Raw genomic sequence first — 70,678 nt, forward strand, 5'->3', positions numbered from 1 at the left:
TTAACATGCAATCAGCTGAAGATATTAAAAATTCTGTTGGCTATAATTAAGCTGAAATTGCTCGCATTTTCCTTTATAAATTAATTTATTTTCTTCAAAATTCTTAGTGTACAAATTTCCCTTTGCTCAGTCAGCTTTTTCTGGATCCCTGTACCTAGAGATTGGAATTTTCAAGGAGAGGGAAAAAGAAAGAACAGGGTATCTCATAAAAGATAAGATGTCAGATATGTAACTAGTTCAATTATCTTTACAAGGATTTGAATGAACCTGTTGCCACTTCTCAGCTACCATACGACCAAGTACGCCTGGCCCTACAATCAACAAATCATGCTCCCCAACAACATTAGGAGATGATATCTTCAGTCCTGCATCATGGGATGTCCCTGCATTTGTCAAAGCACAAATGGACATTCAAAATTCTTCAAATCAGACATCTGAACATTCTATAATGTTGAACATGTATAATAAAGTTTTGAAATTACACTGCATGCAACAATTCTATTGCAAAAAATCTCAAATTACATCCAGTAATGCAATCAGATACTAAAATTTCCTGAATTCTGTTGCAAAATTAATAATGTCAGCACCCAGAAATTAAATTTCAGCATTTATTTATTATCAAGTGCATAATGCATGATAATTATATACGAAATTCAATTTTACATCAAGTGGGGTTTCCTGATTAGCAAAAAATTGAAATATTTTTGCCTAAATTTCAACCAAAAATCTTTGTCTCACCTTCTAGCTCGATCCTATGATATAATAATTCTATCAGCAGTTTCCTGGCATCTCAGCAGCTAAAATCTTCAATGAACGAAGAGTGATATCTGGTATAGGTTAGACTTCACCTCAAAAGTGAGTTAAAAGACATTCGTATGTTAGAAAAATGACAGTCAACACACATCCAAAACAACCAAGTGATAAGTTCATTATGTAGAGTATAGAGAAAGGATTCAGAGACCACCAAAAGTTATTAACTATGTAAGTGAAGACTGTGATTGGGTCAGCACATTCGAAAATCTTGCATTGATCTTCCACTGGAACAAATCCCTCTTCAAATAAGTAGAAAGAAATAAACCATTTCTCGAAAAAACAGATTAAAATAAACCAACATTTGCTATCCAAGAGACTTCTCTTCTCTTTCCTCTACACTTTCTTCTTTTCTCCAATCATTTTTCAGTTTGTCAGAACCATGAACCCTCCATGACTCTCTAACATCTCATCCTTGTGTCATCTATCTCTTTGAATGACTCTTCTCCCTTATTTTCCCTCTTCTCCTGAATCTTCTATACTTTCCCTCATACCCCTTCATGTTTGTATTGATTCAACAAACCCCAAATTCTATTTCCCACCCTTAACTCCTTTTGCTAGTTTTGTTTTATTTGGATCTGCTAGACATCAGCCCTCAATAACTCAACCATGCCATCCATAGCCTCTATAGAATATTGCCCATCATGTCTATAGTCAAATTTACCAATTTTGGAACCTACATGGTGATGAATCAGATTATGCTTGTGGATTGTTTTTCCAATAATTGTGGTTCTCATTCTAAACAACTGACATTTGCATCTTTTTCTCTTATCAGATGAATTTTGCACTACTTTTGTTTGAATTTTGAAACGATAAGTTTTGCTAAATTTTTTATTGTGTAAGTAAAGAATCTCAACCTATTTGTTCTCTAGTAACAAATTTCATAATTAGGAACCTAAGGGTGCATTATTAGTAGTATTAAAGGTTCAAAAGGAAATAAAAATTTATTAGATCTTTTTACCAAATTAAGCTATACTAGTCTTGCAGCCATGAGCCATCTAGGACTAAGGTGAGCATGTTATATAACTAGCAGCACCACTGAAGTCTAATGTGATAAGCTAATAGGGGACAATCTAAAGTGGAACAGATGACTTTCCAATCATTCAGAAAATAGGTCAAAAGATAAGTTGCTAGTTTAAGACACAGAAAAAGTTTATCAGCTATGGCTAAGAGCAAAGTCACCTGATAAGAATGTTAGTTGCACCACACAAGGCTTACAACCTAAATTGTTTCTATGTCTACTAAACCAATCTCAATCATCAACTTCAAAGAACAAGCAGCACTCATATGTTGACTTTACAACCTATCAAGTACACCAAAATAAGTAGGCAGACATGCTGAACCCAGATCACACTGACAGTGGCCCCCTTAAAGGAATTTCTTATCCAATTTCATTATGAAATCTACAAACATTCATGGGTAACAACACAAACAGACATGAACCATTCCGAAAGATAACTTCCAAGCAAATGCCCAGATCCCTCGCCGTAAAACTTTGTAATAGACCAAATTGTGAAAATTGTTGAGCCATCACCATTAGATCCTTGAAAGAAATCGAAATGGTAGCATAAACTGTGAACTAGCAACATCAAGCAGACACATCAAAATCCCACCTTCATCAAATCTAGCACATCTCCACCTCCATCTCAATCTGATTAGATGAATAACACCCACTCAGACAACTAAAACCCTATCAAATATTCGACCGGGATAAAATTTGATGGCAAGTCCTCTTCAAGACACCAAAATGCACAAAAAAAAGCATTGCAAGACAACAATAGTGTGAGAATTATTACATCAATTAAATACAAAAATGTTATTAAAAGAGGAGAAAAGGTTTGGTGCAAATGGAAAGAGTTCTCTACCTATGTAAGATGATACTGCAATTTGAGCAATGATGACAATAGGTCAAACCAAAATTCTACCTTCATAAAATCTAGCCTATTCCGATCCTCATTTCAATCCAAGCACAATCAAGCTTTCCACCAGGGGAAAAATAATAAAAAACTCTGACCATGAATATACCCAATGCACCAAAGAAAAAGCAAAATCCACATGGCAAGAACTATTAATCCAATTGAATCAAACGCACGGATTCCCTTTAGCACGAAAAAATCTGGTAGTTTGGAAACAACAACTTCAATCAGAGAAGCCAAATTCCATCCTTATTCAATTAGCTACTGCTGCTGGGCCCTTCCCAAGATACCCAATGTATACAAAAAGAACAACAAAAAGCTACACTTCAAGAACTATTATCGAATGCAGTAATCCAATTCCAACAAGAAGGAACGGGCGCACTGGAAAAAATGGAGCAAAATTCCCTATTTATCAAATCTAGCTACTCCCACCTCCGTTGGAACCCAAAACACCACCAGTATACCAAAAAACAGCCAAACCGAACTAGCACGCAGATCAAGTGCTAACAAGAACAAAATTCGTTCATACGAAACAGTGATTCGAGCACATAGCATCGAATTGAGGAGATGCCGACCGATCGCTTCGGGTGAAGACGCGGAGGAATCGAAGGGCAGCGCCATCGAGATGCGAGAGCGTCGTCGATCCTCGAGGCGAAACCCGGCGTTTCGGGGGCGAGCGAAGGGGAGAATTCTCGGAGGCCGGGAAAGGGCGACAGGAGGAAGAAGAGGCGGTGTGGGGATTGAAGCCGTGATTCCTATCATCGAGGTGTGAACGTGATGTCAGTTGAAGACGCGGGCAGAAGATGGAGATAAAGCGGCTTCTGCCGTCTGACGACGGCAGGTAATGTGTCGGAGCTGTCGGGTTCAACGGCCAAGATCTGAAGAGCTCGGCAATTCAATAGATCCGACGGCTGAGAGACAAATCATCATCACGGACGATCGTTCCTGCGAGAGTAGACCCATCCTGACAAGAGCTCTTCAAATGCACTCATGGGCTCGTCATTATTATTTGGGTGGGACAGGAACTCTTTTCTATCAAATTACTATATTTGGTTAAAAAAATAAAAAATAAAAAAATAAATAATAAGTCCCACTTTTATTTTACTGAGAAAGATGATAAAATATATACCACCACCACCAGATGGTATCTATTTTCACAAACTATTTTATCAAGCGGAGATAACTTAAAAATATTATTACTTGATGAAAAAGCCCTTATTTTTTTTCTTTGAAACCCACAAATATTTTTATTTGATTTTATCAATTCTGATGGAAAAAATGCTAGATACCTTGACTCCGGATTAGAGCGATCTTTTTGACCTGTGTATTAACCAAGGCGAACAACTGCGAAAAAAATCGAGGTACCATTTTGCTCGTGCTAATAAAGACTAGTAGATATGGTAACGCTGTAGTCAAAGTACGATCGGCGTATTATCGCCGTATGCTGCTTATGTGGAACGGTTTCCACATTATGAATGTATAGTTGACCGTTACCTTGCAATTAAAGTACGTTGCACCAAATCAGGTAACGAATCAATATTCTACTTTATATAAAGAAGTGGCCCGAGGATCTTCAAGAAGGCTCATTTTTTGAAGACTACTCTCTATAAATTTTCTTTTTTTATACTATTGCTCCATTATTTTGACTTAACCATCAAAGGATTCTCCGCCAGAAATTTTTCAGTAAGTGAACTTCTTGCAGGTTAGTCTCGAAGGCAACTAAATTTTTCTCGCATCGGTTTCATCCAACCTCATTTAGCTCAATTCTCACCAACCTCAAGGTGAACGGAGCACCGTCCCAGCCTCGGTTCAGAATTTAGTGACAACAAATCCCATAATAGTCCCAACTCTAATGATTTATTTTTTTTCCAACTTAATTAACTAACAGTGTAGTTGTATTTAAATATAATTATTTAATAAGGAATTGAAAATATTAAAATTTTTATAATAAACAAATATTTTAAATATATATAATTGATTTAAAAATATTTATTAACTCATGTAAATATATTTCAATATTCAACATGATCCATATTCACAACTTTTATATAAGTGGGTTATATACTGCCAACAAATATTATTACTTGAATTGTTTATCAAAAATATTCTGATTGCTTGCAACCAAATATAGTAATTTTTTTCTGTGCTATTTTTCTGAGTAAGTTTTTCACAAACTAAATATGGTAAAATTTATTTTTTTCGATAATTATTTTTTAAATAAAATATCTCTATAAATTGTCAGATTACTCTGTGTTCTGACATACTCCAACCAAATGAAACCTAATTGAGCCAACCTTAATTGATGCTGGGTGTAGTCAAGCTTGGTTAATACTAATTTTGAGCTTAAAAGTTGAGAGTAAGTTTGGCCGTTTTCATTTTTCTGACTTGATCGAGCCTAATTTTAGACTGAGTGGATCTTAAGAACATTTCAAGCAATTTGATTCTAACTTTGTTTAAGTTCAGTTCAAGCTTGATTATTCTCTCACTTAAGCTTTGTTTAAGATTTTATGTTAATTAAGCTAAAAGTCAAATGTTGAAATTAAATCTAATATATGATGACTAATACACTTTATTACGGGAAATAAAGTTGATCTGTGTATGAGAAAGACAAGGGTTGGTATAAGAATTTCTTTGGACCAACAAAAAAATTGAGTCAAGAGAAAACTTGCACTCCAAACACTAAAAACTTGTTGGCGCCTTAGAATCTATTCAAAACCGTTCATAATTTTTTTATTAGATATTTTTTATTAAAAAATAATAATAATATGATGTCTGAAAAAATAATTTTGTTATATTTAGTTGACATGAGAGAGTGACACATTTTAGAGTCGCTTATATTTGTTATATCTATGCCTACTTTTCTAAAAAATATATAAAATACTTATTATATTCTTAATAAAAAATATCTTATTTCCATAGAAATACTCAATAAATTGAATTCCCAACAGTAGCTTTTCTGTATACTCAAGATTTTTTTTTATATTAAACATAAAATCTTATTTCTATAAAAAATACTATTTTTTTTAACTTTTAAAAAACATCAACCAAAAAAAATATATTTTTTTGCCGTACATTCCGTCCGTCCTTTGAAAATCTATCCTTGGTGAAAATTTAACTAATTAATGTGGAAAGCTTTATTTTTGCGCTTCCCTGCCGATAACTGCAACATTCCTCTTTTAACCCCTTTCTTCGTTACCGCCATAAAAAAAAACCATCCCCTCCTTTTTTTTTTTTTAATTTTTTTTATTTTTTTTACGGGTTCTTCAGACAATACGTGTCCGAATACATCCAAAAAAGTCAAAATACACAATCTCACGTAGTACCAATGGCAGTTCTCTCTCTCCTGCCCACAGAGCGTATCCTGAGTGGTGGGCCGCGTATGCAGCCACCCAGTCAGCCGCTCCGTTGGCCTCTCTGAATATATGCTTGGTCTGAAAGGCCGCGCCATCCCTCACTATCATCCCGATGTCCCGGATCAGAGGGTGGTCTGTGCTCTCACCACTCGGTTCCTGCCGAATCCACCCAATAACTATAGCAGAATCGTCCTCCAAGATGATCGAGCTAGCCCGCAGCACCTGTCGTGTATGGCGAAGACTTGTCTAGGCAGCTCGCAACTCCACCTCTGGAACTGATCCCTTCCCTGCTATAATATTGCTCCCTCCCTTGGGTCCTTCCCCTCTCATATTAGACTCTTCAGAACTCCCTTTTCACTCCCCTTCTGCCTTCTATTCTCTCTGCTTTCATCCTCTCCGCGAAGCATCATACCGCCTGGGATCCCCTCGCCGCCAGCTCCGCACACCCTCCCTTTTCTTTCTGTTTTACCGCCTTAATCGCTCGAACTACTCTGTCTTTTCCTCAAAAGAGTAAGAAAATCCCAAAAAAATTGAGAAAAACAGATAGAGAGAAGAAGAAGAAGACGACTTCGAACCCTAAATCTAGGTTTCCCAATTGTCCTACTTCGCCAGCGTTCCGATTGCACTCCGAGCTCTCGCGGCGGTGAGCTGATGAGCGATGGGTTGCGCCTTCGGCAAGGATGCCTCCCCCGCCCCCTCCTCCGCCTCCCTCCGGCGGGAGATGGGGCGGGCCTCCAGCCGCAAGTCTCAGGCTGCCCTGTCCAAGATCGAGACCGCCGCTGTCGATGCCCCCGCAGCCACCCGGGCGGAGGAGCGGGAGCGCGCGGACCAAAAAGGAGAGCGGCCGCATCGGCGGCGGCGGCAGCGGGCGGACCCGAGGCTGGGAACCCCCCCGGGGCATGTCCATGGCGAGCAGGTTGCCGCCGGGCGGCCTTCCTGGCTCTCCACCGTCGCCGGGGAGGCCATCAAAGGGTGGACGCCCCGCCTTGCAAACACCTTCGAGAAGCTCGCTAAGGCAAGCCCCTTTTTCCTTCCACGGCCCCTATTTCTTGATTTCTTTGTAATGATTTTGTTACTAAAGATGGCATCTGTTTTGGTGAATTAGATTGGGCAAGGGACTTATAGTAACGTTTACAAGGCTAGAGACACCTTATCGGGTAACATCGTGGCTTTAAAGAAGGTCCGGTTCGATAATTTGGTGCCGGAGAGCGTGAAGTTTATGGCCAGAGAGATCCTCATACTGCGACAGTTGGATCACCCCAATATAGTGAAGTTGGAGGGTTTAGCGACATCCAGGATGACTTGTAGTTTGTATCTAGTGTTCGAGTACATGGAGCATGACCTGGCTGGTCTTGCTGCTAGCCCTGGAATCAAGTTTACAGAACCACAGGTTAAATTTCATCGCTCTTAGTTGAATTCTGTCTGAAAAGTGTGATCTTTATGCAAGTTTCTATCTAAAATTTCTGTTTTTGAACAGGTAAAGTGTTATATGCATCAGTTGCTATTGGGGCTCGAGCATTGTCACAATAGTGGTGTGCTGCACCGTGATATTAAGGGATCAAATCTCCTAATTGATAATGGTGGGATACTCAAGATTGCAGACTTTGGCTTGGCTACTATCTTTGATCCTAACCACAAGCACCCTATGACTAGCCGGGTGGTCACACTTTGGTATAGGGCCCCGGAGCTTCTGTTGGGTGTTACTGATTATGGCGTGGGTGTAGACCTCTGGAGTGCAGGCTGCATTCTAGCCGAGTTATTGGCTGGGAGGCCTATCATGCCGGGGCGAACTGAGGTAACTTGTATATCTTGTTGATTCTTTGCCCTGCAACATCAACTGCTTCCACATGGTACTTTCCAACTGCTTTAGTTAGAGAGTTCACCTGTCTTAATTCACATTTTTGTTTTCTTATTTGTAAAGAAAAATAAGAGCTGTGTTATGTATATATTTTTTGAACATTAGGATGTGAAACTTAGTGGCTGGTGCTTGAGAGTATATCAGATCCGTATTAGGAAATTAATATAATCGTATACAACTATGATAATTCTGCCTTATGAATAGGATACTATACCATGTTCATGTATGGAAGAGATGTGTGAACTCAGTGATGCTTAATAAATGTACAATCTTATAGATATGAATAAATGGACTATAAATTGATCATAGGACATGCATATGTTCGCTACTTTAATTTAGCAAACTAGCTATAGCATCATTCTAGAATTTAAGTTGGATGCCCTAAGAGTCTCCCATGAGGGATGAATTATCTAGGTTTATAATATGCTTAATTTTAGTTGGATAGGATACAAGACCCAGGGACCAATTACCAAGAAATTTTTGCATAATGCTTGGGGATGTATGATCATGTATTAAAGGTAACTAAGCAATTCTTTAAGGAAGTCAAATGATTGATGCAATTGTGAAGGTTAGGTGTCGATGAAAAGCAAGCCTACAATCAAGTTAAGGCTTTGAATTACCAGAAATCAAGTGATCTATGACCAGTTTAAATTTGGCTCTGTGAGCAATGAGGTTGGATCAAGCTCATCACAAGCCATCTAGGCTGAGCTCAAGCTTTGCTTGTTGATTCTCAAACTAGAGGTTGGCTTGACTTAGCTTGATTTGGTTCAAGGTTGGAAAGGGTGGTGTCTGTGGGACCTGTGATGAGGGGGAGTGGCTGTGGAGGCAAGCCCATTGATGGAGAAGATGACGGAGTTGGATTGGATTAGAACCATCAAGAACAACATGAGTGAGAGATAGAGAAGGTGAAGCAAGTCAAAGGACGACTTGATAAGATTGATTGCTAGGAAAGTGATAAATTTGGGGATGGTTGAAGACTAGAGAGATACAGGAGGAGATGCAAATAAAAGAGAGTTGACTTAGGTGAGAGATTTGGCCCATGGGGTCTGTAGGCCCCTACAATTCATGCATGCTTAAAGTTTGTCTCGGCCATTTGAATGAGATCTAATGGCTTCAAAGTAATCCATCTTTTAAACTCTTCAAAGCAAGGTTCGCCATATCGGTACCGGTCGTCTACCGGACCGGTACGGTTCCGGTTCGTACCGGAATCGGCCAGTACGAACCAATTTTTTTTCGGCCCCGCGCGCCACCATTAAATACCATAGAATAGCATTAAATGCCACTCTGTGGCATTAATGATCGTGTGGGTAGGGGAACAACGTGCAGGGCGGTTCCCAGCGCGGTTCCCCACGCTCTTCCCCGCGTGCAGGGCGCTTTTCCCCAAGGGAGCACGTGGCCTTTCGGCCATATGCTTGGACACCACAGCACCGCGATGTGGTTTAAAAATCCACAGTGCGCAGCGCTGTGGATAAAAAAAAATACCGTACCCGTGCGAACTGGCTGGTTCGCACCCGTACCAGTCGGTTCTGACCGGAGATGCCCCTGGAACTGCTTTCCATGCTAATCTGGTACCAGTTTCAGGCCAGACCGGTCCGATACAACCAGAACCGGCCGGTACGGACCGGTTCGGCGAACCTTGCTCCAACGTATGTTTATTAATACTCATTTTTAATGTAAATGTCTCCTTTTATACACAAGCTTGGTAGTTCCCACTGCCTATCCAAGGTTGAGCCCTGGGATTTGATGGTAGACTTTAAAGAATTGTCCACATGTAAACTTATCTTTTTGACATAAGGTGAATCTTATACACTTTTGTATTGCCTCCTCTTATTGTTGTGTTTGTGTTAATGCACTTTCCAATGATATGTAATGTATTTTGGGTCCTTCATAGAGAAGACAGATCATAGATATTGGACCCAAAACTAACAGGTTGGTGTGAGCTTATCCATGCAGTCATGCACTCTTCAAAGGTTCAGTTCCCAAATTATTTTGAAGAACAAATGAAGAAGTGCATCCACAAAAGTGGGAGTGTTTTTTATCAAGATACTTAAATTATAGAACTAATCTTTCATAGTTAGGAGATCTGAACAATCTTATCTTATTAAAAAATGGCATATGGCTAAAATGTATACTACATAATATTTTATATGTAAATAATATCTATCTATCTATCTATCTATCTGCTGAGAATTGTTTGGCAGCCACACACCTTATTGCTATAGCACATGCAAAACTTGAAGGTCCCGTGAGCGGACCAACGTTTATATGTGATAAAATTGAGGAAGTGACTATGACTCAGCAAACTTTTGAAATGGTGATTTGAAGAAGATGACGAGGTTGATTGGTCACTGAAGTTGCAGATTACAAAGTTCATCCAAGTGTACCTATAAAGTTTTTTTTTTAACCACTACAAGGATGCCTTCTGCACCTTTAAAACTTTGAGTTGCTTTACATTTTACAAAGAAGAGTCGACAGATTGCATAGAAGCATGATACATGGATGGAAAGTGCAATAAACTGAGATATAAATCTTTTTTGGAGTATAAATTATATCTGGGAAAACTCGGGAGAGCTGCTTTTCCCTCTTCCCACATTTGGGCAGACTATTTAGACTAAAGTTCGCAGGACCGACCGTACCAACGTACCGGTGAGCACTGGTACTGGTACGGTACGGGTTTGGTACCGGTTGGAATCGGTACCGAACTGGAGATGCGCGGAAATAATATTCCACTTATAAAAAAAAAGAAAAAAAAAAAATAATGCGTCCGCACGCGGGCCACTCTGTGGCATAAATGGCCGACACGGGCTAGCAGCCCGCGTGGATGTGCTGTCTCGTGCGGGGAACCGCGCGCAGGCGCGATTCCCTACTGGAGAACCGACCGCAGGCGCAGTTCCCTGCGCAGGGAATCGCACGCAGGCGCGCGATTCTCCGCTCGCGCGTCCGTGCGCGATTTCTAAAAAAAACACTGCGCGTCCGCATGCATGACGCGTTAAATGCCACAGAGTGGCATTAATTGGCCCACGCGGGCTGAACTCTTCCCCGCGCGTGGGCTCTCTGTTGAGGACCTCTACAAACCACGCCGCAAGCCGAGCAACGACCAAGCGCCAACCAGGGGCCAAGGTGGCCAATTGATGTGTCTTGTGGCCGGCCGACCCTTATTCTACCTTGAGGTTTATCCACGACTTCGGCACCATATGAGATCAGCCCGCGCGCCAGACCTCGCTCCATCAACCTAACGGGCAGTCTCCACATACGCGCCAGGCCAACCTCGGGCCCTGCCATAGGACGAGCCGACCTCAGCCAGGCCGACCTCGGGCCTTGCCAAAGGACGAGCCGACCTTGACCAGAGGCTAGGCCGATCTCGAGCCCCGCCGAAGGCCGAGCCAACCTCGGCAAGGCCGACCTCGGGCCCCGCCGAAGGCCGAGCCGACCTCGGCCACACTGGGACTCCCAGGTCGCGCGACCCGGTCAACCGGGACATGCGTCCCATGCATCTGGGATGCGTGTTCCAGCCAGCCTTGCCTTCCAGCCATCTCAGTCGTCCATTCAGCGAAAGAAGACCGAGGCAAACCATCCGGGACGCGTGAGCGGTGCATTCGGAACATAGGATCCATGCAAATCCAGAAGATAAAGATTAAAGATCTTCTAGGGCCTCTCCAAGCCACTGATCACATGCCAATCAACGGTGGAGAAGCCTTGGATCCGTGGGAAGATTATTTACCATGTTTATCTTAGAAAGAGTTACTTAATTTTGTCTAAAGTCTTGGGTCTATAAATAGAGTTGTAAGAAGCCATTGTGAGACATCCCAGAATATCCCCAGAATAATCCAGAGTTGAGTTTAGTCTTGTTCTCTTGTGAGAGAGTCGGCCGTAAGGCTTGGGCGGCGTTTGTGCCGATTTTGGTCCTTAGATCTTGTGTTCTAGGACTTGGGCTAGTGGTAGATACATCAATCTCCACTAGATTGGGCTAGGAAGGGATCTTTTTGATCCTTTGCTAGATTTGGGCTAGTAGAGATTCTTGATTGCTCAACTAGATTGTTTTGCTTTTGATTGTTCTTGTTATTGTTTGTTCTTCAATTTGAGTGGAATAAAATTCAGTTTGCTTCATTGTTGATCTTAGTATTGAGTTGTTCCACCGATGTTACCTACAATCGGTCCACCGTCAGCGATTTTCAAAGGCGCACGCAAGGAGCGCGAGGCAAAGGGGCTTGGTGAGGGGTTTTGGACCGTGAGCCCCCATCACGCTCTTCCCCACGCGTGGGCGGGCGGGAAAAATGCACACCGACCCAGTTCGCCCTGGTACCGGCTTGTGCTGGTGGAACCGGCTTAGTTCGCACCGGGACAAGTACGAAATCGATTTTATATGCTGTACCGTACCGGTGCCGACAGGCTGAACCGATCGGTTCCGATCGGTTCAACATACCATGATCTATACCATCCTATTCAAATATGGTATTCATGTACCATATGCTATTTTCTTTTCTCTTGTTTGTCTTCTTCCTATCTTGTGCTTATGCATCGCTCTTTAGTAATAAAAAAAGGGTTCTACCCAAGATCTGCTGAACTGGTATCGGAATCCGTATCGGTCGGCGAATGGGTCGGTATTGAGTTTTTCGAGTTCAATTAATTGGTAATCAATCTTTTTTAACTTTTTTAATGATTTTAAGTCTAATTCGATATATTTTTTATGCTTTTATATTTTTATGATTTCGGTTTAACCTAAATGATGCATCTTGTTGTTTTAAAATGATGCAAAATATAAAATGATTAATGAGATCTTGCGTGCTACAAGAAGCAATATGAATCTCAAATCAAGTAGTGAAATGAAAAATATAAAATAATACAATCGATTACATATATTTAAAGTACAACATACATACCGATATGTAAAATTTTATCGAGTGGTGATGCCTCTTGTAGATATCCGGATCATTAGCATAGTCAGGCGGCAAATCAGCCTACTTCTCTAAATAAGCGGCGTTGTAGTCTTCTATGTTCATCCCATAAGAAATGCATTCTGTGTTATAAGCACTTTCAAATCTCTCGCTGAAACTCTAGCTCTGAGAGGTATCGTCTGGCTAATAAAACAGTTGTGAAGGAGCCCATCTGAATAAGCTGGCAGAAAAATCTAGCCTGTAAAATGCTCTGAACTACGTAGTGTAGTAGCCACCGGAAGATGCCTCAGATGTATCATATCTATATTCGTATCCGTATGGATTATAGGTTGTCTGTGGCTGTGGGTAATAGGATCCAATATACAACTCGAAACCTGATACGTCTATGGATCCTACTCCACGTGCGAGGTCATCTACAATTGTATCGTGTCCTTCTGAATGACCTCAAGAAGTCCGTCTCCTATATGCAATCGTAGCCGCGCGGGCTCCATCAGATCGTGCACCATAGTTTTTTTCTTGTGTAGCATGCGTAAACTGAAACTCATTGGTAAATCGAAGACCACCTTGCGGCTGTGTCTCATAAATAGTGGTCTCATGTTCTCTACTCCCTCCCTGGACAGCAGATTCATGCCAAAATTTTTATGCTATCATGTAGATCATTCATAGATCTACATCATATCATAAATCAAGCCCAAATTAAAAATTTTAGCTTGATCTTTCTTTATTTTGCAAGTTTTGAGCTGTTTTTTTGAGCCCTCTTAAAAAATAGAAGGAATGAGATAGAAAAGAGGAAACCACCTTATTTAGGCTTGGAACTTCCTTCAATCACATTGAATCGGTGTGATTTTGCAAATTGGAGGAAAGGGAGAGCCATTTAGACTTTAAAGTCTAAACCAAAGAGAGAAGAAGATGTTGGTCGACCTTCCCAACACCTTTTAACAAAAGAAAAAAAGGAGGGGGCCCGGTTCCGAACCGGGTTAACTTAGTGCGAACCAGACGGTTTGCACTGAGTTCAAATGGAACCGGCCGGTTTCGGCCTTTTTGGGGCACTTCGGAATCCATTCTGGCTGGTTCGGTATCGGTGGAACCAAATTTAATAGACAAACTGACCTGGTTCCCCATCGGGTCAGCTCGGTATGGGCTGAACCGGGCGTTCGGTCCCTGTTCGGCCCAGTTCAGCCTACCTTGAGTCTGCCTATAATTATGCTCTATCTCACATCAAAATAATTTTATAAAATCTAGTTTTTCTCTCTTTTCTCATAATATCTTGTCATCTCAATTGTTGAAGTCACCTAAAAAAATTGTTGGGAAACCATTTCTTTCATTTCCTGCGTTAAGGTTCCCAAAGTTCTCAATTACTAGTTAGATCTTTTTTTTTTTTTTGAACCCCCGTAAAAACATGTAATACCATGTTAACACTATTTTGCCTTTTGTGGTATCATATTCTGATTTTCTTCCTATGTACTTTTTTCTCAGAGCACCTTTCCACTTAGGATTCTAGGGAAGATTTTGATATTTTGATAAGTTAATCTTGACCAGGGAGCCTTATCCTTCTAGATTATGTCACATTAGCTGTGCAAATTCTGATTCGTCATGGTTTTAATTGAACTTTTCGGACTTGATGTCAGTTCTTTTTCATTGGTTATGATTTACTCCATGAAAAAATATTAACAGAAGAGAGGCTGGCCATGGATTGTGATACCAGTTGGTCAAAAAAAACTGACAAAGTGATCAACTAGATAAGAAACGGTATCAGGCATTTTGTAAACCTTTTCTCTGATAAACGAAGTGGGATACAATAACATAGTCTTAGAGTATGTACATCAGAATTTTTATGTTCTATGAGTAACCTTGTTCTAATGTGGAAATTGGGTACCCTAGTTGTGCATCTTGCCTATATTTCTTTTACTTCGCACTTCGTGCTGATAACATAAAGCAGTGCCAATAGGCTAGGCCAGCTGGATGAGTGTTTAAGCAAGATCCTGTTTTGAATAGGCTTAGGATGAGAATCTACACTGACCAGGCTGAGCTAGGCTTGGTTTTGGGTTCCATTTTCTAGCCCGTTATAGATTTATAACCTACATCTAAGTTGGATTCACTCATAAAAAAATGTTGAAGGATCATATTTTAGGCTTCTAAGAATATCTTGGAATGCTTGCTATACGTCAGTGCTCTTCTTTATAAATAAACAATTTTTTTTCCTGAGCCTGGGTCCTAATAGCAACTGACTACATAAACAGCCTTCCTTCTGATTAGCTTAGGCTTGAGCTTGTTCAGAGTAACCCTGGTCTTGGGCTGGGTAATTGGTTTTATATGTTTGGCTCAGGTTCAGTGTGTTTTAACTGGGAAGACCCTAGACACATGCCCATTTCCTTTATCATTCAAGTAATATGGTTACACTTTTTTGTTTTGATTAACCAAAGATTAAAATCACAATACATGGTTGAGCTTGCTTATATGTCATTTTATTGTTAAAAAAAAAATCCACTCTGTCCTCAGCCTCTAAAATTTTGTCCTGAGGGTGATCAATCCACCCAATTAATTATCCTGGTTTTGTATTCACATGCACACGCATATCAGAAATATTGCTTAAAACTTACAGCTATGAGATAGTGCCTGTATCTTGGCAATGAAACTTCATATTGGAAACAATTTACAATTCCATAGTTGCTCCTGGAATCATCCTGCAGAGTCACTTGCTAACACATGTATCTATAGCTAATTCAGATTAGCTTAACCATGTTTACATTTATTAGGTTGAACAGCTGCATAAGATTTTCAAGCTGTGTGGCTCCCCTTCAGAAGAATACTGGAAGAAGTCAAAGTTGCCACATGCTTCAAGTTTTAAAACCCAACAGCCATATAAACGTTGCATAAAAGAGGCATTTAAAGATTTTCCACCATCATCATTAGCATTAATTGAAACTCTTCTTGCAATTGACCCAGCTGAACGTCAAACTGCCACTGCCGCATTAAGAAGTGAGGTAAGTTTTCTGTGTCTCAAACCATTTTTATCTTATTATATCTCTTTTATACTTATCCTTCATGTTTGGTCTTATACTAGGAGTATCACAGGAAAATGTATTAAAGTGTTTCATTCTCACTTTACCTTCATTTATTTTGTAATAATCTCATGTTTCATTCTGCAAAGATTGCTATTTAGCTTTTAATATATATGTTATGGCATAGCTTTAATATATACTTTATGGCCCTTTCCATTGATACCAGTAAACATCTTATGGAGATGCTTGTATGTCTACTTTGATAGGTAGGTATGTTTAACCATGAATTATGTCTACTTTGAAGAAAATTGTTACCATTCATAAAAATACTTATTAATAGTAGTTTCAAGTGAGGACTGAAGTATTACATGCTGGCTTAGTATTGGTACAGCATGTGCCATGCCATGCCAATGCTTGGCATGCATTGGCATAGGAGCATTTCAACTACTACCACACAGCCAATATTCTGTCAGTATTCTGGGCCATTAATTACTAGCGCATTATGTATCATCTCATGCCATGTCATGCCGTGTTGTGCTGACTCGACCAGAATCTATCTCTGCTCAAGATGAAGCTGTGTTTTGTGGTTTTTTTGAATGCTTGCCAGCTTCTCCTCTCCTCTCTCTCTCTCTCTGTCTGTCTTGCCCCCTTCCTCCCTCCCTCCTTCCCTTCTTGCTGTGCAGTTTGAATATTTTTTTATATTGGTGATTTGTTGACTGACATTTTGAAATTGTTTTGGTAGGTCAGGAACTCAGGTAAATGTTTTTGATAAGTCTGTGATTTGTAAGGCCGTATCCTCCCTCCTTCCCTTCATGCTGTGCAATTTGAGTTTTTTTAATATGGGTGATTTTTTTAACTGATTATTTGAAATTGTTTTGGTAGGTCAGAAACTTAGGTAAATGCTTTTTGAATTTTTTTCATCTTTGATAAATCTGAGATTTGTAAGGTTGTACGGGTAAATTTTTGATGCCACTTTCATTTTACCATACCATGAAATTGGGCATCTTGGGGAAATTTATCATTTGGAAGTGGTAATATACCAGCTAAGTTGTTTTAGTGAAGTTGATAGGACCTGATTTTATCTTGGTGTAATTAGGATCTAAGTTATATTTTTTGTTTGTTTTTACTAAGTTATGAAGACTTTATATGAATATGGTTGAATTCGATTGTTCGATATTGTGTCTAGAATTTAGTTTGGTGCGAGAAGCTTGCAAGGCTAGATGGAAGAATTATCGCAGAGATCTTGATTACTAAGTGAAATTATTCCTTAGGTTTTAGTTGCTTTTTTCCCTCTTTCAACTTAGTCTGATTGGTAGAGACCTCTTTTGGGCTTTTAGGTGAATGTGGCCAATATCACATCTTTATGTAGTGGGTTTGGTCATATATATTATTTTGTTGGGGTGTCATGAAGCCATTATCTAACATATTTTATTCTATTGATTCTGATAAATAGGAAAACCAAAGAAGCAAGTTGGGTATCTCACACTAATGAATATGTGCATGGATGGAAAGAAGTATTTAATTTATCTTTTGGTGCACTTCAAGCAAGGCTTATGTAAACGCTTTTTTTAATTTCCTTCAATTTTCTTAGATTAATTTACATTCTTTGTGAAGATAACCATCTTTTCAGTAGATCATAAGTTCCAATAATGGAGTGTGTATCGGAGCACTTTGGATCATGCAAGCTGCATTTTGCTGTCCAATATTACTAATATTAGTAATATGAGTAAGATGTCTAAGGGACTGTTTATTGTCAATAGAATTTATTCCAATAGACAACTATAAAACCTGATTTCTGAAATCAAGCTTTATGAAAAACATCGGAGGACTTTTTTTCCTTTATGAAACATTTCAATTTTCAAATTTCTATGGCTTAACCATTTTTCCTAACATTTTTACTGAAAAGAAGCCAAACAGTCACTTTAATGAATTTTATTCACTTTCTGTTTTATGTAAACCTGTTTTAACAACACTTGACTACCAGACAGCCCCTAAGCTTTTAGCTTTCCTGTTCTTTGCTGAAAATATTAAGGATACATATTCTTGAGGTATAACCGTGAAGATTCTATTAATTAAATGTCTTGTGATTTCAAGGGAAGGAGTCATGTCAAATGGCTTTGAGATATATAACTACATGATCAGATGTTGCATTTACCTCTATATCATATTTAAAGAGAACGTTGGTGATAGTTTAGGTTTTGCCACCCTATCTACTTTGGTTACTGCTATTGTTTGTATCACAAAACCATAGGACACTCACTTATTATAAATGCTCTATCTGTATCTTATGGGTAGAGTACACCTCTTACAATATTTTCAGCCGTGTCTGTTTTTATGTGGGCTTCATTTGTGATCGCCAATCCAAGAAGTACATGACATGTTCTGGAACCAGCAACCATGCATCTTTTGGTACAATACCTTTTTTACATTATTTTTTCCATTCATATATGAATCTTGTCAATAAGGATCAAGGTAAAAAATTTCTATCAACAAGGAGCTTGTAATTTAGTCAGCGCAACCTTATGAAGCCGACAGTAAATTGATTATTACCAAAATACTGAATTAGACATGAATTTAAAGGTTTACCTGAAAGATGACCAAATTTTGGGATTTAATTGTTTAGGATCACATTTAATATGGCAATATGTCAATAAAAAAAGACTCGAGATCTTTTAGTTCTTAGTATAATGGGAGTTTGTAGATTGAACTTTATTTGTTATGTTCTTCCTGAAAACATGAAACAATTGAAATAAATCATTGAGTACATGATTTTTTATTTATAAGAAAAGCTTGTTAGTCATTTCAGCGCCCTAGTGGTCGACAACTGTTAGGCTATTTGTCAAGCGTGGCTGTGTAGGAATTACCTGTAAGCACTGGAGCTGTTCTGAAAATGCTTTTTCAGTATCTATGCCATTTGTCATTTTGAAGGTGAGTCCATCTCAAAGCTAGTGGGCGTTTAGTTTAGCTTTCAAACATGAATATTTTGAAGTAACTGCCTTGCGATAGATTCAAAAGGGAACAGTTACAAGGCAGCAGATGGAGCTGTCATGTTGCATTAGTTGAGATATTGGTTCCTGGAGAGGGTGTGAGTGCATACTATGAAGTATGAGCATTAGACTGGAATGCTGGCGTGAAATGTAGTAAAATTAGGTTGATGAATTTAGACTTGAATAAATGAGTAGATAAGGGGTTCATTTGTCACCTAACATAAAATATTAATGTGTAGTGGTGACAAGAACAGGTTCTTGCATGAAGTATCTTGGACTCTTGGGTTTGTGTGAACTACAGAGTGTATGTTAATCTGTACAGTGCATCATGCAATGTTAGAAACATAAGTAATACTATTCATGGCCTTCTACATATGCTAAATGAATAGTTTATGTAATAGGTAACTGTTTTTATAGATACAAATCAAGTATGAAGTTAAAGCTGTTCCACCTTCTTCTTTCAGTGATCATTCTCGGATACTTTCTTCTATCAGACAATTAGTTATTCATACTCCGCTATCCTTTTCAGTATAAGATAATTACCATGACCAGTACTTTTTCTTTTATAGTTCTTCACAACCGAGCCTTATGCATGTGAGCCTTCAAGCCTGCCAAAATATCCTCCAAGCAAAGAGATGGATGCTAAGCTAAGGGAGGAAGAAGCTAGAAGGTTGCTAATCAGGATCTTGTTGACTCTTCAATTTATATCAGATATGCCTCTGCATATTTTTGTTAGCATTGCATAATGGTTTCAGTTAAACTAGCTCTATTTGATTTTCATCATGAAATGCCAAGTTGTTTTCAATTTAAGATAAAATTGAAGATTACATTCCGATGCTTAAAAAATCTATGCTTCAGTTTGATAAAGTTAGCTACATAATAAGGGAAAATCTTGTAATAAGTTCTTTTAAGTCCCCCCACCCCCCACCAAAAAAAAAAAAAAAAAATCTCTTAAGCTTCCATATTACATTATTTTTATGTATCTATTTAACACACCTGGCTAATTATTTCTAAAAACAGCATGTAATGCATTTAAACTCACAATGGTTACGAGATATCCATGTTAGGTTCAGAACAGTGGATAGTTTGGGACCTTGAGAGTGAACCATCAGAAAATTGGTGTGCTGGCACTCATGATTGCAGAAAACAGCCACGGCAAGTAATGCCGCAACCATTTTGCATTTACTTGTACAATTGCCTTGAAATTAGGACACAATGGTGTGTTACTCATGAATTCATACAACGCCAGGCAGAAGTAAAATTTCAAAAAGGAAATTGCAAAGAAAAGAAACAGAAAACTCCATGACTGAATTATTTATAAATAGCAATTTAACATTGCGGGAAATGAATGTGCGTAGAAAATAAAGTTTGATAAATACTAAATATTTTGGTATATAGATACACTATATACACGTAACTATATGTGTATGAGTTGGACTGCACACTTAACTTTAAATATTTGATAAAAGATTTAATGATTTCAAAATTAATGATGTATCATCTAGATGAAAGATCTACACTTACAAACACCTAGAAATAAAAAAAATGTTTCGTTTGGTGATCTCAAACTTACGCATCATGTGGATGTAAAAATGAATGGTGTACGTTAAGCTGGTATGCTAAAATATCTTATAGGACATTTAAATTGGCAATCCACTTTATTGATTGTAATCTACACTTGTTAAAACATTTGTAGATTGAACAAAGTATTTTGATTCGCAGTTCATAGCAAAACATGGTCTTGTATAATTAAAATCTTTCAATTTAGCACCCACTTAATGCATAGGTTAGAAAACAGCACCATATGTAATTATTGGTTTCTAGACTTTTATAGTGATGTAGGTCATGATTACTGGTATGAATTTCCAATTTGAAGGGCCCATCATTGAGTTCGAATTGTTAAATCTTTTACCATAGATTTAACATTAAATTTGTGGTCCGACTCCCCCCCCCCCCCCCTCTTCAACACACACACATGCACGCACACATGTATATACATATATTTGTTTATGTTGTCGCTTCACTTTTATGTTCATTTGTTATGTCTCTTTTAAAGATGCATAATATGTCTGCAAAATATATCCAACTGTTTGTTATTATTTGTTTAGTGTCTAAACTTATACACATCATATAGGTTAAGAGCTGCCAGAAGGGTCCATGCGGATGGAGTTAAGAAGATGCGTACACGTGATCGAGCTGCTAAGGCAGTTCCTGCTCCGGAGGCTAATGCTGAATTCCATGCAAACCTTGATGTATGTCAAGCCAACTGTGGCTCCAACTGCGCCTTTATTGTCATTTCATTTTTTTATTAAGTAAAATATTTCTCCCGTGTATGCTAAGCATTTAACATATCATGTTTTGTGCTTATTTGGTTAAAATGTTTGTTTATTAGTATAATTTACATTTATGTGATTTAAAGATCTTTTCTATCCATGGAAAAATATTAGCAATTGTGGTTTAGAATTGATCAAAGTCATTTTGGTCTTCTTCATAGTCTTAATTGGGATTTAAACGAAAGGGCACCATTTGTGGCTAGAACTGTACAGCTGTTTAGCCTTGTACATTCTCACTTTGAATGTCGGAATAACATAATTAATTACTCTGCTAGAGGGTGCACGTTTCAAATGTACAACTTGACCATTGCCTCTACCATCACTCAAGGAAACCTGTGTTTAAGGTGCATGTCCATATGTGACAACTTTATGGAGGCATATATTCTCTATAACATCCTCTATCCTCCCTCGTGTTCATGATGGATCAAAAATTGCTTATTTGTGTGGTATACTGGTATGTACACAATAGTGCAACAAGTGTAGTGGGACGTAAGACTGAATTGGCCATTTAATATAGGCCATGGTTAACCATTATGTTCACTCATGCTGTACGTGAGTTTATGGTGTGTCATTTGTATATACGCAGTTTCAATTGCTTAAAGGTCATAATTCTTAATAATAAGAAAATATTTGATCAAACTGTGCATGATATTGTTACCAACTAAAAAAAGGTTGCTGTTTGTTTAGAATTTGGCAAATATGGTACTATTGTATGCTTGGTGATTTCACTCTTAACCTACCAATGATCTAATAGGTACCCTCTGGCTAAGACAGGCAAAAATCTGCGTACTACTATTTATTAAGTGTGAATATCTGCTTGGTTGAAAAATGGCAATTCAGCAAAAGGTGAATCTGTTATTGCTCCTGATTAGCCTTACCAGTTAGAGTATTGCTTGAGTTTTCATTACATTCGTGCCTTTTTACTTATTTTCCTTTTATCTATAAGACTTGATGATTTTGTTGGTAAATCAGGAAAGCATATATATGATCTGTTTTCTTTTCATTGCTTGTCTTTTTGTTTATTTTCTTAATATCAGTTAGTCTGACCAACAATCACTGCCTGTTCTGCTTGCTGTTGTTGATTATTTTCTGATTACAGTGATCTACGAAGTTGAATTAATGCCCTGGAATGAGACATCTTAGATAATTATTGACTCAGTTGGCAACTTTTCAATTTATTTTCTACTAAAGTAATAATCCTTCTAATCTTTTCGCCGTGCATATTTCCATGGACTCGTGCTACTCTCGACTGCTACTTTGCTGTTTCTTGAGATATTCGTGAGAGCAACTCACTGATCCTTACTACTTTTGTCCACTGATATGCTCATATTATACTTCTATGATTCATCTTAATGGTTGCTTTCTTCATTGATGGTCAATGTACAGATGACATGGCAGTCTAGTGGACATGCACTGCCAAAGTGGTTTCTCATTTCTGTATTTTTTCTGACTGCATAGGTGCAGTTTCTGATATTGTGCTAATAAAGCTTTCTTACAAAATGAATTAGTGAAGGGAATTTTTCTTTTTTTGTTAACTAGCAGAGACGGCACCTGATTACACATGCAAATGCAAAGAGCAAGAGCGAAAAGTTCCCTCCACCGCATCAAGATGGAGCACTTGGTTACCTGTTAGGTTCTCCACATCATATGGATGCTGTCTTTGATCCCCCGGAAGCTTCGTTCAGCATGGTGTTCCCCTACCAGAAAGGAAATGTAACAACATGGTCCGGACCATTGATGAACCCCGCTGCTGTTGGCCATCCCAGACGAAAGAAACAAAATGCAGGAGATACCCGCATTCCTGCTTACTCAAAACAGCTTGCTGGTGCCAATGGCTCTAAGGAAATACAGGAGGACAAGGGCAGTACTCGTGTCAGATAGAATCTATATGCCAAATAGAACTGTTTGACATGACCTGGATTAGTCCCCTGAGGTGCACCATCTGTTTAATGTTCCTTCAGTGGTTGGAAAGCCTGCTTCTTGGATGAAGAGGTAAAAGTTCTTCAACCCCCCTCCTTCCCACACACACACACACACAAAAAAAAGGAAATAAACACACCCCCACCTTCCTTGTTTCCTATTCCTGTTCAATTATTGGATGGTTAGCGTTGGTATATAGGGCTGGAGAGAATCTTCCATTACCACATATATTTGATTTTTTTTTTTCCAATTTTTTTGTTCACGTATTGAAAAAAGAATGCTTACTAGGTTATTTGAGTCAAATAAATATTACGGATTCCTGTCATCCGTTTGTAATTTACTCTTGCCAGGGCATGTCTCTGTTCCTCTGCCCTCCACATTTTTGCCACTCAGATTTCTGAAATGCTTCTCTAGTCTCAAAATTTAGTGGTGTTGACTGTTACAGTGCGAATAACTCTGACCTAAAATGGCAGCAGTATCCTATATGAATATCAACTTCCATGATTGTGTTTTATCTTCTGAATCTGTGGTCAATCAGTAGTATTCTTACTTTTGTTGTCCAAGTGACTGGATTAATGGCATATTCACACATTTTGTGAGCTATCATCGTCATCTAATGTTATTAAAAAAATCTCTCTGCCTCCAAATAATAAGGGAGCTCTCACTAGGTGTACAGTTGTTGCACAGTATCCTCTTGCCAAATGTGCAAGATATGTAAAAAAGAAAAAGAAAATGCTAAATTCCCTATACCTGTATGTTTGCTTGAAATCTGGTGATATCTTCCTACTTGCTCTTTAGAATCTGAATTTCCTAAAGCACCCAAGTCATGGTAATCAAAATCCCCTCTAACGTCAATACAGTTCTTACATCTGTAGTCATCAGAATGTGAATCAAATCCATGACAAGGAGATTGTTGAAAGCCAGAAAATATATGTTCGATATGTAAAACGTTTTTTGCTCTAGACCTAATTTAGGGGTTGTTTTCTCTCGAGCTGTTTTAATTTTTTTTCCCTTTACCACATTTGGGTAGCTTTTGTTGTATCAAATGCGTGTATTCAGTTTGTTTTTGCCTGTTGGTCATATATTTTTGCTCGAGGTACAAGAATGATTGTTGTATGCTTTACATATTCATAATATCTGAAGCAAAACAGATTTCGATAACCGACAAGTTTAATTTCGGTACGATTTTATGAATGTTTTCCTGTGGATATCGCAACGGTAGAAAGGAGTTTATATGTAATTACAAACTATTTTTTTTATCAATCTAATGACAACATTGATGTAAAGGAAAATTGTACATGATTTATAAGTAAATTGTAGAGACAACCCTTGGGTTGTTCAAAGTAGTTATAAACCTGGTATTGGCAAAGTAGAACCTATTCTTGGCATGTAGCTTGGCTTGTCTAATGTTGAGCAGAGATCCAGGGGGTGAATAATCCTGAGGTGCGCTTCCTCAAGTTTGGGACTAGCTCATGTGTTTGACGACTTTAAGCCTATAAAGCCCAGGCCCCACTATTTTTCTCATAGGTGTTTTGTACCAAGAACAACTCCAAGCCAATCAACCCCATTATTCTTTATACTCCTTAAATAAACTCATCAAGATTTATTTTTCAATGAATATTATTGAGGAGCACAAATAAAGACACATCGATCTGCAGTGGAAGTGTGTATTCCACCTTCGCCACTCTTATCTCTGTACGTATCCTCCCATCCTTAGTTATGCATGGTTTTACAACTAAATCTTCTCAATCTATTGCATCACTTATAAATGTATTTGTTGATTTAAATTATTTGCTTCATGAGGTTATCACCTTGAGGCAAGCCATGTTTTACCATGGTGTAAACATTTTGATCGCATTCTTACCCTCAAATGATACTGATTTGAAGAAACTGCCTCTTTGCAATGATACGTTGGTTGATCTCTACCACTTTTCAACAAAAAAAAATAATCCATTACATTAAAAACTTTATGTATAATACGCTTTGGAATATTACGTTAAGGGCTCGTTTGGTTCGCGGAAAAAGAAGGGGGAAAGTAATGAGATGCCTCTTGTTTGGTTGGAGTTTTCAAAGGAAAGAGACGGGAAAGTTGTATTCCTATGAGAATATGATTCCTATATTTCATGAAATTTTGTCACTTTTCCATTGTCAACCAAACATGCCAAAAATAATTTCCGTCCTCTTCCTAAGAATCTATTTTTCAGGAATCATATTCCTAGAAGGAAAAATGCTTTCCGCGAACCAAACGAGCCCTAGAGATTGGATGATAATTTTTTTTCTTATATAATAAACTATGATCTTTCCCAAGATACATATCTTTACATGAAAAATTTTATATATTAACCTTTATAAGGTGCTTGGTGCAATGTGTTGTACGTGTACTAATGCTACCTTCCAAGAATTGCGGTTTATGCAACCTTCACCACCGATCACAAAAGTCGCAATGCAGAGCTCACGCGAGGCCAACCACAAAAATTATTATTATATATTTGATCACTTGACTCACTTCAGCCATCAATGAAATGAAGGTAAACCAGCCAGCTCTTATCATTCCCTCGTATAAAAGATTTATTTTTTTTGAAAATATCTTATCCTGTCGTACCTATTGGCTAAAGAACCCTTTCTTATTTAACACTCCTATAAAAAGTTAAAGGTTAAAAATAAATATTTACCAGCATTTTGTACCAAATTACGTCTTTTGAATTGCTGCAATGCTAACCTTACATTTTTTTTATATTGCTCAAAATAGATTCAAAATCCATCTAATTTACAAGAAAAAATTTACAGAGTTTTTTTTGTAAGCATGCAATTGCTGCAATATATGCATCAAAACATCAGTCAGAGGTGTTCATGGGTCATTATTATATGCACTTGCTGCGGGCTGTAATTAGTATTGGATTTTGGACATATTTAAGCAATATAAAAAAAAAATAGAATTGATATTGCAGCAATTCAAAATGTAAAAAATATTCACAACTCAAAACAAAATATAAGAGGTATTTATTTTTATAAAAATATTTTGAGTAAATTATACTGATCTCTCTGACCTCACTTGACGTTTGAAGTAATTATAGATTTCCACTCAAATATTTAAGAAATATATATATTCCATTGCCTAAGTTTTGCTATATGTATAACACACGATGCCATGCAATTATCTTTTTGTTAATTAATCTAGTGGAGCTTATCGGCATTATCACTCTCTAACCTATTTAAGTAATACAATATTAGTTTTAAAAAGGTTAGATTAAGTTAGCTAAATTTTGGATGCTTTAGTCTTTTTTAACTTTATGCAAAATCGACTAAGATATTTTCAGACTTAAATGAGTAACGACTTCATTAGCTTCTTTAATAAAAAATAAAGATAGGGGTTTATATGTTATACCGCATGCGCGTAACAAAAATTGGATGGAGGAAATATATTTTTGAAATGCTGGAGTTGGAGGGGGAAGAGGAATCCATAATTATCTCAAACCAAGGGGAGGTAAGTGTAATTTACTCAAATATTTTTTTTTTATAACGAATGATATTATATTTATAGTATGAATATATTTAAAAAATTAAAAAATAACAAATTAAGAACATTCTGGACGCATCTCTCTCTCTCTCTCTCTCCAGAGTGGTCAGGCCACCCAATCCCCCCTTTGGCCCTCTCCATATAAAATATTTTTATTACACCCTTCTCTTTTCTGTTCTAAAATGACAGGCTGGACAGCCAATCACCCGCATGTCCTACCAAAATTACATCAATCTCAGCCGTCCAATCAATAGACCAGTTGGCATCCGCTCTCCTATAAAAAGTCTCCATCTGTCCGAACCGTACGCTCCAACTGGAAGAAAACGTAATCTCGCTGCCTTCCTCGAATATTTCCTTCCTTTCTTATGCGCTAAAAAGCCCTTTTTCTTTCTCGAATTTTTGATTCGGGATCGAAGTTTTGTTCGCAATATTCCAATTGGTTGGCGCCCATCCTTTCCTTAATTCGCACCCTTTCTGACCCAATCTTTTTTTTATAAAAAAAATTATATAATAAATTATTGAATTTTAATCGTATTATATATATATATTTATTTATTTTTTTCAAAATGCACGATTTCTTTTGTATGAATCAGTTTTGTTTTCCCAGCGAGCGAACCCCTCCTTTCCTCCTCCGGCGCGGTGCGCTCCTCTTGCTGTGACGTCCTCCGTCTTCGTTACAGCGATGGAGACCGCCGCCTCCGCCGGCACCGACTCCTCCGCCGCCGATTCACGCCTTGGCTTCGGAAAGAAGGAGTTTGGGTAATTTGTTTCCTAATTTCTCGATTGATTTTGATTTGAAATAGGTATAATCCACCGCGTTTCTTGATTTCTTTCTTTTTTTTTGTGATTTTTTGGGTTATGATTAGATGTAGGCACTATAGGCGGAGGTGCAAGATCCGAGCTCCGTGTTGCAATGAGATCTTCTCTTGCCGCCTCTGCCATAATGAGTCCGACGTATTGAAATCTCTCTCTGTTTGGATCTCGTTTGTTGTTTTTTTTTCTTGATTTATGATGGGGTTTTTGAATAGCTTTGTTGTTTTTGTTGATTGGATTAGAGCGTTCTGCATGAGCTTTGCCGCCAGGATGTTCAGCGGGTGGGTTCAAATGCTGTTCTTTTTATGTTGGATGGGTTGTTTGGGTTGGATATGAGTTGGGGTGATGAAATTTGGGTATTTTTTGGATTGATTTTGCAGGTGATCTGTTTGGTCTGTGACACTGAGCAGCCGGTATCGGTTTTAGATCTGAGAAGAGATATTTCTACTATGCTTGATATTCTTTACTTTTAAGTTGTCATTGGTTAAATTTTGAGTAGTGATTGAATTGTGGTTCTGTTGATAGGTTGCACAGGTATGTTCAAATTGCGGGGTTAATATGGGAGAGTATTTCTGCGATGTGTGCAAATTCTATGATGATGATGTGAGCTTTTTGTAAAGTTATCATGCTAGTTTCGGATGCTGAATTGGTAAAATATCGATGGTAATGCATGTTGCTTGATTCTTCTTGCAGGTTGATAAGGGGCAATTTCATTGCAATGATTGTGGCATGTGCAGGTTAGTGAATTCGTGTCTTGTCTCTTTTTCTTTTCTTTTTAATCTTTGGACATATGAGATGATGGACTAACCCTGTTTGTGTTAAATTCAAACAGAGTTGGTGGCAAAGAGAATTTTTACCACTGCCAGAAGTGTGGTATGTGCTTGCTGCACCTAATTTACCTTTTATAAGCTCGCCTGGTAGTGTAATTATATCCTGAGCCAGGTACTGTGACAGTTGTATGGGTAGCAAATTTAGTTTGGTCGTGATTTGTTCTTCCCTTTCTTTTTTATCTTTTGATTGTATGATCCTGAAGATGTGATGAATAGGTTGTTTCACTTTGTAAGTGTATGCTAGTCAGGAAACCACTATATGGAATTGAAGCAACGTTAATAGTTTATCTGATTTATGTCTGAGATGTTGGTGCTAGAGAAAATTTCATCCTCAATTTGGTGCACAGACAAGATGATACACCTCTACCAAAATTTTGATATAGTAACTGAAAGATGGCATGAATTTTCTCTCTCGAATATACGAAAATTTTGTGCAGTTTAATGGAGTTGCTTGTTCTTTTAGATATTTAGATGCTTAGAAACCCCCAAATCCCTAATATAGCCATTCTATCAAGGTACGGTTTGCTTTCAATGAGTGAAATTGCTAACTACTCAGGCATATCTAGGTCATAATGTGAGACTTCCCCAAGTCAAATAAAGGAAAAAAAGAAAAAGGATTGGCTTTTAAGTTGGCAAGGCAAGAAAGATGTGCAGGTTAGGAAGACGTGCATGTACCACAACTATACCTGGACTTGTATCAAACCTTGCCTCACATTGCAGCATCACATAATGCTGGTATGATGTTGTGTGCAGCAGACTAAATGAGATAGGCATCTAAACTGTTCAGCTAAAAACCATAGTGTATGCCTTTGATTATCGTTAGAAAAAACAGATAAAATAATTTAAACGCATATATACCATTCTTTTTTGCTCTATTATCATCCATGCTATACACACGCACACACTTGTATGTTTATGCGCATGAACCACGCTGCTTTAAACTTCATTTTGTTGGTGCTCAACTATTTTAAATGTGTTCCACCTACTACCTTTGTGATTGACCACACAGGATCCTGCTACTCAGTTGTGTTGCGTGATAAGCATCGATGTGTGGAGAACTCAATGAGGAGCCATTGCCCTATATGTTATGAGGTACGTTTTGATGAAATACTTCTAAAGTCTATTGAAATTTGAAATTGTCATAACTTTAGAAGCTGCATTTCAGTATCTTTTTGACTCATTGAAAGAAACTAGAGTTCTGAACTGTGGGCACACCATACATAGAGAATGTTTTGAAGAGATGCTGGAACATGCCCAGTAAGCCCATGTCTCTTTAGCTTATTTATTTGTTTTTCCATATGCTTGTGGTTTTTGAATTGTGGATTATAATTCTTTTATCCGAACTCCTGTTGTTTCTGGGGCTTCTACAAAGGTACTCATGTCCAATATGTTCCAAGTCAGTATGTGATATGTCAAAATATTGGAAGAAATTGGATGAAGAGGTAACACCTCAACAACCTTACCTTGCATTTTTTTATATGTTAAGGGTCATGCAACTTTTCTGTTCATTAATAGTTGCTGCAATCGTACTAATAATTTTTTTTCCATTTAAACAAAACGATGCTGCCATGTTATGTTCCTTGAATTTACTTTTTTTTTTAAAAAAAATGCAGAAGTTCCTATCAATTAATCTAGACTAAGTGTACAGTTACTAACAGCAAATAATTGAGGTTATAATGTGATGATCATCTTTTCTTCTCACTTTTTATAACTGTAGAAGTAGCAGTTCTATATGTTGATCTGCAATCTACTACTGTACAAAAGGTCTCTGTTAAAATAATATCGACTATATATCAGGTGAAACCTTTAGTATTCACCTCGGGCTGAAGTAGTTAGTGGGCATGTACAGTTGAGAAAAGAAAGATATGATGAGGGATGAGACAATAGTATGGACAATGGATTGCCGAACCTTGATTTAGGGGCCATTCACTGTCAAAAGATATTGATTTAATCCACTGTCGGATATTATTTTATCTTTAATTTGTCAATTTTCATAAAAAAGTAGGAAAGTTTCTTGTTATATGAATGTGAAAAAACCTCAAACTAATCTCATTACTTGGGACATTTCAGTAGTGAATTCTAGTCCTTTGCACTTAGTGGAAACCTTTATGACCAACTTGTTCTAATTAGAACACTATACCTGGTTCAGAATCCAACCAAAATTTCTCTCTTACACCAACCTACGCTACCCCAGTTCCATTTCTTGAATCTGCAGTCACACCTGTTCAGAATTTAGTTAACTGAGGTAGAAGGCTCAAAAATCCTAGGCATTGCTTTGACGTTGTTTTTGTTTGAACCAAGATAATGGGATATGGAATGCTCTAAAGCAATGTTTAAGGGCTAGTTTATGGCTAGATAATTGGAAGTATCTTTAAGCAATGTGGAAAGAAATTCGAAGTTGGATTTGAAAGATCTTACTAAAAGAAGCTTAGTTCATTTCTTTGACTTGTAAAGAAGAATGGTAGTCTTATCACTGCAAGTTGTAATCAGACCCTTGATGGGGTCAATAAGGAAATGTTACTGTTCAATCTCTGAGCCAAAAGTGGAGTTTGGTCATTGGTGTGTGTGAAATTTCTAGGACATGATCTTGTTGTCATCTCTGATGTGTGTGTTAAAATAGCCTCCAAGGAGTTCATGAGTTGTTGACAATTTGTCATTTAGCTTGGGTAACTGCAACAGCTGTCTTAGCCTTAAATTTATACCCTCCTAGTGATTGTCGACGACCTCACTTTTCCAACCTAAAGAGGTGTTTCAAATGAAAACTTCATGTTTTGGTACACTGGCAAAGTTACTGGAAATCATGGTTCTCTGGTGGTTGGAAGCTCCTAGAAGTTTGCAGTACATGGGATATCTAATTATCCTTTGTTAATGGCAAGTCTGTTGTTTGATGGTCATAGTGATTGTGGGGGGAGAAAATAGATCCAGAGAGTGAAAGGAGAAGACTGAAAATTACCTGTACAAGAAGACTTGTCTGGATAGAGATCCTTTTTGTCATAGCCAATTAGGGAAAATGGTTTGCCTTAGAGAAGTGTGTGAGGTATTGATTAATGAACAGTCAGAGCTTAGTTTATGCCCTGATACCTTTGCAATGGGACATAATGGTTATCTTCATGAGATTTGTAAACAAGTCTTCCCAGTGGTTCCCTCTTTTATTTTTCCTCTCTTTTTCTCTTTATGTATGGAAGCAAGAAACAGAAATATCTAAAGCACTTTAAGTGGCCAACCTCATCAAAAAACTCTTGCGAGCCCCTAGTGAAGATGTGGCTGGCCCCTTAGAAGTGCTCAAACAGGAGGTTGAGGAGGTGGGAACCCTAGGCCAACTAAGTTATCTATTTGTTGGTTAGAGAGATAAGTTTATTTTGCTATAGTAGCTAAGTGGGTTTATAGACATATTGACATGTCTTAGACCTATCAAAATGACACATCTCTCAATAGATGCTATAGTCGAACGAGCTTGTATCATTTGCAAAAATTACAAAACATGTTTGTATGATGGTACTATCATTTGAATTATTGATGGTTATGAATAGTAGTTTGGCCTGTAGTTTTAGTGACTAATGGTGTTGTGAAGTTCTTTGATGACTGACTGAGTTTCTTGATATTGTTTTTGCTTGCTATGAATATTTATTGCATGATGACTGGCTTTTATGAATGGTTTCAAGATGATTTGTTTCATCATTTTATAGAAAGGTACGAGTGAACACAATTGAATTTATGAGGCTATTGAGCATTCATTATATCGATTTGAAACAAAGAGTGTGATGGTGAGAGTTATATGGCTCTTAATAGCTCATCTCTAACACTTGTTGATGCAAAACCTGAGAAACAATAGTTTCCTAGAAACTAAAAGTAGAACGGAAACAAAATTGAAATGTAAGAGGGAAAAGGATTATGTTAAGGCGGTTTGCAGTACACAAGGTATGTAAGATACATAAACATCCAAATACTAAATTCATCATTTTGAATAATGCTAATATTCAAGTGTGAAGGCTTTTAAATATTTGCTATATCGAAAACATTTTCCATTCTTATTTAAAACACATAAAGTAAGTAGGGGCTTGTCTATTTCCTAAAAATTTTTAGCAAAAAAAGTGACAGAATGATAGCTGTAAACTGCTTGTTTGACAAGTGAGGCCTGAACTGCTAGGGGTGGCAATGGGTTGGTTCTGGTTGGGTCAGTATCCCATATCAAGTCCACATGAGCCTACCTTGAACCCAACTCACTTGACCTGCTAGTGAGTTGGCTATTGCTGACCTGAACCAACTCAAGGATAAGCAGGTTGACATGGGCCCCACCTGTGGATCTGTTTAGTGGTAGACAATACTGATGGGTACAAAGGAGGCTACACATGAGGGAGTTTGGTTGTATAACAGCCATTTTGGTGAACAGATCTAGCCATATGTGGCTAGATCTGGTTTAAAATGGATGGATCTAGTGATGGGATGGTTGGATCTGCATGAAGACGACTGGTTTTGGTGGTGGTGAATGGCAGAATCTATATTAGGGTGACTGGGTCGGACAATAGGGTGCTTCATTCAATGTGTGATGGTGCAACCGGATTGTGTTGAGCATTGCTTGATTTGGTTGTTTGGTTGTTGGGGAGGATGAAAGGAATAGGAGAGGAAAGGAGGAGAGATGAGTCAGAGGACAGAAAGATAGGAGGAGAGGAGGTGGAGAGGTTGAGAGGTGGAGGAGGAGAAGAGAGAGGGGAGAAGGAGAGACAAATAAGGGGAGAGTTGGAGAGGCAAAGGAGGGAGGGAGGAAGAGAAGAAAGGAAAGTAGAGGTGGAGTAAGGGAGGGATGGAGTGGAGGGGAGGGGGAATGAGGAGAGAAAAGTCATGCAAAGAGGGGTTGGCTTGGGGCTGGGGCATGCTTATTTTCATTTTAAAAAATATAACTATAAATATTAAAATATTTATATAATCTGGTTTACTGACCTAAAGGGTCAAAAACCTCAACCCCTATCCAACACGATTTGCTAGCAAGTCAAATTTGCTGCACCTGCGCCCGACTGATGGATCAATGGTTTAGGTCCTGTTGGATTAGATCAAGTAATGGGGCCGGGATTTGCCGCCCATATGAATTGCTCATATGATATTGGATTGAGATAAATCAAGACAAGAGAATTGAGAGGTGGGGTGACTTTTGGTCAATTATGGTTTAGGGGTTTTTAAATTGATGAGGTTTATGCTTTCTATGAGCAAGGTATTAGACTAACAATGGTTTCCATTGTTCACTTTTGAGGAGTTGGTAACTTTTAAATCTTATTAGCTAAACCTAGGGGCGGCATGCTCTATTAAAGTTATTTCTGGTAAATCGAGACCCCTTGAGATAAATTAGGAAAATGAAGATATTGGAGTTATGGAATGCATGTAGTTCAATGGAGTTTTGGTTAAGAAATCTATTGGAAAGTGGTGGTTCATTTTGAATGGAGTTTGTTGTTTGGTATTCTAATGTGACTAGAGACAAGGAGCATGCCAGCAGGGTTATTTAGTACTTCTGTTGGCAGTTGCCTCTTTTGCTTTTGATGTTTTGAGACTATTTTAATTTGTTCTCCCCCTCCCTTCTTCTTGTTCTTATTTCCAACCTTCACAGTTGTGTCTTCTAATTCTGTTGCTTTGTAAATTAGTTAGTGCTGCAATAAGTTTGTAGCATCATGTGGGCAATCGGTACCCAGCAATTGGTATTTTGGGATTTCTGATTTAGAGTTTGACATGAAGTTTTATCATAGGCATATGAAGTTTAGGAGGCTTGTTCTGTGGAAATTTCTTAAAAGATGATGACTGGCATTGAAACTTGAAATTAGGATTTTTTGCTGTAAACTATTCTTCTACTTTATGAACGAATGTGTGGATTTCTTAAAAATTCCTGACTTCTCTTCCCATCTGCTTTTTAATGTTTAGCGAACTCCATACTCTTGATCCTGTGTCTTGTGGCTTAAGGATCATTATTTGGATTTTTGAATCAATTGGTTTCCCTTGTTAAGCTTTTATTTGATTTCAGAATAGAATCAATAGATACAAACCCCTTTAAGATCTGTTCATCATGATCAGTTCTTGCTACTGTGGGCTTCTACTAAGGTTCCCAAATCATGAGTGGACCAAGAGTAGGTTTGGGTGCGGTAGAAGGGAAATAGAGCTTCTTTAAATATATATATACACACATACGCACACATATTGATAAAGGCTGGTTTTATGGGGTGATATTCTGAGGAGGTTCTGAACCACCAACAACATCCTATGTTGCAGACTTGGCTATTAAGCAATGTTTCTAAAGTGGCTCTACACTGCTTGTTGACGGGGTGAAGGTCTTCTTTCAATTATTCAGTGTTCAAACAATCATTAATCCTCTCATGGTTAGGTTATGCATGCTATCTGTATGGAAGGTTTGGAAGGTAGAGAAATTGACAATGATCCAAATTGTGGATAGGGAGTTGTTCGTGGGTAATTCAATAGTATTAACAACAGAAGACAAAGGTGGAAATTGTTAAATGTTGGGAATTGTTAAAACATTCAATCATTTATTATTATTACAAGCTGCGAGGGCTGGACATGCTATGAAGCATAGCTGTTATCGTGAACGATGTGAGTTCTGTTGCTTGGTGACAGATTTGGGTGGTAGGATCAGGAAGTCAACAGATCAGGAGGAATTTACAAGTCGAAGTTTGCAGTTTCTCTAATACTATTATCGTTTAGCACTTCTGGGGCAGGTGGATTTCTAGTTGAGATGTTTTTGATGTTATATAGCTTTCTTATTTGGATATTTTTTTATGCTACTGGATATGTAGGCAGCACTGCTTTAATGCAGTACATATTTATAGACAGCAAAATTTAATCAAGATGTGCATGTCCGTAGTCATTTTTTTTTCTTTATAGGTTGAATTCTGGATGGCATTATCTTTTATGGCCGTGTCCATGCAAATGTGCAGTATCTGTTGGCTAGAATAGAGCATTATGTGATATTTTTTAGGTAAAAAGATATCATGAGGTATTTTTGGCAAGTCTCTGTCCGTGGTAGGTAATTGTAATGTGACTTTCCTTTGAGAAAAGGGTTGTACTGGCACTTCTCATGCAATGAAAAGTTTAGGATAATGTCTTTCTGGTTCTTGTTTATCGATTTGCAGATCATATGTTGTTCTCGTGTAGTCTGTCTCATCATGAAGTGGTACGCATGTTGATCTTATTTTGAATTATGTTGAATTAACGTAGGAGCAAAGGTGAACTATGAAAAGTTCATTATGATGAGTTTAGCAGGTTGTAGTAGTTCTTTATGCTTTATTTTGTTGGAGCTTTGAAGAGTTTGAGGCTCTTATCTTGGTCATCCATACAGGCAGACTCAACCAGCATCAATTGTCAAGTTGATGTCTGCAAAGGAGCAGCTTCTGTTTTTAAGGAAAGATTGGTAACCAATCAAGGCTACAAAATTTGCCCTTTTTTTGTTGTTGTAGCGCTGGCCTTATTTTTTTTTTGGAGATGATGTAAATTTAATTGGGTAATAAAATAGGATTCTGGATAATATGGTCAATTGGAAGTCAGCATATTTTCCTACAAATGTAGGATGCTTGATTTAAAGTATCTTAAAACCCAAAACTACCTTGCTAAGAAGTGATGATGATAATTTGTGTTAAGGAAAGCAATAATTTGTGGTAATAATTTATTTTGTTCCATGTTCAGATGCAAAGGATGGCATTCCCGTAAGTAAATCATGCTTGGGAGTCTTCTGAGGCTCTAGATTGTTATGATCAGGTTCTTGGACAGGGTTAGTGTGCTCAAGTATAGTATTATGAGAAGCTAGCTCTTTTTAGAGCTGTAGCTAACTCAAGTTAGGTTTTTGGTTGTATGTGCCGTGTGGGGATTTTCCTCGTATGCCTGTATCTCTAGATTATAATTCTCTTATTGATTTTGCTTTCTCTGGAAATGTTCATTAGTAGCTGTATGGAGAGGTCATCTGTTCTCTTATTATCTATCGAGACCTTTAAGATTTGAAATTTGTTACCTGGTTAGCTTGTTCGAGCCCCTGTGAGTTCTGTGAATAGGAATAGGTTGGAAAGATGGGTGGTTTATTCGTGTAGGAGATTATTTGTCAAATCTTTGGATGAATGAGTCTCTTTCAGAATTGTATAAGATCTAAGCAATGCTCTGCCGATTTTCCCTTATAGTTCTTTTATGCAACTGTTTCCCTTGATAGTCTTGTTTGTCATACATGTTTGAGGCACAACCATTTGTTATGTTGTTATTATTACTTTTACCTTGCATGGGATCGGGGAAATGAGATGCACCAAAAGGAACAAGATTTTGTTGATGCAAGGCTAATTTAGTTTGAAATAGCGACAATCTAAGAAGCATAAGATTGAAGGTCAATGTTTTATCTAGTTTACTTTAGCTTTCCAGGTGCTTGACTTGTGTTCTATGTCATCTCTTTTTGTGTTCTTCAAGGAAAACAATCTGACTCGTTTAGATCCATGGCCACGATGGATATCAGATTATAATATTCTACATTGACCTGTATCTGGGATCAAATGCACATAACTCTACATCATTCTACTTGAATCATCACTTGATTAGATTCTAGCTGCCTTCTTCGTTATTCATCCGTGATATACCAGCCAGGAGGACATACCCTCGACCTGTTAAATTATGTCAGATGAAACACAAATGCATCGATGAGTTTTAATTGTTAATTTCAAATTATTAGTTGTACGAGGAACATCTCTGTGCAGTTAACTTTTATTGATTGAATTTCAGACTCTGTACTTTATAGCATTAGAGCAATTGATATTAATCTTGCCATGAGTTTTACACATGAGCAGGGATTAGACCTGCAAACTCATGAATTTGAAGCACAAATACATCATTGCTTTAACAATAATTTACTCTCTCTCTCTCTCTCTCTCTCTCTCTCTATATATATATATATATATATATATATATATATATATATATCTAACTCTCTTTTGGTTTTTGGGGTTCCGGCCAAGTCATACAACATTAACTTCTGGACTCTTACTTTTGCAGATAGCAGCAACAATCATGCCCGAAGATTATCGTTACAAGGTCTGTTTTTCATCCTACGTTCCATAACGACTAGTATGGATTTCAGAAAATCTGTTGAACTTATACCATAAAAAGGAATTATTGGGGTTTACATAAAATTTTCAGCTCCAATAACCTAACCTGACTGATTAGGGATTTTCCATTTTATGACATCTTTCACGAATAAAATGGATATTACATTAATGATAATGGGTCCAGCAGCTTGCTTAAGGTGATCAGATAGAGCACCATGTTGATTTAATTCAGTTTAACCTGGGCACGCATAGGAATCAAGAGCTTCTTAGGGCTTCTTGGACTGCATAAAATTCTTTTAGATCCTACTTCAACCCCACTTTTGATATTTATGATAGAATTTGGATCTCGAATCTTCCTGGTTGGATCCTAAAGTAACAAACTTTTTGTACCTTTCCCCAGGCATAGCATGTAACTTCCTTTTTTCTGTTATACATTTTAGGTATGCTAAAACAAAAGAAAGAAAGGGGGGTAAAAAATTCTCCGTTCCATTTGAACTGGTGTATATTTTGCAGGTCTGGATCCTCTGTAACGACTGCAACGAAGCTTCGGAGGTGTTCTTTCACATTATTGGCCGTAAATGTAGTCACTGCGGTTCCTACAACACCAGGTCAACTTCTCCTCCAGCTATGCCTCCTCAATTGAACTCCTCCTGAAGTGCCTCCTAAATGGATTCTTTCTCCCCCCGGGCAAGGTTTACAGAAAGATTTGGGCTAGCTGAACACCTTAACAAGCAATTCCCTTCCTGTAAGGAGGGTCCTAATTGTGTTGTTTGGTTTGGTTTCCATACCATTGCTGAATTCTTCAACTTTACATTATTCGGGTAGTGTGCTGAATTGTTGTCTCTAAATGTAGTTGCCAGGGCAGCCCACCTTTCTGTAAGGAGGGTCCTAATTTGACCTTTATAATATCAAAAGTATAAACTGTTGATGTAACTTCATTTTTTTTTCCTTGCATACAATATGGTGGCACGGTTATACGATGGTTATTTACTAAGTCCATGTAGAGTATAAAAGCATGTATTACTCTATTACTAGGTTATACTCAAATGTTGCATGCGATTACGTGGCCTATTACACCATCCTCTTTAAACATAATGTCAGCACATAGGTGAATGGCAACTCTTAACACACCTGCATGATTTTTTGTTCACTAGTTTTCAAATATCCCATCTTAAAGTGTCCAAATTTCATCATTTTTTGTTTCTTTTTTTTTTTTTTTTGACATCATGAGTCCACAGCCATCCATATAAGAATCTATTAAACTCTAGTCACAGGTATAATGGTAAGATGTTCATGCAAGTTCTCTCTCTCTCTCTCTCTCTCTCTCTCTCTCTCTCTCTCTCTTAATTGTTGATTTGATGCAAGTTTAGCTAAAGTATATTGACCTCTAATATAAGTCTCATTTGACTTACAAATGGCATATCCTATAATGAAACTTTCTAGCAATTTAGGTAACGGTATACCGTGTAAGAAGTGTCCTCTAGTTGTGCAGCAGCTATGTGTCGAGTCACTGGAAACACGAAGGACTAGAATACCCAAGTCCACAGATTAAGCATGTCGAAGAAGATCACTGTAGAAGGTAAACGAATTTATTTCATCAGCACACCCATGATTTAAGCAAGAATGGCCCTTCTAAGAGTCAGTTCACGAGGGTTTGGTCTATACACGCTACTACTAATGGTTTGTCTAGTCCTACGAGAAGTCAGCCACATTCATGTAGATACCTCCAAAACATCCGGACCAACTTTCAGTAATTATGCATGCAATCAATTCTGTTTTTGTGACGATTAAGATATTAGATAGGATCTGTCATGCCCCAGATCCACCTCGTATCACGACCGTGCATGTCTTTGCCCACGATAACACGAAGCCATATTAAAAAATTTCATATCAAAAGCAAACAATTTTATTCATAGATGTCATAAAGTGTTTCGATACAGAGCTTCTAAGAATTTTAGCATTTCATATTCAATTATCTTCATAACCTTGAAGTATGTCAAGCTCTCTGCTCCTAACAATCTTATTTATCTGAAAAAAAATAAATGGAGTTGTATGAGCTATACAGCTCAGTAAGTAATTATGCTCCATCTTACCGAATCAAGCATAATATTTTACATGCTAATGCATTACTTTAAGCAAAATAGCAGATATTTCAAAATAAGCATTTCATAACTCATATTAAAACAAGATGCTCAATCATACAAATTCGTAAACATGGAGATGCCATATAGAATGCTGCCTTTTAAATACTGCCATTATTCCATATTTTAAAAATCATACTCTCAGATGGTAGTGCAGCTATGGTCACTATTATAACCCATGACAGGGCCGTAATCTTTGCCAACTATTATACCCGTTGGTTGGGCCATATGCCGAGCTATTATACCCGCTGGCGAGGGCCATATGCCGAACTATTATACCCGTTGGCGAAGGCCGTACATAACGATATGAGAGTTCATAAATCATTTCATACTTTTCTTAAACCATATATCATAAATAGGTTGGAAAACGAATAATGACATCGTTATGCATAATCATGTTATAAACATCAGTTTCATGCAATTTTCTACATCATCATAATTCATGTGTACATAATATAGTATTCATTGAAAGATGTCATTTATTCAAAATTATGAAGCACTTGCTAACTTATGCTTGGTCATAATTTACCAGAAAATGTATAATCAATCATACAATTTACAATTTCATGTCTAAAATAATTTCAGTAACTTGAAATTAATAAGAATTGTAACAGATTACTTACATTGATTTGCTCACAAGTTCTTAGACCCAGATGACAATTTCATTATACTTATCAACATCATAGAAAACAAGTTATTTACAACCTGCTCATCATTTTCCATTATTTATTTATTTATTAATATTATTTTTTTCCTCTTCTTTTTCTTTTCTTTTCCTTCTCTTCTCTTTTTCTTTTCCTTTCCTTCTCTCCTTCCCGAACCTTCTCCTTCTTTCTTTCTTCTTCTCCCCTTCCCCTCTACTCTACTGCTTCACCCGTGACCCAAGAGAGCCCTTGTCGGAGTGCCGGGGAGGGTGCTGGCCCAAGGCCGGCGGCGCCTGCGGCGGCCGCAGCCCGGCCTCCCTTCTTTTCTCTTCTTCCCTCTTCTTTCTCTTTCTTCTTCTCCTTTTTCTTCTTCTTCCCTTTTTCTTCTTCTCTTCTTTTCCTTTCCCGATTCATCAGATCTCCCTTCTTTTCCCACGAAGCAAGGGGAAGATCCCCCTGTCGGATCGCTTGGGAGGAGACCGGCTGAGGCCGACGATGCCCGCGGCAGTCCAGCGGCGCCCGCGGGACGGCTGCGGCCGAGCCTGCGACCAGTCCCGACGACGGATCCGCGGCCGAGGACCCCAGGTAAGCCCTTCCCCTTCCCTTCCTGTTCTTCTTCTTCTTCTTCTTCTTCTTCTTCTTTTTAATTGATCTATCCTCCCGAGTGGATCGGGAGGAGGAAAGGCAAGGAAAAGAAAAATCGAGGTGGTCGGGAGACGTACCTGGCTCCGGGGATGAGCTGCGACGACCCTCTCCGGCAGCATTGGGTTCCGGAAACCCTACTTCTGAGGGAGGAGGATGAAGGGAAACAGTATGGGGAGGGTTACTGTGACTTGTGCGTGTTCGGGGGCTTTTATAGCCCCCGGAGAGGAAGAGACCGCAATGGGCAATGGGCCTGGCCCATTAGGATCAAATATTTTGATGGAAGATAGGATCAAAACTGATAGGGAAGATTCAGGTTCGTTGCTGCTTCTGTTTTTAGTAATGATAGTTAAAAATAGAATAAGACCAAATTTAATTGGAAATACTATCCATTTTTTATAATAGTGGTTTAAAAATTGAATGAGGGCAAATTAAATTACAAAGATTTGAGGTGATAGATACTATTTACTTTGGTAATTATTGTTTTAACAATAAAGTAAGACCAAATTAAATTGCAAAGATTCTAATGTCCGAGATGCGGCGATGGAGGCCAATGACGTACTAATTGGATCCTAGCTAATGGATATACAAAAAAACCAACGAGGTCTGGTTTGGATCTGATGTGATTTGCATCCCATCTTCCTCCACCTCTTATTGCATGATATTATTTTCTAGTTGTTTATAAACACTTGATTACCATTCGATGCTTGATCCATTGCTGGATTAATTTGGGGTCCTCTATTGTGTTATAGAGTATCGAGTTGCATCTTAGATTTAGACTTGGATTGGTGTTTGGTATATGCCCAAATCCGAACCTGTCCCATTGTTACTCCTATCAATAAGGCTATAAATAAGAGCCTAAGGATGAAGCAATTTCCAAGGGTATTGTGAATCTCAGACATGGTAGACAAGCATAATGTTCCAATCTCTTATTTGGACGGTGGCAACGACAGCAGTTGCAAAATATCATGACCTCTGAGGTAATGTTTTCCAAGTGTCATCTTATTTTTTTGCTACTAAGTCTATATATTGTTATAAGATTGATGCAAAATATATAGTTGTACAAATTAATGTCCCTGTTCTTGATTTGTTTTGGCAATCATGCATTGATCTATGCGTTACTAAATTCATTCCCATAATAAAGTTAAAGATATTTTAGAAATCTGTTTGATGCAAAATATATAGTTGTACAAATTAATGTCTCTGTTCTTGATTTGTTTTGCAATCACAGCATGCATCCAACATTCATGATTTATGCGTTACTAAATTCATTCACACACTAAAATTAAAGATATTTTAGAAATCTGTGACTGGATACAAACATTTGAATCTTTTTAGTTTATGCATTATCAGATTTACTATAGCCTGTAAAATTTTAGTTATTATGATATTTATTGTCAGAATGGACCTAAACCTGACCCGTTTCACAGGCCTATAAATAGAAGGGCTGCAAAGTGGACGCGCTCAGCGAAACACAGCAATTTTTCCGACAGGGCAGCCATGGATGCCGCCCGTCCATCTTCCCATGCTCGGGCGACGACGGCGGTAGCAGCAGCAGCTCCTGCTGCAACGCCGGCACTGCTTCTCGTTAAGAGTCAGGGTTCTGATCCTATTCGCTCCTCGTCGGGAAGGAATCGGATGCGGCGGCGAAAAGGAGGAGATATCTGAGATGGGTGGGAAGAACCCTAAAAGGATTCCCGCGTATCCGGAACGATACGTCTCGCCGTCCGCCGGAACCATGGCTTCCACCTCTTTTCCCTTTCTCCGGTTGCCGACGCTTCGATGCAACCCTAGTTTGTTCGGCATCATGGAGATGATGGCGAGGATGGCAAAATGGGCTCCGAAACCCTAGATTACGAGTAACGAAGGACATGGGGGAGGAACCCTAAGCGGGCCCAATATCGAAGGTGATTCCCTCGATGGATTGGTTTCCGATCCAGTTGGGAAACTCTGGAAACCGATCGCTAGGGAGATCGATTGCGGAACTCGAACCACCGAGAAAGACACAGAGGAGACGATCGAACGAGATAATTGTATCTCAAAGGTTACTCTTTTATTTTTTTTTCCCCCTCAAAGAAGATGTATTTTTGTTGTTTTCAATTTATGTTTTCTTTATCAGTTCTCCTGCTGATAGGCAGTGGTGTCAATTTGTTAATGTTTCTTTTTTCTTTGAATCCCAGGTGAAAGATCTACATGCTTCATATTTGTGAGCTCTGAAGAGGTACATGATCTCATTGAAAGTTGCTGATAATAAACAATTTCATAGTTTTTTTTTTTTTTGGCCCCCTTAATTTTAAATGTACCTGGCCAGGATCGAGATGGACCAAGGTCTCAACTTATCTCAACCATATAGAAGCTAAGAAATTTTGAAAAGAATCAAAAATTTTCTGAGAGTTTGAAAAGTCAAAGATCGAGAGACCAAGATCTTTGCCAATATCTTAGAACTCACATATCGGTATATGGATGATCAAGACAATATCTAGTTTGAGATATCAAGATCTTAGCCGACATGCTAGACCTTGATTAAAGTAATCTTGCCTGATATGGTAAATCCGAGACTAACAATTGCAAAATTCAACCTACTAGGATATTTAAATTTAAGAGAAAGGGAGACGAAAGAAAAAAGGGAAATTTTGCAGGACTTCAGTCAGGATCGCTCCCTCTATCTCGTCGCATTTCAGAGACGGACCGGGAGTGGACTGCATCTTTCTTGAGGGTGATTCGTTCACGGTGATCGAATGGATCAGAGGTCAGATCATAGTGTCGATTCTAGACTGCTGTTCTAGGACATTCGTAGTCTCCTAGCAGAGTGTGGACTATCACGGGCTCGTACATCTTCAAGGAGGCGAACAGCGCCGCTGATTAGATGGCTGCCTTTGTAGCCCACGACTCGGGGGCTTTGTTTGGGCAGACCTGCTTTGGTCCCGGTTCCTTTGCTCAGCAGTCATGTTTGCTGCCGGTGTCTCACTCCCTGTTCCAGTGGTGACCGCAGCAGCTTCTCCTTAGAGGAGGCGGAGGAGCCCGTCCTAGACGCATTTGTTCTGTCCATGTTTCATCAAACGTCTCGTCTTAGACTTGCATGTCTTCCTTCCTGTGAATATATAATCCCAATTTATATCTGGTTTTTTCTCTGGACTTGGTGATTACCCTACTGATTTTTTTTTTCATGTTATATGCTGTGGATACTTGATTAAAGAGATCGGATTTTGATATTTTTCAGTTTCTTGATGTCAGCTGAAAGGTTTACGTTATAACGTTTTTGAGCTTACGACTTGATGCCAGCTGCAATCTCTGGAACGCAGTCTTCTTGATGAGATATTTCCCACCCCCACCGCACAGCAGATGGCGATGCTTTCTATTCATTCCTTGAGGACCATGGGAAGATGAGAGGTTCGGCAATTCGGCTCTAAAAAGATTTTTGTTGCATTTTTTTATGCACGGAATTTATTTAACTGAGAGCATTAATTAGATGAATGGCTATGGTCTTGTACACTAGAATTGTCTGAATATACCAGATAGATAGGTATACTCTTCTTCTTCTACTATTCATACCTGCTTTCTCTTAATTAGTTTGGAATGAGTATAGCTTCTTGTACATATTATTAAAAGGGTCTATAGGGAAAATAGAGAGGGGGATCTCATGGAGTCTAATGGACAGAGCTGATGCAATCTATTCTTTTACCATATTAAAGATGAGTCTGGTGATCGCCGGAACGAGAATGCGATGCATCTCTCTCCCGCCCATCCTCGTGTTATATGAGCTTGTATCATGATATGTATCAACTTCTCTTGCTTCTATCAATCCTATACTTGACACCTATGCCTTTCAAAACATGCAGGGGATATGCCTCCAAGGTCATAAAAGCCATCTGACCTGAACTTGAAAGACCAAGTAGCCTGACCCAAAAGCTTAATCCGACTGATAGCTTTTCGGGTCGGCTGCATCAGACATCATCAAAACAATGCTTTCTGCCCTTCAAGGTGTAATCTAAGGCCAAGGAGATTGAGCTCTCAATCCTCAGCTATTGCTTCAGGCTTTAAAAGAGGAGTCACAAGATCAACTCAAGCAAGAGGTGTTGTATGTACTTCAGGCGAGTTTGAAAGGGAGGTGCAGATCAACAATGGGAAACGGTTCAGCACTTCAACATTAATTGACTGAACCAGAGAGCCAATATTAATTTGATAGGTTTTTTCAACAAGCACTTGTTACATGTTTCAATAGTTTTTACCAGACATATAGCAACTGGAGAATTGTCCAGCAATTAGCAAATTAATTTCTTGAGAGAGAAAAAAAAACATCTTTCTGTATCTTTCAGGCATGCACTGAGGCAGAACAAAGATGGAGTTAACTATAATTGTCATTATAATATTTGGTCAGGCTACATGGCAGACAAGTTAATACCAGCACAGCTGCATCCTGCACTACACCAAAATAAGAGAAGGTTGCTACATTTATGGTTAAACAGATGAGATGAAATTCACATAGCAGCTCCATTTCCAGCCCTTAAAATAATACATAACAGAGCCCTCACGATGCTCAAAACTGAACCTCTCAAAAGCCTTCTGCACCATCAAATTTGGTCCCACACTTAATTCATCTTCTCCTCCTTCCCTGAAACAAGTCAAAAAAATAAAAATGTAAGCAATTAATGGCTAGTGCAGTTCCATCTTTTTGGCATTAGTTTTGGTTGTTCTCTATCAACATAAATGGTTTAGCATGCATTATAACCAATCATGCAAATGCTGGAGCCAATTTAGTATTTAACAAATTCTAGCATCTAAAAACCTAACTAAGAAGTCATACAGACTAGATATCAGTTGCAGAGCCAAAAGGAAGTGAACCTCCCCACCCACCCCCCAAATATATATATATATACACACACACACACACACTTGCATGCACACATGCGTGCGCACAAAAAAAGAATACTTTTTCTGCTCCACTGACTTCCATTCCACTTTTCCGGTTTTTATCCTCATCCAGCAAGGAACTTTGTCTGGAATCTTTTTGAAATAAGGATGCGATCTCGGATATGAGACGCCAAAAATTGAAACTTATGCATAACCAGATCTTTGAAATAACCTTGTGTTTTGTACACAAAAGATGAGACACAAAATACTTTTCTGTTTGGGACTTCCTTTTAAAGGTCCTACTCTTATTGGTTTTTATCGTCATCCACCAAGAAACTTTTATACAAAACCAGATCATTGAAATAACCTTGTGTTTTTTATGGGGGAAATATTGGTGGTCCAGATTCAGCAGCAACAGTTTTGAACCCAAGAGATGACCTCACATAATCCCTTATCTAATCAATCATATTGAGAGGTAGTCCTCCACAGATCCATGATGTTAGTGAAGGCGATAAAACTTTCATTTACTATCTGATGTTGGATGCCAGGAAACTATAGTTTATTATTTTTACATTGCAGTATTCAATCTTTTCTAACCTGTTGGAAATATCTGCACATTTGTTGCATTGATTCCTAATATAACTCCTTCCATATTCTATCCCATCTCATAGCTTCACAGTTATGTAATTCCTAGTATTACCATTTAGTCTCTTCTCTGTCTTTCCTTGCTAATCTATGCCACTTCATACCTTCAAATTCACGTTTTTTGCTTAATCTACAATTCATAGAGAAAAAAGTTAGGCCCAATATAGCTCTCAACAGTGAACGAAAATGCCGAGGATTGACGAGTAGCTGACTACAGGAAAAAGGACAGATTTGGGAATGAATTTTGATAGAAACATTTTTTTCCCAATCATGCGATGTTCCCCTTTGGAAGAAATAAATGGAAAAAATTAAAAGGGTGACGAAATTAACCTTATTGGTTATGGTTATAACCTTGGTTTGAACAGCCGGAGAGATACAAGTCATTGACATGATAAAGAGCATACTTGTGATCTAACATAATGATGTAAGCTTACCGAGCTCAAGTAGTCATCCATGACCGATTGCTTTCGTCTCTTAAAAGAATTTAATGCAGGGGTCTCCAATGCTGGTGCCTTTGTCATGGACCGCTTTGAGGGTGTCAAGTTCTAGAACACATGGAAATGGTTTCAGCATGAGACAAAAAGAAATAAGAGACTTTCATCTAAGGAACTGCTGACAATAGCATATAGCAAAAGGAGAACATAGTCAATACTTGAAGAAATAAGTTTAAAAACATTGGCAGAATAAAAATTTTGAAATCATGACTACATGATAGTATGATTTACAAACATTAGTACGATATACAAATATAGAATGTATTGAAGCACAAAAGGTGGGCATTTACAGATGTATTAGCATCTTTTGCATTGTAACAAAAGAACTTTGACCTTCCTGAATTGCATGTTGACAGTGAAAATAATCATAAAGAGCAAGGCAATAGTAGATAAATAATTCCAAGATATTTTAGATCAACAAATCTATCGCCTAATAAAAGGCAAATCAAGTGCAGCCAAAATGAAAAAGGTTGTAAACAAGTAAACCTTGGCAAGCTTTTTCTCTTTTCGAGCTTGTCTCTCCCGCTCATCATATTCTTGATTCTCCTTCTCCACTAGTCGGATAAGCGTATCACATCGCCTGGCTAACTCTTGAGTTGTGCGCGATTTAACAAACCAGTCAAAACGGAACAAGGGAGATGTGCGGAAAGCTGCTTTCAGCTCATCCCAGTTTCCATAACCAAGTTTATGGACCATACATAACTGAAAAGGTTATTGAGAATTTATTTTTAATATGCTAAAACTTATTAATAAAAAAGAATGAAATTTAATGTACAGCTTACCATGAAACGATCACACTCTTCATTGTACAACTTCCCTTTATTTTGGCCATACTGAATTTTCAATTCAAGCCATGGATTCTTGTAGCGATCCAACTTCTTCCCAATTGCCTTCATTATCTCATCTTTCCGAGAAATTCTTGCCTCTCCCCTTTCAATGTTCTTAATTATTCGGTCATAATCTACAAGAAAGCATAGCACAAAAGGTGCAGACTTTCAGAAATGGAATAAGGTAGCCAGCAATTTCCAACATGACTATATGAATGAGTGAAAAAATATTAATATGAAAAAATGAAATAACAGAGTGCCTTTACTATTGATTACACTGAATATACTTAATAAAGATAGGCTGTTTATACCATTCAACTCCTTGTATCTTGCTTTGAAAACTTTGGCATATCTCTCAACTTCTTCCTCCGTCTTGCCCTCCATTTCAGAAGCTATACTTTTTATGTCATTCCGGCCATATTTCTCACATGCTCTGATAAAAGTGTTGAAATCTCTTCTTGTCCATGTTGAAAAACCCTAAAACTTGCAGCAGTCAGATCAACAGATACTATGGGGACTGAATCATTTTCAATAATTTAAAAGTGGTAGCACCTCTTCTAACAACTGCTCCTTTTCTTCCTGCTCCTCTGCAGTCAAGGGATCACCCAACTCTGGATAATTGTAATTGTCAGTTAGAATTATGCCATCGTTGACTAAGAAAAGCTTTTTAAAATGGATAAAGTACCTTCAGGCTCATCTGCATCACCAATAGTATCTTTTAACTGATTCCTTTGATGGGTTTGCTGGACAGATATCAAAAGGGCAATGGAAATCTTACTCACGGTTAAATACTTTAAAAAGAATGCCAATTAAAAAGACAGTGCAACAGGGAAGGTGGTGCAACAAGGGATGTAAGCATAAAAGGTCAATCTCCAATTGAGGGAAAGAGAGGACTTTAACCATCACAAAAGAATCATTGTTAGGATGACTAAGAACTTCAGTGCAGCCTGATGTTTTGTTTAGAAGGAAAGAAATTTGTCGGGACTAAAAAACCAGTGCAGTTGCGGCTAAAATGATGCAAACTAAGAAGATGAATTGGTTGAGAGAGGACCAAAAAAAATATGCAAAAGAGAAAATTCGATGATGGCACGCACCATGAGATACCGAACTTCTTTTTCATATAGCTCACTGAGCCTTTGGGTGTTAAAAAACTGGAAATCATGCCTGAAAAATACAGTAGCAACAAGCAATTTGTTCAATGTTTTTTCTCTTTTTTTTTCTCTCCAAATAACAGTATAAAAATTTTATGACATTAAAAAGATAGTATATAGAAGAAACCTTTATGAGTTAAATCAGCAAGAAGCGAAAGAAAAAAATTCCTAGCAACAAAAGGAAACTTACAACTGAGGCATACGAGGAATTCGTGGTTCCCTTGGTTTTGCTGGACCACCCTGGCGCAGCGCTTGCTTAAAATAATCAGACTCTGAATAGCTAAATAAAGCAGCAGAAAAATTACGATCAAAAGAGGAAAGAATAGAATATAAGTTGTAGGCAATAAGATGATCTTACTTGTTGCGTTTCCGTTCTCTTTTGGGTGGTTCAATCCAATTCTCACTAACAAGTTTCTTAAAGTCGAGCTTGTTTTCATCCTTCATCAAGCAAATCAAGGGACAATGAAGTTCCAACACTAAATTACCATTTTACATACAATAGCAAGGCAAATAGTAAAGCAATAAAACCACTTTTAAGAACAGAACAAACCCACTCCTCAAAATTTAAGTAAAAAGGCAATAGATTTTATATAGGTTACCTTTTCATCATCAAAGTCATACAATTCAGCAGCTGCACAGAAAAAAATATAGAATATCAGAATTCAAAATTTAACTTCTTTTAGTAAATAAGAAACCAAAATAGATTTTACATACTGTCATCCATTTTAAATTTGATAGCATCTTCTGTAAATTTCTTCATCTTTGCATCAAGCTCTGCTGTTGCCTCTTCACCTTTAGCTATGATCCGGTCAATATCCTCATCTGTAACTGTACTATCCTTGGAACTGAACACCATTTCAGCACCAAACCTCACCATTTGCAACAACTCATCCTTATTTACAGCTGCATCATTAGACATCACGAAAGCATGACTTCAAACATTCATTTCTTGATCAGAAGAAGATTACCTTGATGAATCATGGGTAAGAATCTTCTGAGATAAAAAGACCTACCTTTCTGCTCAGCTAATCGACCCTGTTGAATCACTAGAGCATCAAGTGCAAGCTTCTTATATGCCCTCTCAATCACTTTTTCCTCAATAGTGTACTGCAGGTTTTTTGTGGAATATTAGTGTCTTTCAAAAGATCATGATTAAAGCATGCTTCTCAATGAACTTCATAAAATAAAGCTGAACCTCGGTGCAAAACCGGAACACTTGAACTTCTTTCTTTTGGCCAATCCTATGAGCACGATCTTGTGCTTGCAAATCAACTTGTGGATTCCTGAAACCGAAAATGGAAATATGAGTCAAAATATTATTAAAATACCAATTTAAAGATGGCTAGCATGACTAGAGATAAATATTACCAATCACTGTCATAAAGAATGACAACATCTGCCGTGGCAAGGTTGATCCCCAGGCCACCTGCTCTAGTTGAAAGCAAGAAAATAAACTTCTGACTTCCAGGCTCATTAAAAGCTTCAATAGAAGCATCACGATCTTCTCCAACAGTATTCCCATCAATTCGGCAATACTGATATCCACAAAACATTAAATAATCTTCTAGGATGTCCAACAGTCTAGTCATCTGAACAAGAAAATATAATAAAGAAATCAGCAATACAAATAAATAATAAAGTACTTGGAATAGAAGGGTGGGGGTGTGTTAGGGGGTGAAGAGCAAATTCATACCCTATGGAAAATGAACAAAAGTTTAATTTAAAAGCTTTGAAGTTATTGGCATCTCTGAAGTTAATGGCATGATGTCTGTATACTCAATGCTGGTTTGCTATTAACAAATACATATTCTACATGCATTTTCAACAAATTATACTTGGAAGTATCACATATCATCTGATTGCATGTTGAAATTTCCATGATCTCCACTATACAAAACAGCTCGCTATTTAGTAGAAAAAGAATTCGTTGGAGTCATAAGAACCTGTGAAAAGATTAGGACTCTTGAATCCCGCACTTTAAGCTTTCGAAGCAACTTATCTAGAAGAACCATTTTTCCTGCACAAAGATTATTTCGTTATAAAGCATGTGATGTGAACAAAATCATGCACAAGGGAAATTTTATAAAGTTGAACATACCAGAATTTGTAATAAGATGCTCCCCGGTCGTGTAAGGTGGGCCAGGTTCTGCACCTTGGAATAAATATGGATGGTTACAACATTTACGAAGCTGCATGGCGATGTTTAAAAGACGCTTGCGTTCGCCACCAGCATTAATGACCTCTAAATCTTTCTGAAGCAGAGCACGATAATAGTGCTTCTGCATCTGGGACATTCCTACTTTAAGTATAGTTTCTTTTTTTGGTGGCAAGCCTTTTTCAACATCAGATTTGAGCCGTCGAAGGAGGAATGGACGAAGAACCTTCAGTAATGGAAACATAGACATGATTGTTTATTAGTTGCACTTTAAAAAAAAATAAAGTAACATATGAGCATACATCATAAATTTAATAGAAGTCTTTCAGTCTCACCTTGTGAAGCTGCTGAACAACCTCTTGTTGATCATTTTCTCCAGAAATTTGAAACCATCTGTCAAATGTCTCAGCCGAACTAAATATCTCAGGGAGTAAAAAGTTTAGAAGAGACCACAGCTCATGCAGATTATTCTGCATAATTAAAAGGATTATCAATAACATATTCTACAGATCAATGAACTTTGGAGAAATTAAACACTCAAGTGGGTATTAATAAATTGCTGTCAGAAGACAACCCAAAAGAAATTCTTTATCAGGGGCATGCATGTGCATTATAATAATATCCCCAGTTGTACATATGAGTTAAATTCTATCACATCAAATAAACAAATTGTATATGGTCAATATGGTTGTATGAAGTTTTTTTGTTAGCAAATAACAAGATGTTTGAGATTGACATAATTGCACAAGGACACATTAGATAACCTTCTAGAAGAAGTAAACATTTGTATTACTGAAATAAGAAATTTATCAGATAAACCCCGATACTGAAATAAGAATTTTATCAGATAAACTCCCCCATGAAGCAGACAATTGTATGACATGCTTGGTAACTAGCTGACAGTAACATAATTTTGTCTAAATGGACAGTTTATTATATAACAAAATAATGTGCGCAGATAGATGATTCTTTTGCTGCCAATCATTATGTTCATTCCAAATAGCCAGGCTAAGTCACCCAAAGAAGCACCGTATTAAGTGATATGCCGATCAGAAAATCATGATACCAATAAGAGCATACCTGAAGAGGTGTGCCTGTGATAAGAAGGCGATAATTAGTATGATAGAGTCTCATAGTTTTTGAAAGAAGAGAGTTCTCATTCTTTATCCGATGGGCCTCGTCAATAATAACATAGCGCCAGCTAAAGCGCCTTAAGGTGGACTTTTCTTTAATGGCCATTTCAAAACTTGTGACACATACATCGAACTTCCCAGCCACTAATAAAGTCTCCCTTATATGCCTCTGCAAACAAATAAAAAAAATAATAACAATGAAAAGCATCATACCTATAACCAATACTTAGCACCCAAAAAGAATATTAAATAAAATGCTTAAACTTCTCACTAACCCTTTCTTCTGGATTTCCTAGAAGCTTTATAGCACGTAAAATAGGACAAAAACGCCGAATTTCCCTCATCCAGTTGCCAAGTGTAGATTTTGGTGCCACCACCATGTGGGGCCCAGTAATTCCTCTAAACTCATGCAGATAGCCCAGTAGGGAGATGGTTTGCAGCGTTTTTCCAAGACCCTAGATAAGAAATCCCATCAAAACAAGTAAAGAGAAAGGCATATTTGTTCATTATTCTATTGAAAATTGATACGATATATAAAATTTGATGTCGAGAGATAATATTTAGTATAGTATAAAGTTCCAGATAATCACTTAGAAAAGCCAGAACTGAACCTCAAATTACATTTAGCAAAATGAAATCAGTTCAAAAATGTAGCATATAAGTATCACAAAAGCTTCCAAACATACCATCTCATCAGCAAGTATCCCATTGATGCCATTCTCATACAACCGTATCAGCCAGTTCAGTCCAGCTAGTTGGTAATCCCTCATCTTACCTTGTATGCCTGCCAAAGGAAGAATAACAGATGCAGTCACAAACTTCTGTTTAACATGCCTGAACAGTAACAGAAATCCAAGGTTACACAAAAATTATGGATGTTTCTACCAAAACCAAAATGGCAATCAACTATATCCAACTGAACCAACAAAAAGTTTACATCTCTTACAAAACAGATGCACTTCTCTCATAGCTAACATTGATCAATCAAAACAAATAAAAAAGATATCATGTGGGGTGAAGCGCTCACCTTTCACTTGTCCCCTAGGAAACAGAAGCAATCACAACTAAGAACCACAAGGCAAATCCATTATCTGCCACATCTGCCACCTACCTACATATGCTTTGAAAATCAATCATCAACTTTCTATCGAAGATTTGATGAATTTTACAAGGATGATATTCACTTATTTTATCGGCCTACACTCGGATATCATTTAAACCATTAAACTTATGCCGTTGTCATCAATTGACATGACCAGTAAAACTTATTCCAAACTATTGCAGTCAGTTTTACTATACCCAACAAAGCAAGGTCGGCGGAACCATCCCGAACCGCCCAGTTTGGAGCGTCTCGAACCGTACCGGCTGGGGACCGGGATGGTTTTGACGATGAAAACGAGACCTGTGCCAGAGGAAGAGAAAACGAAGGAAAAAGAGAAAAAGAAAGAGAGCGGGAGAGGGAGGGAGGGAGAGAGAGGAAGGAAGAAAGAGGAAGGTCGAGGTCGGCCTCCGCGGCCGGCCAGCGGAGGCTAGAGAGCCGCCGCACGGAGAAGGAAGCCGCGAAAGAAGGGCTCGCTCTGGTTGCCTATTTCGTTCGAAACAGGGGCCGAAGACACCCCTTTTATTTTTAAGATTTTTAAGTGAAAGTCGGCAAACCAATTACCGACTTAACTTAATTTTTTAAAATTTTTACTTTAAAACCTTAAAAATAAAAGAGCCCCCTCCGACCCATGTTTCGAACGAAACAAGGGACCAAAGAGAGCCCTTCTTCCGGCATTCCGCCGACCTCCCCCTTCTCTCTTTCTTTCTCTTTCTTTTTCTCTCTCGTTATCCCTCTCTCCCACCTCTTATATTGTGTCGATACAGGCCCGGCACGGCACAGTGCAGGCTCGTACTGACTCGTTCCACCGGACAACCGGTACGGTGTCCAGCATTGGTTCCGCCGACCCAGCAACAAAGGGTTAGGTCATCCATCAAGGTTGATTTGTTTACAACTCTTTGACACCTCTCACCAAGTTTCCAAAGGTTTCATCAACTTCTGTTCAGTACCTCAACGTAAATCCATACCTGTTTCCTCATTAGGACTACCTTTGACCTTATTTTACATGATCATCCCTCACTCCATTATTTCTCTCATTTGCAACTTCTGCCTCCTATGCAATCAAACTACATCTGAAACTGATATCTTATTGTGGCGCTACATGAATATCACCATGGGCACACAAACAATCAAAGATCTAGCTACTTTTCAATAGTTAGTAGAAGTTTATAGTGAGAAAAACAATCTAGGAGAATTCAAAGATCTAGCTCTAGCCAAAAGGAGAATTAAGTTCATTGTCTACCAACACCCTCCTCTAAAGATATCTAACCTAATCATTGCCCTCTTTGAATATATGTGCAGTTTAATTCATCTGTTCCTAGGAACAGCCTCAATATCATCAATAATTTAGAAATGTTCTCAAGAAACTCTATCTCCTCGAGTCCATATAGAATTTTGCTTATATCACCTTTAACAAATAATTTAATTATGACAATTTGATTACTGCTTAATGTTCCAGAAAGTGTAGAAGTCCGAAAATTTCAATTAACATTCTAAACAAGATTGACACCCTATCATGGCTTTTACAACCCCACTAATACTCTAGAGAGGACTGCCACTTTCTTCAAGTTCTCTATTTGTGTACATTTATATTAATCTGATCTTTAATCTGTCGAATATATTGGAGAGACTAGGAATCTAACAGCCATATTCCTCTTAGATTCTGTCAACAAGCCAATATCCACTCGAGAGGATACTTGCCTGTATTAGGTCTGTCCTAACTAAAAGAAGGAGGTCCAACACCTAATCTGATCCGAGCAATTAGATGTGATCCATTATCTCTAAACTGCTTATGGACCAAAAATCATGTGATTTGAAGACTCCTAGCTTATGCATCAAGGAATCTAGTTCTGCTATTCGATAATTGTGATGTCAAGATGGTGTTCAATCAGCCTGCACACATTAATATATATAAAGTGACATCATGTATTGCACATTAAAGCAGATCATGTAAAAGGTGGTAAATTAGTTCATCTTCTTTCCAACCAATCATGCAAATACGGTTGCTAATAAACTTGAGCATTTTGATCTTTGAAAAGCTGTTTAATCACATTTTTTATTATGACCACATGTTACGATTCCTTGCAGGCTGTTACCCAACAAAAAGAGTTGATCTACGTGGAAGCAACTTCACACATGCAATCCAACTAGAAGGTCAGCAACAACAAGCATTTGAAAGATTGCAAATCCTAATCTCCTCCAAGTACAACCCTCTGAGTTAGGTATAGACATCCTCACTATTTTTTCACATTTCTAGAAAACAATATATTGCCTATAATTCATAAACATCACCAAACCCAATATGTGGTTCTCCACCAATCAGATCTTTGAAAAATGGTGTATGCATGGCATGTTCGATACTTGCATGCAAGTAAAAGATCAATAAATGGGCTCGCTAAGAATAGTAGAAAGAAACACTAACAAGATGGTTGTGAGAGCAAGCGGGTCCCTCCAGAACCAGAAAAACTATCTTCTTCCTCCTTAAGGTATTCCTCATCTTCTTCTTCCTCAGTTAATTTGGATGCATGACGACCCCTGCAAAAGTTGTCACAGGAACATCAGAAATAAGAATGGATGTGTATAAACATAACGAAGATCAAAGAGATCACTTCCACTAAGAAAAAAAAACAACAAATACAAATTAAAAGAATCATTCTTAACAACACGATGACACGTATAGAACTCTTTTGAAGCTTTCATGATATAAACTAATTGCTTAACATGCAGCTTGTAACTCTAAAGTAACAAACATGGACAGCTCTGAAGATCCGTAAAAAATGTTGCAGTAAAGAATGTTTAGAATTAACTTCCTCATTGATTGACTTGATAAGGATTCATGAGTGGCTTAAAGCAAAATTGTCTGGAATTTTCATTACTAAAACTAGAATCTGGCACATGCAACACATGTGGTTCATTGAAAATAAGAGCATTTGATGGATGGTTGTGATCCAACCAACCAATCAACATTATTTGGAGTGGATTTGATAAATAAACTTTCCATTTTATCTCATGTATTTCTCTTCTTTCTTTAAGTCCCCTAAGAAAATAAAGGATTTAATTTATTGTAAAAAGGGTGCATGCATAAAAACGAAGGAAGGCACACCCAAAGAAGCCCGCTGGATAAAACTTGCATTCACTCATTAGCATACTGTTATTAACGCAAAGCAACAGGAAGTATAGAAAAGAAGACGAACCGTAAATTGCATCAAAATCAATTTTTGTCCAAATTTGAAAGTGTGTTAGAATTACAGCAAGTGGTTAAGCTTATAAGTACCCAGCAAGAACATTGTGACAAAAGGTAAACACCCATGACAAAATACTGACCCTTAAACAATTCTTATCAGCATTTTCTTTCTCTTTTTTTTGTGGTACAATCAGCATTTTCTTTTCAGACATGGATCACAACAGATGAATTATCACATATACAATATTACCTTCCTCTTGGTTTCTTCTCTGATGCAGATTGGTTTCCTTTCGCAAAATGAGCAAATATCTCAGTCTGTTGCAGCAGATACCTCAACCGCCCCTTCCCTTTGTTGTTCTGTAAACATATCAACTGTCAGTTGATACAAAAGTTGTCTTGCATAAACACCATTTAATGTTGTACATAAGCAGCAAAAAACTAATGACATGAAAATTCGTGCATGCTATGTACAGTGACAAAGGCACAGGCTCACCTACGCCCAATTGCTCACATATCCTGCAAACATACAGAAGCAGAGGCACAGGCTCTGTAATGTATGTCAATCATGCAGGTAATGCACACAATGACTAACCACAAAGATGTGCAATGTAGAGCATAAGTAATCAAAGAATATCCACTAACGAACCATGTCAGCATCAATGGCAGCATTCTGTGCCTCCAATATTTCATGAATTTTTTGCTTCTTCATCCTCTGGAGTTCTCTAAGTCTGGCCCTTTCACGTTTTCCAACTTCTGCATTTGTAGATGGTTCCTCAAGCTGCAAAACATATCAATGGAACAACTCCAATATATCAAGAACTTGGGCCAAAAATATACTTCAATTGCAACTTATCCCAAAAAATATTAAAAATATAGTTTTGAAAATTACATATAACAGTCAAATCACCTCGAGAGTTTGCTACCAGGAATATCATTCACTAAAATTTTGTTCGAAAGATTCCATTTCATACAGTAATTTATCAGTTTTCAACGAAATATTATCCAGAGCTCATCAAACTAAGCACTTCTACTCCAATCTCGTCAAGCCTTTTCTTAGATTCCACCTGATTCTGAAAACCCTGGTTCGACAATAGTACCAGCAGTGAAATTATAGGTCATGACCAATGCACCGCCCGTACAGCTCATTTGGTAGCAAGAAACAAACACCGAAATATTTTCCAGCTAACAAAAATACAAGATCAGTAAAAAGTCTCTAAATCTAAAGTTTAAGTGTATGATATCATGAAACCGGGGGGGAAAAAGGGGAATTTGTTCACAAAGCTTACAAGGGCAAAAGAATCCCCCGAAAAACACAACAAACCAAAGACGACTACTCAAACTTCAGCATTCCACGTCAAATTTCTCAACAAGAAAAATTCAAACAAAACTTTGAAAAAAAAAAAAACTGTCAGCATCCAACAAACCCTAGAAATCAAAAACTACTCCCAAGATCGCATCCTTCCCCCAAATCCTCCCAATTTACCTCATCCTCACAAGCGACCTCATCATCCTCAGTGGACTGGAAGTCCTCCTCCCCGGCCTCATCATCCTCGGGGCTCCCGGTCCTGGCCACAGCCTCGAGCTCCTCCTCGTCCTCCTCGTCCAGGCTGCCCTCCGCCCCGTTCTTCTGCTCCTCGTCGGAGGACACCGAGCCGGTCGAGGGATCCTCCTCGGTGAATTCCTCGAAGTTCGCCGCCTTCGCCATACCCGATCTGAAGGAGCGACAGAGAAAGAGAGAGAGAGAGACAGAGTCCAACACAAATGGTGGGGTTTATTCGAAGACACGGGAAGAGGGTATTACAGTGCGCCGAGGACCGTTTGGGGTGCTCGGTGTTCGATTACTGTGCCCGAAACCGGGTTCGGGGCTTCAGTTTTGGCGCGAATGAACCCGGTTTGGTGACGCTTTCCATAATTTCGGCGCGAGTCGTTTTTGGACAGGTGTGCGCGCGTAGGCGGACATGGCTCCCGCCAAATATCGAGGGTAACGTTCGGATCAATCCCGCGCTCTTGATTCCTTTATGGGGGGCTTGGGGACCCGGGTATCTTCTTTTTGGTAAGAGAGGTGAGAGTTGCCAAAATCTAGGAACTTCATGAAAATGTGTGCTCCTTATTGTGGAAGGTGTTCAATAAGATGTGGTTATGATGTCCTAATTTGAAGTGTATGATGAGTTTACCATCACAGGTTTCTGCCAAGATTTTGGTGAAAATAGATGTGCAGAGTAAAGCTAGTTCATGATATTCAAATGCGCAATGTTGTCATGATATGGTAATAAAATTATCAAGGATCTAGATAAGTAAATAGTTAAAATATGCGGAGATGATAAAAATGTTATTCAATGAATGATTCTAAAAGATTTTTTTTTTTAGAGAGAGAGAGAGAGAGCATGATTTTAAAAGTTTGATTATGTGAACTAATTGAACTATAGTTCCAAATGATTATGTGTTAGGTTATTGAATCAAACTTTTTCTTTGTGTGCGTTCTTGCTACTACCATGTCATCATGGTGACTTAAATCTAACAAGGTTGATTGGCCCTTTATTTATTCGTAATTGAAGTGATTGTAGGAGAAAGATTGAGATAGTGTTGTATCTAAAATCAGTTTTGATACTATGATAATGAGAGGTGAAACCTCAATATGTAATATGACAACAATTATAAGAATCAATTGATACGAATGAAAGAGAATAAAAGGGAACGATTTTCTCTATAAGTTCTAAGTAGCATCTCACTCAATAATTTGGTTAATTTATGACAAAATTTTAATAAATATTACAATAGTTGTTATGATTTCAGCCACCCCTTATTATATTAGAGAGGATATCCCTCTTGCAAATGCCTTTTTTCTTTCTCTTTCATACAATAATCTTTTGAAAATACTTGATATGTATATCAAAGCGTATGAAAATCGAAAAAATATTTACACCCATCTAATGCTACCTTGTCAACAGAGCACCCAAGAAAAAACCCAAACTTTTAATAAATATTTAAGGCGTTGGAAAATAATAGAATTCTACGACCATTAATGATCTAATAACAACTCTCCTATCTTTATCTTCATACCTATTAAATGGAAAGAAAAAAGAAAATTAGAGACCTCTCCAAAATTTTTAATTTGTTATAAAAAAAATTAGAAAAAAAAAAAGCTGGCAAGCGTGGCATGGTCGTTGCAATTTATGACTTGTTTAGGCCCATTGAACCTACCTGGCCTGCGCTTCTCATACGCTGGTCCAGCTCTCGTCCCTCCGCGATGCCTTAACGTCGTGAACGAAAGGAACCGGTTTCCCCACCCCCCAAATAACCAAGCGTTTCCCCTCCCCCCATTTTCCCTGCAAATTCGAACCATCTCCAGATTCCCGTTTCCCAAGTACATACAACTAAGACCTTGCCTCCTTCGGCTTCCTTCCATGTCCGGCCTCTAACCTAATCCCCATCTCTCCGAATTCCTGCACCTTCGCCGCGAGAATCCTCCCATTAACCTACAGAAGGTGCCCGCCTCTCTTCGAAATCTTTCTTTCTTTATAGCTTCGATATTTCTTGACGATCGGCGAGAGATCCGTCTATTCTCCGTTTCAAAACTTATAATTCTCGTGTCTGTTTCAATATCTATAAGCTCTTTAAATGCTTTCGTACCTGGTTGTTGTAGGAATATATCCATCCGAAGGTTCATGGGACGATTTTTGTGGTTACTGGTGCTAATTGTGATCAGCTTATTCGCATGTTCTGGAGGAAGAGGTTGTTGTTTTGTTTTAATTTATCATCTAAACTTTTTATGTTGAGCATGTAAATTTCTGGATGTTTCTCATGAAACCACTCGACAATTAGATGAAAACTATTTCACTAGCTCGACAAGAAGAATAGTTTGTTTTCTTATTATTTTTTTCTTTTTGGATGCTTCAATGTTTTAGGAGTTTAAAGGAACTAATTGGCTACCTGTTTATGTTGTAATCTAAATACAGGATCTGAATATCTACTAGTGAATGAAGTCTGAATATAAATATCCGTGTTATCATATGTCATTTGGAAGTTGGTAGTGTAGTAGTTCAATTCTTCTACTTGAGGGTCGGCACTTGATTATGCTAATGTATTTTAGCATGCTCAAGTTTACTTCAATGGCTATCCCATTTTTCCATTATTTTGTAATTCTTATATTTATTTTTTAGGCCATATATTTCTTTAGCTGTGGTTATTAGGTATATTTTTATTTTGCTTATATATATATATATATATATATATATATATATATATATATATATATATGCTTTCCATGTGGTTCTGCTTGTTAATTTTTTCATGCTTCTCGTTCTTTTCTTCCACTCTTATCTTCTTTAATTGTTTTGCAATTGTCCTCGTTCCAGATTCCTAAATAAAATTAAAATTGACAATGGAATTTCCAATTGCCGCATAATAGACAATTATGCGAAGACATTGCATGACTTCTGCCTACAACTTGTCAAGCAAGTTTTTTGGCATGGATACATGTATATATTTGCATATACATACTTCGAATCGATGTTATAGCCGGTATTTTGACATTCTAGCTTGTGGCACTTGTCTATGTATCTCATTCTCCTCACAATTGTTCTGCTTCTCAGACATTTTATCCTCCCTTTAATCATTCTTTTGAATAACTTCAAGATACGAGAAAACATTGAATTTTTTATTCACAGAGAATAGAATCTTGACAAGTTGAAGTTACCTTCAGTAAAAACAAGAGTACAGCAACTGCACTGTAACATGTTGTTTTACATTTATTTCATACAATATAGTTGATTAATTCCAATTTCTTATGTGTTTTATGAAGAAGTCCGAATTTTAGTTGATTTGCCTTATCTTAATGGCACCTGCACATACAATGTTATAATGGAAATTTTCTAAATTCTACTCACCATATTGATTTTAGAAATTCTCTTCAGTTTCTTCCAGTGCACTTGAGCTAGTCAACTATGCATAGTGAGGGGTATCATGTCAGGCAGTCTTCTCTGCGATGCATCACCAGACAACAGAAAAGGATTTAACATACTTAGCTTTCGACACAATATTTTCATCTAGATTTCTTCTTTTTTGGGAATGCTAGCTTTGTGGAGGTCAAAGAACACTTTTGAAATCTTAGAGACAGATGAGGTTTTTGGTAGGTAACTATTCAATTTGATGGCACCCACGTTTGGTCTACTTGTCTCCACCTCGGTACATCCTTCATTCCCAACCAGTCATCGATGGCTATTGCATTATTTCTATTGTTTCCGTATCTCAAGTTATATGATGAGAGTGCCCAGTATCAATCTGCTAAGCACTTTCTTAATTGATGATTGCCAAGACATTTTCCCATTTCCTTTATCCTTCACTGAAAAAGCTATGCGTACATATTCTTTATGAAAAAGCTCTTTTTTGCACAAACATTGGTAGTGACACTCATTTCAATTGAATTTCTGGATTTTCTTCATGAGATGTGCCTAGTTCATGAATTTTTAATCTATAACTTCTGTTCATATGCCCAAAAAATGGACATAATTAAAGTTCTGGGATATTAGTCCCTGAGATACTATATTGTTTTTGCTTTTGATGCTTTTATTTTTTTCTGTTTCTACTGAAGTCCTTCTTTCAAATCTCAGGAATTGATTCATTAACAAAAACAAATCCATGCCATCTTTCCTTATAATACATTTTTATGTTAAGATAGAAAAATCTTATGGGATCAGTTCTCTTATACAAAGTTTGCTGCAATATGAGCACATTTTTCCTGTCCAAACCTACATAGTGGCTGAATTTGCATAGCTGAATCTTTATGGCATGCTTGATTCCTTCTGCAGTTGTGAAGCAACAATATTTTGACCTTTTCTTCTTTCTGATTACAGAGATTAAGCTCAAGCGTGAGGATAACGGTCTTATTTACAATCAAACTCTTGCCAAGATACTCGTGGAATATGCTTCTGCTGTGCGTTATACCTTGCTCATTTTAACAACACACTGTATTATAAACACTGGTTATCTCAAATGACTCTTCAGTGCTTGTATGGTTAGGATTTGCTAATGGAAAATGAACGCTTTGATTCTTTCGTTCCCTGAAATTGGCTGTACTTTCATTATATCCAATTTATGATATAATCCAATGACAATTTTTTCTTATTCAGATATCCAAATCAATCAGTCTATATATATATATATATTTTCTAGGGGTTTTCTGACATCCACATGTAAAAGCATCTTTCAGGTGTACATATCCGATCTTACTGAACTTTTTACATGGACCTGCTCAAGGTGTAATGATTTGACGAAGGTAACATTCGTGTAGCTCTTTATATTAGTTGGACGTAGTATTCTGCTAACTGTTTCACAAGATTGTTTATGCTATCTCTAATATTGGGTAGTTGTTGTATTGAAACAGGGATTTGAGATGATAGAACTGGTTGTTGATGTGCAGAATTGCTTACAGGTGCAGTTTTATTTGATGATTGCCCACAGATGTCCACAGATATGCTCTCTAGCTCCTGGATGAATGCAAGCTGTTATATTAACATAAACAGACAATTAATGCAGGCATTTGTTGGAGTGGCCCATGATCTGAATTCTATCATTATTGCATTTAGAGGCACCCAAGAACACAGGTATGAATCACAAAATAGTTGGTTATCTATTACTCTGATGCATGGCAGTACAATCATTCATTACCCACAATAAGCATAATCATTAAGCCTTGTCCAAACTTGGCTGGTTATGAATTTCGTTTACCTATCAGTTCTATTAGTTGATACCTGCTGTGTTACTGCAAGCTTTTGCCAATATGCTCTCACAGTTGCCACCAATGTCAGCTTGGTATTCCTCATTCTGTATTTCTGAGTTTTACTTTATATGCATCTAGACTATGAGTTTGTCCATAAGAATGGCAGCTAATGATGAATGCAATGTGGTTGGAGATACGGATGAAGCTTATTCCATTTTACTGGAAACCTTGCTGTCTCAGATTGTTTTGTGATGCATTCTGTAACATTATGCCTTCTGCATATAGTAGTGTTAACATGCATATTGTGTGCCACAAGCTGGTGTAAAATATATAGATTGTTAGTTTTGTTGGTGATGGTTCTCTCACCTTCTGGACATACGATATACTCGTTAAGTCATCTTCATGACCGCTGACTTTCTTACCTCTATATTCATTTGATGTTTTCTCTATATACCAGTAAGTTTGCATCTTTTTTGTTTGATCAAGTTATTTTTTGTTTCTGTCATTCTGAAAATGGCAATTTAAAGTATTCTCAATCAGCTATTCTATAGTATCTCTCTAGCATCAGCTATCATTAAGTCCTCGAGAGAATTTCCAGATTCAAATAAGAACAATACAATTTAGATAATTTCTTGTTTTTATGTATGATATTTGCAACTATCTATTGCTTCTTAGTATTCGAGACTGCTTTTGTTGGACTGACCATATTCTGGATTATTGCATTTCTACAGCATACACAATTGGATCGAAGACTTGTTCTGGAAGCAGCTTGATCTGAACTATCCAGGCATGCCAGATGCAATGGTCTGTAACATTTTTATGTTTTGAGGAAATGACTGACAGTTGTCTGAATACTAATATTAATCTCGATATTGTGCTGTATGGTTCAAGGTGCACCATGGGTTTTACTCTGCTTACCATAACACGACTCTACGTCCTGTGATTCTAAGTGCTGTTCAAAATGCTAGAGAGTTATATGGGAATATTGACATCATCGTTACAGGGCATTCAATGGGAGGGGCTCTGGCTTCCTTTTGTGCACTTGATCTTTCTGTAACTATCATCAACTTCTCTTATTCATCTATGTATGATTATTCAGTCTATTACATTCTATACTTTGGAACCTTTCTGGTCATCATTCCCATATTTTGTGGAAGGAGTTTGCTAATTACACTTATTTTCATTCTAATAAATGTTATAATTCTTTGGTTATAACTGCACTTTTAGCTTGCCAATTATATCAGATGCAAGGAAAATGATTTTCATTGTCAACTTCCTTTATAGGTTAACTATGGAATGCAAGAAGTTCAGCTCATGACCTTTGGACAACCTCGTGTTGGCAATGCTGCTTTTATATCCTACTTCATCAAACATGTACCACGTACTGTTCGGGTGACAAATGAGAATGATATAGTGCCACATCTGCCACCATACTATACTTATTTCCCTCGAAAGACATACCATCATTTCCCAATAGAGGTAATACAATTCTGAAAAATTGAAATTTATAATTTTATTTGGTAAATAGTACTGGAAAGAATCACAATATACCTTATAAGTGGGTCTATGATAAAAATATTCTTGGTTCTCGCAATCTATTCAGATGTTTGATTGCCCTTTTTTTTTTTTTTAGATCTACCTGGGGTCTGAATCTATAACATGATTTTGTGCTCCTCTGGATTAAAAGCAGATCTAACGCTTACCAAAGTTGTTTGATGCTTTTGTTCCAGTTTAACCCTTCTTCCAAGGTGTTGGCATATAACTGACTCCCATCATTTAATGCAACTTGGGTGGGTCAGGTTGGAGCAAGGGCCATTCCAAATCCCTATTCAGCCAATAGACTACCTGAGTCTAACTGGACCTGAGCCAACTACAAATCCAAATATTCAAACCTAACTCAAATCTGACAATTTCATACTTTGATTGGAACACAATTTAAACTCAGCCAGTTTATGTTGGATTTACTTGAGTGTCTCAGGATTTTGATCATGGGTTGATGGTGTGCAAGAGTCATTCTTGACATGGGTTTGTTGCTCTATGCTATATATGCGGGTCATTCTGTGTGAGATTATATTGTGAGCTCTCATAAAATTCTGGGTCAGGTCAGGTTGGTCAAGCCTCCAACCTGAGCCTGAAACCAGGATGGCGTCTTCAGGTCCCAAGCAACTTGAGTCAGGTGCATTTTGGCCCAACCCATCCTAGAAGAGGTTCAGTTGAATCCTTTGGTTGCTAGCCTCATTGTTTTGCCAGATTTTTGCTGATCTCCTAGTTGCTGGAAGTGAGAGCTGGTGCGGGTATGGGGAACAAGTTTCTCAACAAGAAACCACTTAGGAAGGGGGTGCTGGGATTAGTTTCTGAAGTCGGTATGCCACTCTAAGTAGAAGTTTCTAGCTACTGAGTGCTGATCAGTTATCCCTCTTTTCACAACAATCAGAAACCTCCTTCTATCCGTTTTAATTTTTACAGCTTTTCTATATCATCCAAAATATGGTATGCTTCATGCCATATAGAATTTCAGGTATGGCTGCATGACATAGAAGGAAACCAGACATATGTGGTTGAGAAGATTTGTGATGGTTCTGGGGAAGACCCAGCTTGTAGCAGGTATATATGTGGGTCTTATTATATCCTTATCAATTAATTGTTGCTGAGCTCCCTTGTTTACACCTTTTTTTTTTGTGGGTGTGTGAGAAAGGTCTGTGCATGGAAACAGCATATCGGACCATCTTAAGTACTACGGCATCGAATTAGGGTCTGACAGTTCAGGCTCCTGTAAAATAGTAATGGATAACAGTATTGGACAGTACCATACTGACCTTGGTGGCAGCATTATCTTGTCAAGGGATCCTACCACATCATCATTCTTAAAATCAAAGTTATCAACAGATGTACATAGTAGCCCTGTACGGTATTCATTTACTGATTTGTGAATTGAGGCTAAAAGATTTGGTAATTCTTTACTTGCCCAAAGTCTGAGGGAAATTTGTGCGTATTCAATATGAATGGTTTTCTTATTCTTCCATGGTCGCTGAGGGTGTATATATAAATAGCCTTTGTAACCAATGGAACTCCAGATTACATTGGTGGTTCATAGTATTCTTACATAAAATATGTTAGCACTGATCAAGCTGCTTGATTGAACAGTGTGGTTTCTGTTTTATTTTATAGTTGCTGTCATTGAGTGCTACAGATGATGAAATTACCCTTGTTTACTGCATTTTTTAGCTGATTGTTACACAGGCCGCTTTTAGTTCCTGGAACGGAATGATAAAACCATGATCAGTCGTAATATTGTTCCAATTTTGCAAGGAACCAAAGAACTTGTGGTATGATTTTTTTTTTTTTTAATTAAATGGATGCGGTATGATACATGTATTCATATCTACTCTAGGATGGATGTTTGTTGTTTCCTGCAGGGAAAGTCTAGTTGGTAGTACTCAAATGGCTGATGGATGCAAGAGTGAATTACCATCAGAAAAATAGCACGGCTGATACTGGATTACAAGCATGTTTCAAACCAATTTGTCTTTTCAACAACTCAATTAGATCATAAGTAGTCTGAAATCTTGAAATCCCTGTTTCTTTTAGGTGATGAAGGGAAAAAGGCTTAAAAAGCAGTTCAGCATCATGGTGTATCAATGTGCTAAAAAGTTTCCTACATGATGTCTAGCATCCTGTGTCACCCATACAACTCCATCCTTCATTTCTCTGTTTCATTTCACTAGAACCCTTACATGACGGTCCCTCCTATGCTAGTTTCACCTTATAACTAGCAAATGCCTTTTCTGCTGAAGACTTATGAGCAAGAGCTTCTCTTTTTGCCAAAGACTCTTCCTTTCTTCTTTTGGGATATGAAGACTTAAAAGCATTTGGGTTGAGACGCAGAGTACATTGAAGCAAGAAGATCTCTTCCTTCCCCTTTCTAATGGGATGGATTAAATCCCACAAATGCCTTTTGACTTGTACCATCAAAGGTGACCCATCACCCAGGCAAATTAACTCTTTCAAATTTTGGTTCACTGAGCGAATCATAGGGGTCTGGTGAGGGAATCTTGCTAAGTTTCCTCCTATTATATTTATCATTATCCTTAACCAATAATCAGATCTAGAGAAGTGCAGTTATATTGAACTTCAAAATAAACTTCATATGCCAACCATATCATGGGATACATGTTTAAGATATTAAATAAAACATAAATAAACAATGCTAAAAAGTGAACTAAAATAAAAATTGAGAATAGTAAGGAAAATTACTTACCTATGTTGCTAGATTGTGCTCCTCAGCAGTCTCAGTGTTGTCAAGTGCTTTGCACCCCATAATCAATTCAAGAAAGAGAACATCAAAACTATAGATGACAGATTTTAGCATCACGCGCCCTGGCATAGCATATTCAAGAGCACAATAGTCTTGACACCAATAGGGAGCCTAGTAAAATATCCTTCATCAAGTAGAATATTTGATGTTTTGAAATCTTTGTATATAACAGGAGGCTTTGCCTTATCATGTAGCTATTCTAAGCCTTAAGCAACACCAGCTGCAATGTTCATATATGTTTTCCAATAGAAGGGACCTTCTTGTTAGAGTTTTTTATTTTCAAAATAACATTGTGTCATTTTATCCATTAGAAGTAGCTTTGTTTTGAAATTTTGACCGATTGTTTCCTCTTATGAAGACAACCTAGTTGTATTTTCCTTTTTTCTCCTTTTCCTGAGAAAAATGACCTAATAGTGTTTAGTATGCTATAGATAAAATTGAGAGGCTATTTGAAAATATTGCTCAAAAAAATTATGGTAAAAAATGCAAGATTGGAGTAGGCTTCTCACAAACTAGAAAACAATCAACATCAACTATCTCAGACACGTCATGAAAATTCTAGTCATTAGATTAGATTAGTACATAACTATGTCAACCTCAAATCATTCTTTAAGGCAATGTATGGATATGTCCTACATTATGTGAAGGAATTGATACCCTATAAAGTAAAGAAAGTCTATGCATGCTTCCACCTTGTATCTCTCCTCTTACATTAAAGAGCATATATCACCTCTTGCCAACAAGGAAGGGCTTGCTTTTATTCGATAACACATTCCTTCAGGTTGTCTTCGATCAGTCAAGGCAGAAAGATTCTTGTTTACATCCATCAATATATATTGGCTGGTTTTTGGTGAACAATGGGCAGCACATTAATACAAACTTGCTTATGTGGTGGAAAATAAGCTTGATGATGTGGCATGACCAGATTAATCCAGCTCAAAATTGATGTGACTACTGAGATGCATTCTATAACTCCTTGATATAATCGGGTCATGTTAAGTCCGACCCAGCTAAAACTAGGCCAAGCAGAGCAATAGTAGCCGACCTTCGAGGTCACACATTACCCAACATGCCAAGTAAAGTTATATAGCTTGGTTAGACCGCTATTTAGTTGGGCAGCCAGTCCAAGCTGACCTGAGTCCCCTTACCTTGGGCAATGGCGCTACTACATGGGCAATAGCCCTATTGCTTCGCACTCCTTCCATAACACCGAGAGTTCAAAGCTTAGTAACAGCCTGAAATGGATAGAGCATGACCTTGGATGGTTACAGCACATCCCTTGATAGTTATTGCACGATCTCAATCAGTTACAACATGATTTCAAGCAGTTGGGGAGCAACGTTAGAGGATTCCTAATCCCCTGGATGTATAGATCGAGAACCTCTCCATGAAAGGTACGACAACAATATGACTCTCTCCCTTCCAATTTAATGAAAATAAAAAACACCAATATGCCAACGCATTATTAGTATAGGAAAACCGAGAGAAAAAAAGCTCGGCCAAAGCCAACTCTGATAAGTTCTTTGATCTATTATAGTTTTGCAAGTCGACAGAGATAATCTATATCAACAATCCAAAGATCGATAATAACACTTGCAATTCAAAAAAAAAATTAAAGTACCTTTATGCAAGGGGAAAGGAGAAAGAATAGATTTTTGTAATTTCCTCTTTAGCACATTGCATTCTATTTTTTAAAGAATTCTAGATAATAACCATCATTGAGTCATCCATCTGTTCCTTTAGGGCTAGACTTCTCTAGTCAGTTCCACTTAAGAGACCTTCATATTAGCCGATACTCTGCAAAATTGTGCAAATTTGATTCACACTTATACAAGCATATATACATGTTGATGAAACGAGCCACACTTATACAAGCATACATACATGATGAAATGAGCCAATGCCCAATATGGATTAGGTGCTCTTCTATATAAAGGTCATCTTAGCTCCTTAGGTGCAGAATGGCTAGTGCTAACAACTTTAAGAAGCCTATTGATAAGGGGAAGAGCTTCTTAGTATGTGCATGTTGCAGAACCTAGGTGCATATAGAAATTAATGGTTCTCTTACAATATTACAATTGAAAGATGATTAATTATTTTAAAAAAATTTCTCAAAAAAAATTATGAAAAGAAAGACCATCTATTTGATCAAAGATAGATTTAATATTATTAGCCTCAACTGAACAAGCTGGATGGTGAAATACAAAAGCTGCTCTAGATGGTTAAATTATTTTTTTGAGAAAAGATGGTTAAATTACGACAATTTGTGCAACACATATTTAGACGTTGGAAAGTGAACAAGCTGAAATATAATTCACCAGAGTTCCTTCAAGCTAAAAGTTAACCTAGGCATCATTCAACATGCTTTTTGAAGCTCAAGTTACAAATTACCTACAACTAAACCCACTAGAATTTGACAGCATGGTAGCTAATGTGAATGTGACAATAAACCAATATTAATTTTTTAGAAGAAAAAACTAAACATGCTCGGTACAGATAGTCTCTTTTTGATGAAATATAAATAGTCTTTTAGCTTCTATAAGTTGCTAATGGACCATTTTTTTTTGATTCACAATTGGAATCTTATGCCCCATTTGGGGAGCTGTTGGCAGTGGAGCTTTTAGAAATAGAACTTTTAAAAGTAGAGTTTTCTGAAGTAGAGCTTTTATAAAAAGTTATTTGTTGTTTGGTAACTACATTTTTAAAGTGATGTGGTACTTTAACATGTGTTTGATAAACAAATTGAGAAAGTATTTTTATATGACAAAACTACCATAAAAGACATTGCATAGTATTATACAATAAAGCATAATAAAATATAATATATATTAATACATAAATGTATGATATAGTATAATATTACTGTAATGTAATATAATATTATTATAATATAATAATATAACATTGTATACTATAGCATAATAGTTTAATATAATATTAAATTATTTAACATAATATATCAATGTATTATGATGTAATGTAATATAATATTATATTTATAGTATAATACAATAATAAAGGTACAAAATATTATAATTATTAGCGTACATTAATTTTCCATAATATAGCATAATATTAAATTATTTAATATAATATATTAATGTATTATGATATAATGTAATATAATATTACATTTATAGTATAATACAATAATGGAAAACAAGAATACCTTTTTTTTGCATGGAAGAGAGTCTGATTTACGGCTAGAGTTCTTTGTTAGGGCTCCAGCAGATTTTTAGATTTATAAAAGGACAAAGTATGTAATTGTTATATTTTATTATAGATATTTTGATCAAAAAAACAGTTTTCCAACAAATCTCAAAATAGCCTTTTCGGAAAGCTCTAAAATAGAGCTTCTTCCAAAAAGTTGTTTTTAG

The 70,678-nt window shown here is 37.5% G+C and overlaps 5 protein-coding genes and 1 long non-coding RNA gene across 14 annotated transcripts in view; 4 read left to right on the top strand and 2 right to left on the bottom strand.

Moving 5' to 3' along the window:
- EMB2799 (NAD(P)-binding Rossmann-fold superfamily protein) overlaps positions 1 to 3,633 on the bottom strand; it is a 9,492-nt gene extending 5,859 nt beyond the window's left edge. The window contains exons 1-2 of one of the 3 annotated variants that reach the window (XM_088710480.2): positions 3,256 to 3,633; positions 268 to 383 (exon numbers count right to left, since the gene is read on the bottom strand). In XM_088710480.2, the coding sequence (XP_088566606.2) occupies positions 268 to 291 (24 nt within the window). In that variant the 5' untranslated portion in view covers positions 292 to 383; positions 3,256 to 3,633. Of the gene's footprint in view, positions 1 to 267; positions 384 to 738 lie in introns of all 3 variants that reach the window. The other 2 variants (XM_088710479.2, XM_088710478.2) reach the window with 2 other exon arrangements.
- A 2,774-nt stretch (positions 3,634 to 6,407) lies between these two features.
- On the top strand, positions 6,408 to 23,588 carry LOC103717826 (putative serine/threonine-protein kinase At1g54610). Of its 2 annotated transcripts, none has more exons than XM_008806359.6 (7): positions 6,408 to 7,094; positions 7,185 to 7,469; positions 7,557 to 7,874; positions 15,589 to 15,816; positions 19,391 to 19,491; positions 20,956 to 21,073; positions 22,697 to 23,588. In XM_008806359.6, the coding sequence occupies exons 1-7, from the start codon at positions 6,738 to 6,740 to the stop codon at positions 23,033 to 23,035; spliced, it is 1,746 nt and encodes a 581-aa protein (XP_008804581.4). In that variant the 5' UTR covers positions 6,408 to 6,737; the 3' UTR covers positions 23,036 to 23,588. The 2 variants fall into 2 exon arrangements, with proteins under 2 accessions (XP_008804581.4, XP_008804579.4); XM_008806357.6 differs by having other exon boundaries at positions 22,694 to 23,181.
- Positions 23,589 to 25,581: 1,993 nt separating this feature from the next.
- LOC103717825 (E3 ubiquitin-protein ligase MIEL1) lies at positions 25,582 to 38,235 on the top strand. Its single transcript, XM_039116268.3, has 13 exons — positions 25,582 to 25,602; positions 27,199 to 27,350; positions 27,458 to 27,545; positions 27,647 to 27,685; positions 27,785 to 27,817; positions 27,930 to 28,007; positions 28,098 to 28,141; positions 28,237 to 28,277; positions 29,244 to 29,326; positions 29,400 to 29,491; positions 29,607 to 29,676; positions 37,250 to 37,288; positions 37,816 to 38,235. The coding sequence occupies exons 1-13, from the start codon at positions 25,597 to 25,599 to the stop codon at positions 37,954 to 37,956; spliced, it is 906 nt and encodes a 301-aa protein (XP_038972196.2). The 5' UTR covers positions 25,582 to 25,596; the 3' UTR covers positions 37,957 to 38,235.
- A 2,025-nt stretch (positions 38,236 to 40,260) lies between these two features.
- LOC103717822 (uncharacterized) lies at positions 40,261 to 45,106 on the top strand. 5 transcript variants are annotated; one of them, XR_015972914.1, is made up of 6 exons: positions 40,261 to 40,672; positions 42,160 to 42,773; positions 42,910 to 42,950; positions 43,041 to 43,868; positions 43,950 to 44,119; positions 44,569 to 45,106. It is a non-coding gene; the product is annotated as an uncharacterized LOC103717822 (long non-coding RNA). The 5 variants fall into 5 exon arrangements; XR_015972915.1 differs by having other exon boundaries at positions 43,964 to 44,119; XR_015972912.2 differs by having other exon boundaries at positions 40,311 to 41,045; positions 43,964 to 44,119.
- Positions 45,070 to 58,137, bottom strand: LOC103717823 (putative chromatin-remodeling complex ATPase chain). The gene is made up of 25 exons (XM_008806353.6): positions 57,752 to 58,137; positions 56,915 to 57,046; positions 56,519 to 56,625; positions 55,507 to 55,619; positions 52,672 to 52,769; positions 52,261 to 52,440; positions 51,933 to 52,154; positions 51,188 to 51,322; positions 50,796 to 51,078; positions 50,641 to 50,714; positions 50,066 to 50,286; positions 49,893 to 49,980; positions 49,711 to 49,804; positions 49,412 to 49,600; positions 49,297 to 49,328; positions 49,056 to 49,135; positions 48,888 to 48,977; positions 48,641 to 48,710; positions 48,232 to 48,289; positions 48,099 to 48,157; positions 47,858 to 48,023; positions 47,502 to 47,680; positions 47,206 to 47,421; positions 46,660 to 46,770; positions 45,070 to 45,341 (listed from the first exon to the last, which is right to left on the bottom strand). Exons 1-25 carry the CDS (start codon positions 57,971 to 57,973, stop codon positions 45,324 to 45,326), a joined length of 3,237 nt encoding a protein of 1,078 aa, XP_008804575.3. The 5' UTR covers positions 57,974 to 58,137; the 3' UTR covers positions 45,070 to 45,323.
- Positions 58,138 to 59,617: 1,480 nt separating this feature from the next.
- LOC103717820 (lipase-like) lies at positions 59,618 to 66,127 on the top strand. 2 transcript variants are annotated; one of them, XR_015973073.2, is made up of 11 exons: positions 59,618 to 59,753; positions 59,912 to 60,000; positions 62,121 to 62,200; positions 62,477 to 62,542; positions 62,651 to 62,698; positions 62,803 to 62,870; positions 63,718 to 63,790; positions 63,878 to 64,039; positions 64,271 to 64,465; positions 65,497 to 65,590; positions 65,682 to 66,127. XR_015973073.2 is itself a non-coding variant. In XM_008806351.6 (11 exons), the coding sequence occupies exons 2-11, from the start codon at positions 59,934 to 59,936 to the stop codon at positions 65,914 to 65,916; spliced, it is 1,080 nt and encodes a 359-aa protein (XP_008804573.1). In that variant the 5' UTR covers positions 59,618 to 59,753; positions 59,912 to 59,933; the 3' UTR covers positions 65,917 to 66,127. The 2 variants fall into 2 exon arrangements, 1 of the variants encoding a protein (XP_008804573.1); XM_008806351.6 differs by having other exon boundaries at positions 65,505 to 65,590.
- The last annotated feature ends 4,551 nt before the right edge of the window (positions 66,128 to 70,678 follow it).

Source organism: Phoenix dactylifera, chromosome 14 (genome assembly GCF_051530095.1).
Source record: "Phoenix dactylifera cultivar Ajwa chromosome 14, Ajwa_hap1_PhDact_Kaust_v1.1, whole genome shotgun sequence".
NCBI classification, from domain to species: domain Eukaryota; kingdom Viridiplantae; phylum Streptophyta; class Magnoliopsida; order Arecales; family Arecaceae; genus Phoenix; species Phoenix dactylifera.

Bases quoted from the DNA above. Each gene is read 5' to 3' on its own strand.
- LOC103717826 (XM_008806357.6), top strand. From the start codon at position 6,738: ATGGGTTGCGCCTTCGGCAAGGATGCCTCCCCCGCCCCCTCCTCCGCC. The intron at 7,470-7,556 runs GTTAAATTTCAT...GTTTTTGAACAG, and splicing joins TCAAGTTTACAGAACCACAG to GTAAAGTGTTATATGCATCA. The intron at 19,492-20,955 runs GTTGCTAATCAG...CACATCATATAG, and splicing joins AGGGAGGAAGAAGCTAGAAG to GTTAAGAGCTGCCAGAAGGG.
- LOC103717825 (XM_039116268.3), top strand. The intron at 27,351-27,457 runs GTAATTTGTTTC...GGTTATGATTAG, and splicing joins TTCGGAAAGAAGGAGTTTGG to ATGTAGGCACTATAGGCGGA. The intron at 28,008-28,097 runs GTGAGCTTTTTG...TTCTTCTTGCAG, and splicing joins GCAAATTCTATGATGATGAT to GTTGATAAGGGGCAATTTCA.
- LOC103717823 (XM_008806353.6), bottom strand. From the start codon at position 57,973: ATGGCGAAGGCGGCGAACTTCGAGGAATTCACCGAGGAGGATCCCTCG. The intron at 48,978-49,055 runs GTAAGATCATCT...TGCTTTATTTAG, and splicing joins AGAGAACGGAAACGCAACAA to CTATTCAGAGTCTGATTATT. The intron at 48,290-48,640 runs GTGCGTGCCATC...ATATCTGTCCAG, and splicing joins AAGAAGTTCGGTATCTCATG to CAAACCCATCAAAGGAATCA.
- LOC103717820 (XM_008806351.6), top strand. From the start codon at position 59,934: ATGGGACGATTTTTGTGGTTACTGGTGCTAATTGTGATCAGCTTATTC. The intron at 62,699-62,802 runs GTGCAGTTTTAT...CAATTAATGCAG, and splicing joins ATGTGCAGAATTGCTTACAG to GCATTTGTTGGAGTGGCCCA. The intron at 65,591-65,681 runs GTATATATGTGG...TGTGTGAGAAAG, and splicing joins GAAGACCCAGCTTGTAGCAG to GTCTGTGCATGGAAACAGCA.